The 60,948-nt window shown below is 59.1% G+C and overlaps 2 protein-coding genes across 4 annotated transcripts in view; both read right to left on the reverse strand.

Annotated features, from left to right (window-relative positions):
• Positions 1-2,572, reverse strand: part of ACR (acrosin) — a 6,294-nt gene extending 3,722 nt beyond the window's left edge. Inside the window, exons 1-4 of one of the 2 annotated variants that reach the window (XM_004775340.3) lie at positions 1,766-1,857; positions 1,412-1,455; positions 633-839; positions 132-415 (exon numbers count right to left, since the gene is read on the reverse strand). In XM_004775340.3, coding sequence (XP_004775397.1) covers positions 132-415; positions 633-748 — 400 coding nt within the window. In that variant the 5' untranslated portion in view covers positions 749-839; positions 1,412-1,455; positions 1,766-1,857. Of the gene's footprint in view, positions 1-131; positions 416-632; positions 840-1,411; positions 1,456-1,765 lie in introns of both variants that reach the window. The other variant, XM_004775339.3, reaches the window with a different exon arrangement.
• Positions 2,573-6,652: 4,080 nt separating this feature from the next.
• On the reverse strand, positions 6,653-58,083 carry SHANK3 (SH3 and multiple ankyrin repeat domains 3). Of its 2 annotated transcripts, XM_045087535.1 has the most exons (23): positions 57,892-58,083; positions 55,927-56,593; positions 55,334-55,537; positions 54,398-54,469; positions 52,054-52,162; positions 51,827-51,978; positions 51,566-51,733; positions 51,280-51,396; positions 50,810-50,887; positions 49,766-49,832; positions 43,828-44,101; positions 40,600-40,802; positions 39,381-39,494; positions 34,198-34,273; positions 33,825-33,907; positions 33,146-33,270; positions 32,915-33,047; positions 31,910-31,990; positions 27,952-27,975; positions 24,077-24,207; positions 23,436-23,520; positions 17,458-19,711; positions 6,653-9,138 (listed from the first exon to the last, which is right to left on the reverse strand). In XM_045087535.1, the coding sequence occupies exons 2-23, from the start codon at positions 56,227-56,229 to the stop codon at positions 8,541-8,543; spliced, it is 5,451 nt and encodes a 1,816-aa protein (XP_044943470.1). In that variant the 5' UTR covers positions 56,230-56,593; positions 57,892-58,083; the 3' UTR covers positions 6,653-8,540. The 2 variants fall into 2 exon arrangements, with proteins under 2 accessions (XP_044943470.1, XP_044943471.1); XM_045087536.1 differs by lacking the exon at positions 27,952-27,975 and having other exon boundaries at positions 57,892-58,082.
• Between the last annotated feature and the right edge of the window lie 2,865 nt (positions 58,084-60,948).

A 60,948-nucleotide genomic window follows, 5' to 3' on the forward strand; every position in this document is an offset into this window, starting at 1 on the left:
ATAAAAGGGGACAGTGCCCTGCACTCTGGCGGCCATCCCCACAGGGCCCATATTCGGCCCTGCACCTCAGAGACCACTGAGGAAAGGACTAGCCCTGCCCCCACCCCTGTGCGAGCCCCTCCGGTACTCACCTTTCTCTTTCAAGAACCCCCAGCCAGCCACCCAGCAGACCTGGGGAATTCTAGGTGGGCCCGCCCTAAACTGGGGCAGGCAGCCCGTTCCGATGAACTGCCCGCAGGGGACCGGCGGGGTGATCTTCATGAGGGCGATGTCGTTGTGCTCCAAACTGGGGACGTATTTCTCATGAATGACGATTTTCTCAACGTATCTCTCCTGCTGAGGCGGCTTCGCCGGCTTGTCGTTCCCGTACACAATTTCGCTCGCTCCAAAGATCAGCCTCCAGTCATACACCTTCCTGTGGGCACAGAGGCAGGCCTGGTCACCTCCGAAAGGACGGGCTCGACGGAACCCTCCTGTGGCCGTGACCCTCAGAGCCCTCCCCCAGCAAGTGTCTGGGCCCACCCACACATTGTCCGCTCGCCCCAAGGCCCAGGGCCCCAGGACAAAGTGTGCAGAGGGCCCTGGGGAAGGTCCCTTTCTGAAGACCTCCCTCCGGGCACTCCCACACCTACTTTTTGGAGACAAAGCAGTGGGCGGCAGTAAGCAGCCAGTGGGAGTTCAGCAAGGTGCCTCCGCACGCGTGGTACCTCCGGTGGTTGTGGGACGTGAAGACCTGCAGGCTGACCATCCAGGGCCAGGCCCCGATGGTCGTATCCTGCCCTCCGACGACACGGCCACTCCCCTGTGAGCTCTGCCTGAAGCGCAACCCACAGGGGCCACTGAGGAGAGACCGGGAGCACAGTTCAAACCAGGGAGGGGCGCAGCCCGTTCTCACACCTGCGCAACGGTGGGGGGGGAGCGGCTGGGCCAAGTGGGGCAGCCCGGAGAGGGGAGGGCAGGAGGGGCTGCTGAGGGGACACGCTGGGGGCAGCCAGGCTGGCTGGAAGCTACAGGCTCCAGGAAATGGCTCTGAGGAGTGTGATTTCTGGGGTCTCGTGGGTGGAGCCACAGGCGAGGCAAGAGGGGCCGGAGGAAGCAGAACCGATGACAGGGCCCTAGAAGCACCCGAGATCCCCAGGCAGGGCGGAGGCCAGATGGGGAGGCGAGAGGTACTGGCTTGGGGCCTTTAGGGCCAGTTGTGGGTGGGAGACTCAGGGAAGGGCCGCAGGCACCCTGGGGCCTCAGGGTGGGGCCGGAGGGTGGCGGGAGGAGGCCGGCCCTGGGGGCGACCAGCAGGGGTCCGGGGATGGGAGTTCTGGGAGCCAGGGGGCGGCCACAATAGTTCGGAGGGTACCTCAGGGGCTGTCGGAGTCTAAGGGGGAGGGGGCCCTAGAAGACGCCACGACAGTACCCTGGGGTCTTTGGGGTCAGCCACAGGTGGGGGCACCGCAGTATCTGTGGGAAGAAAGGGGCTTCTAAAAATTAGGACTTGATGGTCTGAGGCAGTGAGGTCAGGGTAAGGACAGGGCCCCCCGTCTGCGCTGTGAGAGGCAGAGGAGCCCAGGGTCAGCCCTGGGGCCTCCGGGCGGAAGCAGCTGGGAGCAGGGATGGTCTGAGTTGGGGATGTGGGTTACACCTGTGAGACCCAGGGCACCACCCAGGCCCAAGCTTGGCCTCCTCCCCGGCCCTGGACAGAGGGAGTCCAGGTGGGGCCTGCTCTTCAGAAGACACTGTCTCTGCCCCCCGAGGGGTCGCTGGCACTTACTCACACGTGGCGTTCTCTTTGGCAACCGCGGACACTGCCAAGAGCAGCAGAGCGGCAGTTGGCAGCATCCTAACCACGCTCCTGCCCCAGCCTGGCCCGGAAGCCTAGTGACCTCACAGAGCTCTGAGGCCTGCGGGCCAATCAGCCGGGCTGCTCCCCTCCCCCCAGGAGTCAGGACGGGCAGGAGCCCTTGAGCTTAACTGGTCCAGGCTGAAACAAGATCCCAGCTTTCGGGAAAGACCCCTTCCCACCCCAAGGGGCATGGGGCTCCTTCCAGCCCCACCCTCTGTCCCAAGGCCAAGACCGTCGTCACTCCTAGTCACCCTTCGAAGGTCCCCGAGGATCTGAGGTTCCAATTTCGTGCAAGGTCTGCCCCGCTTGGGCAAGCTGTGACCACAGTTCCTGTTCCAGATCGTGGGCTGGGGGGCGGCTCTGTTCCCCTGTGTCGAGATGGCAGAGCCTGTCAGGGGTCACGGGTGTCAGGCTCACCAGATTAATCGATCCTTCACACTGCGTGGGGCAGGTTGTCTTTCCCTACGTTCCAAGTACGTGGTATCAGCACAATTTTCCAGGAGCCACTTTGAATTTCTCTCATTCAGGACTACAAAGCTCACCCTTCTCTTCATGGCTGAGTGTCGCAGGATCTGGTGTTTCCTGCCTGAGTGTCTCCAAGTCTCCTCTCCGGGACCTCCATGCAGCACGCTGCGTCCCTACACTTCAGGGTCAGGAATTCTCATCACCGTCACATGAGTACCCTGAGGTTTCACTTCCTCTGATCCTCAGAGGCAGCATCTCCCCCACGGGGGAAGACAAACGCTCGCCTCACACACCCGCAGCTCACGAGGATCCCCCCTCCTTCAAGACTGGGAGGAAGTCCCCTCCCCCACCCGAGTGTAGGTTCTCCACTAGACCATCTGAGCAGTGAAAGGTGGTCCCTCGCCTACCGGCGTGTCAGGACACCTCGCAGCTTCTTCCTGAGTGTTCAGAGTTTTCCGGTTGTCAGATGCCTTCATTCCTCTGCTACCTTCTCGCACCAAATGTCATACCGCCTCATCTCCCATAGCATTCAGGAGGTCACGTCCTCCTCAACTGAACATTCATGGGGTCTTGTGTGTCTTTACCTGGGCACCAGGAACTACCACCTCCTTTTCCTGAATCTGAGGGTGTCTCTTTTCTCCCATCTCAAGGCCAAAGGCCTCATCTCTACCACCTCAGTGTCACTCTGTGGCCTCTTCTCTACCAGAGAACGCGGAGATTGTCTGTCCCCTACCTGAAGGCCAGGAGCTGCATCTCTCCTGTGGGAGGGCACGGAGGCTTCCTCAGCCACACTGACGTGCCAGGAATTCTCATGCCCCCACCTGGCTGCTGGAAGTCGTCTGCCCCTTACGTGAGTACAGTCTCCCTCCCTGCCTAAGAGTCATGAGCTTTTATCTTCTCTACCTGAACATCACAAGGTCTCCTTTACTCGGGAAATGTCTGACAATCTCATCCCAGCTCCCTGATTGTCTGAAGGTTTCTATCTCCTTCCTGGGGATCTTGAGGTCTTATCTCCCCTACTTGAGGACTGCGAAATCTTCCCTCTCCCATCTGAGTGTAAGGAGGTCTCCGTGCCCTCCCTGAGTGTTCCTGCTTTGTCTCCTCCCCCTGAGTGTCGGGAGATGCTCTCACCTCTTCTGCTAGATCTGGAGTTTCCATCTCTGGTCTCTTAGGGACAAGGGGTCTTCTCTTCCCGCCCTGCAGGCCAGGTGTTTGCAGTTCTTCAACTCCATTGTCAGGCCTTTTATTTCCTCTCCATGATACTCCATGAGTGCCCCCATGTCTCCTCTAGGCCAGAAGATCTTGCCTCGCCTGTTATGGGGTGCCGGGTGCCGGGTGCCGACAGTGCTGATGCCACTCAGTCCATGTTTGCTCAGTGACCTCTCTCGGGGCTGTGTGTTCCAGGCCCTGTGGAGACTGACATAACCCTTAGAAATGCCTGCAGAGGCCAGGATGAGGGGAGGCTTGTTTGGGCCTTCCAGGAATCTCTCAGACATGGCCTCGTCTTTCCCACTGAGGCTGGGTGGCGGCACGAGATCTAATTACAGTAGCTGTCACTTAGGGGCATGCATGTCCTCTGGGCTGCATGTGAGCCCTTGGCTCTCACTGCAGTGTCCTTCTACGAGTCCTGTTGCTCTGTGAAATCTGTGGGCTAAGGTCTGGAGAGTAACCCTGCGGCCGCTGCAGACCTTCCTCCATCGGGACACCTGCCAGGGAGTCACCTGAACAAAATTGTTCCGATGGCATGGAGTGGCCTGCTGGGACTTCCCGTCTCCAAGTGCCTTCTCTGTTTGGGGAACCCCTTCCTGTCCCTCCTCTGCCTTCTAACACAGGGCCAGGACATCTTCTCTTTGCTTGGTAGGGAGAGGCAAGGCCGGGGGGTTACGAGTTTTGGTATGTTGTTCCCATTCCTGCCAAGCAGCAAGCTGGGTTGCACCTACATGAACGTAACTGGGCCTCAGTAACCTCCCCTTGGGGGGGTCTCACGGCTTTTACCACTTCTTCCTGCTCAGCGGGGAGCCTGCTTCTCCCTCTGCCTCTGCTGCTCCCCTGCTTGTGTTTGCTCTCTCTCTCTCAAATAAACAAAATCGTCAAAAAAATTTTAAAAAGAAAGAAAATATTTTAAGTTTCAAGATGAAAACAGCACCTAGTTTTTTCAAAACACTTGGGGTCACGCGATGACGCAGTGGAAGACCCAATGCCTGGCTTCTAAAAGGCAAGTACTGTCTGACCCCACAGAGTAACACTCACTTCTGGTTCTAGAAAGGGCTGCTGGTCACAGTACCTGTCCCTGTGGCCACAGGATAGGCACACGGTCCCCCAGGTTTAATTTTGTCCTTGACCCTAATGGAAGAAGCAAATGTCTCAAATACGAGTGTTCCAAAGCCCAAGCGAGAAAGGTAGGAAATTGCCAGACAAGTAAGACTATAGGGACAGAGGGTACGGTCCCAGGGGCTACTAGGGGCTTGACTCAGGCCCAGGCAAAGCTCCCATCACAGGGAGCAGGATGAGGGGTTCCCCACCCCATGCCCCTCCCCCCACCTCCCTCCCTGCCCTCTGCCATTCCCACCCCATATGCCCTCCTGCTTACCCCAGCCTACTTCCTGCTCTTCACTTCCAAACCCTACCCCCGCCCACCGGACTAGTCCAACTCCCACCGCATCTTTCCTCACACTAATCCCTCACCCCTCTCCAGAGAGGTCCTCTGCAGAGCAGACACCGTGTCCAGCCAGCCAGCCCAAGTTGTCCACAGGACCTCGGACAGGGGTGGCTGGGGTGAGGGAGGGTTAGGGCTACAGCCTCTGCTCCAGGCCTGAGGAAGAGCGTTGGTGAGTTTCTTGGGGGCCCCAAAAGGACATCCCGAGGCCAAGAGGAGACCTTTGCCCTGAGTGAGAATGTCTTTGCCCCAAAGTGTTTGGGGCTGCAACTCCCCAGCCCTGAACCTACACTTTCCTCTGCCACATCTTCTCTCAAGGGGTGTGTGCATGTGTGTGCACGCACGAAGGGTCTGACTCCCCTTCTGAGGGGAGGGGCATATTCATCTTCTCCCCCAAATCTCTTGGGAGTCAGAGTGGGTGTTGCCGTGTCCCCGGAAGGCTGCCTCTGCCCTTGCTCTTACTTTCTTCTGTCGGAAGCTGTGCTTACCCCAAGCTCGGACCCAGCCCCAGAGCGACTTAGGGCTCCGCGTGCAGCTCTGAGGATAACAGCCCCCACCCCCAGCAGAGGCTTAGGTCCAGAGCAAGTCGGGGTCCTGCCTCCACCCCTACACTGAGAGCCCCTTGCCCAGATCCCAGATTTCTGACTTCCTTCATGGCCTCTTGTTAGATGACCACAGTTTCTAACTTGAAAGTGAAACTTAAAAATTTGAAAAAATTGGAAATTTGAAGTTGTGGGGCTTTCTAGACAAATGGCAAATCTCTCAGGGTCCAAGCCTCACAGGCCCTTCCCCACTCCCTCCCAGGCCGTCTGGACCTGGCTCACACCCTCAAAGCCCCTCTGCTGCCCCCACGTCTTCTCAGTGAAGACACGGGAGTTCATGCCTCTTCTACCCACTTTGCTCCCTCTGGGATCTTCACACTTTCCCGTGGTGTCTCCCACTGGCCCCACGCCTGACCCAGCAATAGCCCCAGTCAAGGTCCACATTTATCACCGTGTCCTATCCGCACCCCCCCCCCGCCTTCTGACCAGTGCCTGATGTGTCTTCTGTGGGGGGGGGGGAAGGGGCAGCCGCGCCCGCCCTCCCTCAGCTCCCATGGGGCCTCCTGAGCCCACTCTGCAGGAGAACACCCACCACTGGCCACACTGTGACTCCTCCTCCCACCCGCTGAGATGCCTCTGCCCTTCCTGTGGGCGGAGCACTCCCCACCATGTGCCACAGCAGACTTGCCACAGGGCTGGGGGGGGGTGGCAGGTGGAGGCTCCTGAGACGGTCAGCTCGGAGGGGAGAAGGAAAGCCTGAACAACAGCAGGAGCCATGGGGGCAGGACAGCTGGGACAGACAAGAGAGGGTTCAAAGACAGGAGCCACAGGATTCAGAAACAAAGGGACATGGCGGGGGAGGGGTTGCAGCAGGGGTCACAGAGGACAGACAACCGGACTTCTAGCCCAGGCCAGCTCCTCGGTGAGCTGGTAAACAGACGGAGAAACCTCCCAGGACCAAGCCCAGGCTGGGGTCCTGCAACAGTGCCAGATGAGACGAGAAGCGGAGCGTGTGGCCATGGAGACCGGCAAGGACACCGGGTCGGAGGTCTGAGAGTTACCAGCGCCCAGGCGTGGATACTTGTGACAAGATTCGTCAAAGGAACAGCAGTTTGTGCTCCTAAGAATTCCTCAAACAGGCAACTGAAAAAGTTTCATTTCTTATAAATTTATTACATAATAATATTATAATAATTATTAATAATAATAATATAAGAAACATAGATCTCTGTGGGGTGTATCACAACATCAGGGTCAGGAGGCCTCAGGACTGGAGTAGGGGTGAAATCCCCTGGATGGAACTCCATACAAAAGGAGGGTGAAGCGGAACTGACCCTGTAAAGTTAAAAACCCAAATTGAACGGAACCAAAAACCCACAGGTGAGTGTGAGACCGAGTGTGTATGTGGCAGTCTGTTACAGTGACTGCTGCCGTGTGTGTGACCTGGTCTGTTGGTGAAGGGGTTACTGGGTGTGACTCTGCCCAGGGAATGGGGCCGGTGGGCCAGGGCGGGGCGGGCGGGCACAGACCGGCGTGCCAGGCCCCTAGGCTGTGAAAACTTCAGTTTTCTGTGTTTTTTTTTTTTTTTATTAAAAAAAGCTAGAAATATAAACAGAAACTTGTGAGTGACGTGGATGGAGCTTAATCCAGACTCCAAACCCTAGGTTTAAAAACGTCCCAGGGCCCCCCCACCCCACAGATCATTGCTGAGTGTGAGGAGTCACAGTAAGGGGGGCTGGGGTGTCCTCTGGGGTCTTTGCCTCTCCCCAGGGCCTGCAGTGGCCTGACTCTAGGGGTCCTCTATGATCCCCCCAGAAGCCCAAGGTTAGGGGGGGCATTGCCTCCAAGGGCCCCTGGGAGCCTGTCGCAGCAGCAGAGCTTCACCAGGGAGGCGGCTCTGGAAGGACAGGCTGGGCAAACAGCAGGTCCTAGGGTGCCTCTGACTTTCTTTGGAAGTGGGGATGTGCTTCCATGGCGCACACCCATACGCGCACCCCGCCCACACTGCTGGAGACCCCCCCAGGTCCGGAGTAGCCCCGGGACCGTGCTCCAATCAGGCACACACAGGGCTCCCATGCACTCAGCCGCACCCAGAGCTTCACACGCTCGCTCATGTGCGCACACACACAGGGCAGGAACAGGAGACTTTGGGGTCTGAGGCAGGGAGTCTTCTCTGCTGTGGTTGCCCAACAGCGTGGGGAGGAGGCTAGACCCCTCCTGGGAAGGGGCCACGTGAGGGACTTGGCTGGGGGGCGGATGCCAGGGCTCTGCCCCTCCCCAGGGCAATGGTCACCCAGGTCACCTGACCTTGCTAGTGCCCAGCAGGACTCTGCTGCCTGCCGCCCCTCCTCGCAGCACCTGAAGGGTCGGTGGGGCACACTATAGCTCAGCGATGGGAGAGGGCCAAGCCATGGGCCCCAGGGTGGGCTACTAGGACCCTGGCCAACCCCAGACCAGCTGGAGCGTCCCCCGCCCCACGTGGGGTGGCAGTGGCAGTGAGGGGCCAGAGATGGAAGACTGGGCAGCAGCAGCGGAACCAGCGGGGGGCTGTGGGGGGGGAAGGGAAGCTATTAAGGACAGAGATATTTGTTCCTTTTCTCGTTCCAAATATAGGGTGGATTAAAATATGCAAAACAGGGGGGCTCCTAGGCCCCCAACCGAGAACCCCAAGTCTCCCCCCTCCCCCCGAGTCACCAAGGTGTGTCCTGACCTCGCATGCTGGACTAGGTCCCCCCCTCTGGGAAAGTAGCCACCAGAAGCTGTGCGGGAGATGGTCAGGCCGGAGCACCCCACCCCCAACCCTCTCCCGCTCCAGCCCCCCTGGCCCTCGCCCTTCCTGACCGTGTGCTGGGTGGGACTCGCCGGCCGGGGAGGGCACTAAGCAATGTACAGGGCAAGTCTCCGAGCAACAGCAAACAGGACGATTCATGCAACATTCCTGGCCCGGGCGCCGTTGTGGGGGGCGGGCCGAGCCCGCGGCCCGGGGGTCGGGGTGGGGGGCCCTGCCGGCAGGGCGCGGCTGGGGCGTGGGGAGGGGGCGTCAGCTGCCGTCCAGCTGCCTGAGCGCGCGCTCGATGTTCATGCGGTGGCCCACGCGCGTGACGCCCAGCTCCACGAAGTCGTCCTTGGTGAGCGCCGGCAGGTGCGCGCCCTCGATTTCGTGGTCCTCGAAGCGGTCGCGGTGCTCGCCCAGGTGGATGCTCTCCAGCCAGTCGCCCACGTCGAACTTGCTCCAGAGCTGCAGCGGCTTTTGTTGGAAGGGCCGGCGCGGGCCGGGGGCCCCGGGGCCGGGGCCGGGGCCGGGCGCTGGCGAGGGCAGCGGCGACGGCGAGGGCGAGCGGCTGCGTGCGCTCACGCTGCGCACCACAAAACGCACCTCCTTCGGCTCGTGCGGGATGGAGAGGCTGGACGACTTGAGGATGGTGGGAGGTGTGAGGCCGAAGGGCCGCCCCGCGCCCCCCGCGCCCGCCCCCAGCCCCTCCACCCGCTCCAGCGACGCGGGCTTCACTGGGCTCGGGGCGCGGCGCGCCACGGGGTAGCGGCCGCCGGGCCGCACCGGGTAGGAGGCCCCGCCGCCCGGGCCCCCGGGGCTGCGCTGCGCTGAGATGGTGCTCAGCTCACCGAGGCTGCTGAAGAGCCTGCGGAGGGAGAGGGGGTCAAGGCCAGGTGAAGGGCGCCAGGAGACGCGGGGGCAGGCGGAGGGGGCGCGGCTCGCGGTCCGGAGGACGCTGGGGGCGGAGCTTGGGGCTGGGGGCTGGGTGGGCACCAGGAGACGCGAGGGCAGGCGGAGGGGAGCGCGGGAGGCCGCTCGGGTGGGGGTGGGGGGGGCCTAGGGGCGGGGCTCGGGGTGGGCGCCAGGTGACGCGGGGGGCAGACGGAGCGGGGCGCGGCCCGCGGCCAGGAGGACGCTGGGGGCGGAGCTTGGGGCTCGGTAGCCTTAGGGCCACCGGAAAAGAGGTGGGATCCGAGGATTACGGCGGCCATTCTGTCTGGCCCCCAGGGTCAGAGCCAGGGCCCTGCTGGGGGAGAAGGGGACTAGATTGAATGGGATATAGAGTAAAACCAATCCCCCTTCGCAGCCCAGCGGAGGAAAGGCAGCCTTTCGCGGCAAAGGGAAGACCGCCCCAACCCTGACAGCCTCCCACACTGGCCCTGGGCACTGCCCCATCCACCCGTGCCCTGGAGGGGACGACTGTGGCACTACCCCTCACCACTCCCACACACAGCTCTGTGCCCCTGAGGAAACCCAGAGGAACCTGGGCGGGCTTCAGGGATGGCTGAGTCGTGATGACGACTGCTGGTGGCACAGACTGACCGAGCCCATGAGTCAGAAACAGACACCAGGCAGCGTTCATGCCCACGCAGAGCAGCCGCGTGTGCAGGACAGGTGTGAGGCAGCGACACACCCATGACACGCGGCCTCCCTGCACAGGACAGCACACTGCAGCCGCAGGAACACCCACACGTGTCACAGACATGCAGCAGTGTGGCAGGAATGGCAGTGGACTGCTTGTGAGAGACGCACGTATGTGCAGACACACACACACACACACACACACACACAGCGCTTCCCTACCCAACATCAGCTGACGGGACCCCATACCTGCAGCCCCTCCCCAGCATGGCCGCTCCCCAGTGGGAGGCCGACCTGGGAGGACCTCCGGAGAGTCCCGCTCCCTCGTCCCTCCCCCTTCCTTTCGGTTCTCCGCCCCAGTTGCGCCCGGGGAAGTCCGGGGAGGGGGCTGTCCCTGGGACAGAAGCCCCACGAAGCGGAGCAAAGCGGAGAGCAGGGCGCCCGGGACAGCGCACGGACAGTGAGAGGCATGGGATGGGCATGCTCACTTACACAGCCGGCGCTCGGGACCACCGCGCAGCTAGACAGAGCAGCCACATGCAGATGGGCAGGAGAGAGCAATGAGAGAGAGTGTTAGCAGCCAGGGCCGCAAGGCAGGCACATGGCCCCCAGTCACAGCTACAGTGTGCCAGCCAGGTGCAGGGCTCCCTGGCCAGACACCCACGGGAGGAGGGACTCAGGTGTGGTGGGAGGAAGGCACCCTGGAGCCACTCCGGAAAGGGAACTGCAGGCCAGACCTGGGCGGGTCTGGATGGATCCCTGGTCTACCTGTGGGACCTATTTTGGAGTTTATGATCAGAGCGGTGCCCATCCACTGGCTTTACTTGGACCACTGTGAGGCGATGCTTCCTGTTCCCGTCCACTGTCTGCGGTCTGACCGGCCTCTCGCCGGCTGCCGTCCCACCTCCCTCTCCCTGCCCCTGCCTAAGCCAGCCGCAGGACCCTCCTCTGGGCTCTCCCACCTTTGTGCAATCCTGACTGGTGCCAGTCCCATAGGGCTCAGGGCACCCTCAGCACCCTTCCTCCCCTTCATGTGGGCTTTGTCTTTTCCTCTCACACCTGCGCAAGGTCAGCCTCTCCCTGGAGATCCAGCTCCATCTCCCACTCATCCTCGATTCCAATTTCCAACTCCCTCACCTCCCACTGGCTTCTCTCCCCAGCCTCCGTCCCCTGCCTCCTCCCATCACTCAGACCCACAGCAGAGCCTCTAGACCAGGCCTCCCACACACACGACCCCCAGTGGAGAGGGGCTCCTAAGGACACCTGGAGTGCTCTCAGGGGACAGACACCAACCAGAAGAAACCCTCCCTACTCCCACCACACCTGTCCTCCCTGGTACCACCTAGGCTTTGGGGCAAAGTAGGGGAAGGGGAGGATTGCCAGGGAGATGTTGCAGCAGGTGGTGGGTGCCCAGGTGGTGGTGATTGCTGGAGGTGCGGGTGGAGGGCAGTGCTGGGTAAGATGCTGAGGGAATGGTGCCCAGGATAGCCCCACTAGAGCCCTCACAGTGACCCCAGCCCAAAGCCCTGCATCTCAGGAGGGAACCCTGCCTAGCCCTGTCCCAAGGGCTGGGTTTCAGTGGAACCATGTGGGTGTGCCTGGAGCCAAGGGTCGACAGAAGCATACTGACAAGTTGGCAGGACCACAGCCTAGCTGGGAAGGCAGAGAACAGGGTGGGTGCTGGGTAGTGCAACGGAGAGACTTGGCCTGAGCCCAGAGCAGAGTCTGGGTTCCAGGAGGCCTTTCTGGCCAGTGCTGGAGCCTTCCTGCCTGGCGGAGGGGGCAGCTGGCTCTAGTAGCACCCACGAAGACCTCCTGAGGAGAGGTGCTGGGGGCAAGAAGATGAGCCCTTGCCAGGAGGTGCCCTGGTCCACCAGGCTGGGAGTGGAGAGAGACGGCCAGTCCCAAAGGTACCCTGGCACGCTGGACGTGGGAGGACACCTAGAAGAAGAGCCTAAGGAAGTCTGGGCGCTCCCAAGGCCCCCGGACACAGCAGGGCGTGGCCGAGGGGTCCCCATGGCCCCAGTGCCTGCTCCTCCTCCCCTTCCTTTTGGGGAACAGGGAACAGCCCACATCATCCCCTGGACAGGAATTCCAGCAGTGTCCATAGCCAAGTTTCCATGCCCTTCTGCACACCCATCACTGTCCATCACTGCTCTCAGCTGTCTGATCACACCACACACACACCCCCAGCCAGGCCCAACCATGGCATGGTCACATCACAGCACCCACCAGCCTCCCAGAGGGCTTCTGGGCTGCCCACCCTTTAACAACCGGTACCTCACCAGGCACCCCTGAATGCTGCCAGCAGCCTCCTCCAGACGGCTCAGCAAGGCTCCATGCCCCGGGCACCTCTTCCACCAACATCTGAATGTGGTACTGTCTCACTGCCTCATGACTCTTCAGCCACTGAGGTCTGGCCTTGCCCCCCCCACACACACACCCCTGTAGTTACCAAAGGAGCACCAGGACCCCCTGCTGACCTTTCTTCCACCCCTTCTTTCCTAGACAGGTTTTGCGGATTCTCCTTTTGTTCCCCACTTTCCTCTGGGCGGGGTGGTGCATTCCCCTGTTAGCTGTGGCTCCATGAGAGGCCCAGCTAACCTCTGAGCGCCACTTCTCCACGGGGACCAAACACGCTCTCCCTTCACCCAGTCCTCCCCACATCAGGGACCCGGGAGCCACCATCAGCTCCTCCTTCTTTTCACCTGGAAGGCTCCTAGCTTTGCCCCAGGTCCTCATCCCCACTCCCACCCCTCAGCCACCGAAGGGTCCACTCATCTGAGGGTCTCGCTCAGGACTGCTCAGCTCATTTCCTAACAGTTCTCCTTGACTCCTAGTCCTTAGCACAAAACCAGGAACACAACTTATACTGAAAAAAACGCCATCCAACAAAAATCATTTGACATATCTCTCCCAGGCTTGACTACCTGTTGGCCCACGGGTACCAACAGACGAGAAAAAGCCAAGCTCTGGTCCTGGCATCTGGCTCCGGCCTTCTGCTGCTGCACTCAACGCAGGGCAGGTCTGGGTCTGGGGACTTCTGTGGTCTGGGAGCCCTGCCCGGGGAGAGGGTGCTCAACAGCAGCACAACTAGACACAGACTTGCAGGCTCCGAGGCGCCCCCTCTCCAGCCTGGCGCCTTCTCACCGCCCACATCCACTCACAGCTGCGACCTCAGCACACTCCCGGTGTCTCTGCGTCCCCTCATCCGAGAGCCCTTCCTGCCCTCCCAGCAGGGTTCAGGGCTCTTGAAGGAAGGGACCCGCGTGCGTGGGAGCCATGAGGACAAAGCCGATCCTGGCCCCAGTGCCCCGCCTGTCATGCAACAGTGTCCACCAGGTCCCGGGAGAAGCCCAGCAGGCCTTTACCACCGGCCGTCACACCGGGTTGGATCCAGATCCCTGCCAATTGTGGCAGAAAAACGGGGCCCACAGAAGGTCACCAGAGCGAGGTTCCTACCCCGTGATGGGAGAGTGTGACCCTTATTAGTGACTGTCTGAGACCTGACAGCTGAGAGGCCACAGCACAGAGCACATCAAAGGGCAAAGATGTGTGCAGGACATACACCCTCTGACTTCATATTTGCAAAGCTATGTCTCCAGGAATGTCTTCCAGTAAAACTCGACGTGGGGGCAGACGGATGTAAAACTGAGACCGCAGAACTTGGTGTCCCTGTGGAGCTCGGAGCCACCAGGGACTTCAGACCACATGCGGGATTCCAATCCACCCGTGCAGTGTGGAAGACAAACGGAGTTGGGTGCACGTGTGGGCCTCAAAGACCATGGTGGGGCTCTGAGAAGATGGAGGTTCTGTTTATAACCAGAGCTAGACGTGAAGCTGGAAGCATCAAGCCGGTGGATAGTCTGGGATTGATGTTCCAGAAAGCCAGAGGTCCTGGACCTTCTACCTGGAAAGATGGCCCCAGTACAGAAGAGCCAATCATTTCAAGTTCCTGAGCTTCCAGTCTGTGGCACACAGGGCAGCTTGAGCTGCCAAGAAGATCCAGGGCTGCAGAAATGTCTTGGGACTAAACTGCATCGGGGCTGTCAGTGGGGAAGTGAGCGGAAGGGGTGTTTACTGTCCTGGGATGCCCACTGGGTGAAGAGAGGGACAGGCCTGGAGCTGAAATCAGGGAAACCCGGGGACCAAGGCTCAGAGGTGTGACCCCCCAGGTGGCCAAGGATATTACTCTGGGGCCTCTGCCAGGAATGGTCCTGGGAAGAAGGATGTCAGGACCAGATGTCAGGATTTCCACACTTTGAACACCCCTCTAAGAGACAGTGTCACTAGCAGTTCAGCATGAAACGAGAGGTGAGTGCTAGATTCTGGCCATAGCCGACTGCAGAGCAAGAGCAGCGAGAGGAAGACGCCAGGGCCCCCACCAGCCACACAGACTCCACGTGGCCACAGCATCCCCTGCTCGGCCCCCAGCCGGGAGCCAGAAGCGAAGGGTGGGCAGTGGGGCCCGCTCCCCAGGGCTGTGGTTTCACCCAGGTCTGAGGGCAGGAGGGGGCACCGAGGGAGAAAAGAAGTGTGAGCGGGAGCAGAAAGGAGTGCAGGGGGGCGTGGAAAGGGGAAGGCAGGGCAGAAGGGTGGCCCAGGAGGCGGGACTGATCCAGTGGCACTGTGGGGACTCGGGCATCAGTGATTTCAGAGAACGCATGCTGTCCAGGATACACGTGACCCGTTAAGGTGTCAGTCTAACAAATGAACACGTGTGCAAAGGGACTACCGCTGTCACCAGAAGGGCTTTCACAACAGAGGCTCCAGACTACGGTGAACAGAGACTCAGGCTTAGGGCCAGGTACACACCACCACCTCCTGGCTGCAGCAGACTTGCTCACATGCTTCGTTCTCACGCCTGGAAGATGGAGAGTTTACTGCTGTCCCTCCAGCAGAGCTGCTGTAGAGGTGAAACATGGGCCCTGTCGTCTTCTAGGGCAGCAGCTGGCACTCTTTTCTTGAAGTTTATTTATTGAGAGAGAGAGAGGGGGCAGGGAAAGGGGCCCTGGGAGAACCTCCGGCAGACCCCCCACCGAATGCGGCGTCTGACACAGGGCCCAATCCCACAGCCCTGAGATCATGCCCTGAGCTGAAGTCAAGAGTCGGACGCCCAAACGACCACACCCCTGGGGTGCCCCTAGCACCTGGCACTCTTATTTCCCACAAAGGGCCTGGCTGAGCACACACAGTGAGAGCCTGCTATGCTGCAGGCCTGAGCTCTGTGCTTCAAGGTGACGCCGTGTGTCACCCCCGTCATGTCACAGGAAAGGGCTGATGTTCACAGAAGGGAAGGGGCTGGTTGCAGACTACCAAGCTCAGATGCAGCCAGCTGAGAGGTGGGGTCCAGGGTCCTCTGGCCCCAAGCTGATGCCAGGGAATGAAGCCAGCTGCTGAAGTTGGGAAGGGCCCTGTCACAGGGACCTCTGTTGTTCTAGGTCATCTGGCATCTGGAACCCAAGAACCTCCCTCCCTCACTCTCAGCACCTGTCTGCTAGGGGAGGCAAGCCCAAGCCTCGGCTCCCAGGACAGAGATGACTCGGGCCTGGCCAATGGCAGCCTCACTTCTCCCTGACCACAGTGACTCATTCAGAGGAAAGCAGGGGACCCATGTGAAGCCAGTCAGAGGCTGGAGCTTTGTAAAAAGTACTGAGCAAAAGAGGCTTACTTTCCTGCGGACCCGTGGAGAAGGGATGTGAAATCTGCAGCGGCGGGCCTTGCCCTTCCCCAGCCCGCGTCCAGAAGAGAAAACAAACCAGCTGGTTTGTTCCATTCCAGAACCATGGAACTCGAGATCCTTCCCCAGACGCCTACGGGAGCCGGCAGAGCAGATGACAAGCCCCAGCCTCACCTGAGCCTGACCATGGGGTTCAAGAACCAGTAACCCTGAACCGACCGTGCACCGTCCCTCAGTGGTCTTGGTCTTAAGCCGCCTCCCTAGATCTCACATCACAAAAGACAGTGCTTAATTCAGCTCAGTTCTTTCATCTGTTCAGCAAATGTTTATTGAGGGCCTGCATGGTACCAGGCATGGTGCTGCCCACTTTAAATGGCTTTAATTTGCATTGGAGCCAAGGGACACAGAGGAATGGAGGGCCTGTCGAGGGAGGAGAAGCAGAAATGAAGACGGGCTGGTCGGGGTGGGGGTTGTCAGGGAACCACCGCCCTTAGGGGCCAGGTCCTGCAGAGGCCCAGGACCTGGACTGTTCATCCCAAATGGACACCCCTGGCCATGCCTCCTCTCGGGGCATTTTCAACAGTGCCCTGCTGGAAAGAGGGCTTTCACATTCAGCTGGAAGCTGGAAGAGGCCTTGCGGGGAGAGAGCCCCCGAGCAAGCACCCGAGATGACAGGGGCTGAGGGACAACATTCCTGGACTACTCAGGAGAGGCGCCGCGAGCTCCCCAAGCCCCAGTTCATCTTTTGAAGAAGGTAAATCAGACAAGCCTCTGAGTAAGACCCAAACCCCTCACTGCTTTGGGAAGTCTGCCTTCCGAGGCCAACAGGAAAGGGCCTGCTAAGCTAGTCTTCAGGGAACAAGGAGGAGGAGCCAGGCGGTGGCACCCCACACACTCCCCACAGAGCCCGAAGAGGGAGGAGGGCCTACGGGGCACAGAAGGCAAAGGCAGCTTGACGAGGGCCGACAAAGGCCCGCCAGGGGATGAGCAGCTCTGCCTCAGACCGGCACCAGTGGGCAGGAACCAGCTCTCCCACATAGTTATGGAGCCCACAGGCCCAAGAGGCCCTTTCAGGAGCAGAGCCCTGGGAATGGGGTCCTCAAGGAAATGTCCAAGGGATCAGCCCAGGGGCGTTGGCGGCTCTCTCTACCAGAGCAGCACCCCAGCCCCTTGCTCAGCCCCTCCCGTCTTGGGTCCCCACCCTGGCTGGGAGGTAGGAAGAGAGGACAGACAGACAGACAGACAGACAGTGGAAGTATGGAGAAAGCGAGAGGGCAGATGGAGGGTGCAGAGGCAGTGCGACTTCCACCAAAGAACGGCTTCTAAATGCATCTGAAAACCATGCACTGGGCTCTGTTTAAGGGACACGGAGGCAGAGTGAGAGACAGCAAACAGGAAGCTGGTGGTGTGTCGTAAAAGGAAAAGGAATCCGTGTTCCCTAAGCCTCCAAAGGAAGCAAGGCCAGAGGCAGCTCCAGGAGTGCTGGTAGCAGCCATGTGGCCATGGGGGGCGGGGGGCAACTCCAGAATGGACCAGAGAACAACCCTTGACAGCCCAGGCAGCTTTAGTCAGGAGCAAGAGAGTGACAGCCCACGGGAACCCGCGGCAGGGCGTCTCCAGAAGGGCTGTGGAGGTGTTCACGCCCCACTGGGGCCCCTCCTCGGCGGCCAGCTCCCACTCCCAGCACCACAGGGATGGAGAGAACAGCAGCCCTGACACTTCAGACCCCCGAAAGAGACTTCTGTCTCAGACAGACGGCAAGGGCGAACAGAGGACAGAGTGGACAGGTAAGGGATGCCACGGACAGGTAAGGGACAGGATGGACTGTGGAGGGGGAACAGAGGATACCGTGGACGCACGAGAGGAAGACCACAGAGGGGCTGTGGACCCGGGACAGGACCCTCCCCACATCGCCCTGCTCACCGAGCTGCCGCGATGGGCGACTTCTTGGCAGGGTCCAGCAGGCCGCCCAGGCCACCAGCCGGCTCTTCCCCCAGGGAGCGTGTGTCTTTGTTCAGCTGCTGCAGGCGGGAGCTGAGCTCACTGATCACAGCTGGTTTGTCATCTTCGGGCCCAGGGAGCCCCCGGCTCTCCACGGGGTCCCCCCACAGCTTGGACCTTCTCTGGAAGAGGTAGCGAGGGCGAGCAGGCCCGGCAGCGGAGGCCAGCCCAGCGGAGGCGGCATGGTGCTGCTGGGCCATGAGCTCGCTGTCCGAGGACTGCTTCAGCAGCGGGTCCCTGAAGGTCACCGGCCCCTTCCCCAGCGGGGACTTGAGCTTGGGCTTGGGAGGCACTGGTGGCTTCTCGAGTAGAAAAGTGTGTCCGTCGGCGAAGGAGGTGTGGGTGTCGGTGAGCTCCCCGCTCTCCGAGCTCAGAGTGGACATGCTGGACACCGTGGAGATAGTGCTCGTGGTCTCCAGGTGGGGGTCGCTGGAGCTGCGCGTGTCGGCCTCCTCCACCCCTGAGTCAGCCGCAGACTCGGGGGCGGGGGGTGGCTCGCTGCTCGGCTTCCCTGAGGCCGGGCCTGGCACCGTGGTGGGCGAGGGACCTGGGCCAGGAAGTGGGGTGGCCAGCAGGACCCCGTTGGCAAACTCTTCGGGAGGCGGCACCAGCCCAATGCGGGCCAGCTCCTCCCTGGTCTCCTCGTCACTGGAGGACAGCTGGGCAGGCGGCAGGTTCACAGCAAATACCAGCTCCGGCTCCTCCTCGGAGCTGCCCTGGCCTGGCCCGGGTTCGCTGGGCGGGGCGCTGCCAGGGGGCTGAGCCCGGGGACTAGCCAGGGGCTCCGCCACCACTGCTGACTGCGTGGGGGTGGGGGCCAGCTCTGGGGTGCCCGGACGCTCCTCTTCAGCCGCCAGCCCACTGGGCTCCTGCCCATTGCTGGTGGCGTGCACGACGATGAGGCCGGCTGGCCGCTGCAGGGACGTGTCCAGGACACTGAGGATCATGGACTTCTTGTCCTCCGGCGACTTACGCTCCTCCCGGGGTGCTTTCTCTGGCTCCCTGCGAGCAGGCACAGGAACCCAGGCCGGGCTCCTTGGGGAGAAGGCTGGGGAGGCCAGGGCCCCTCGCTCAGAGTCTCGGGCCTGGACATCCACAAACAGGGGCCCAGGGCGGTCAGCGTCAGGGCTGTGCACCGGCGTGGGAGACCGGGAGGGCGCCTGGGAGGCCAGAGCCCGTTCCCGGGCAGCCAGGGCAAGGGCCAGGGGGGAGCTGGGGTCCAGGGGCTTGCCGGTGAGTGGGTGAATGAAGGTGGAGCCTGAAGGCCCAAGGCTTGGGCCGCTGACCAATGGCTTCAGAGCAGAGACGGGGGAGGGCAGGAGCAGGTCACGGCCGGCGGTGGGGCCGGTCCCCAGAAGGCGCTCATCGATGGAGCGGGAGGGCTGCAGGGAGGGCAGGTCTGCGCTGGGCGGGCTGCCCTCGATGGCTCCCACCGACAGGAACACGGTGGAGCGGCGCCGCTCCTCCAGCCGCCGGTCCTTGCTGGGCCCCGGGCCCCCAAAGGCGAGGCCGGGGCTGTCCGCAAGGCCGTAGTCGAGACCACTTGGCCGAGGCCCCCGGTGCGTTGGGGAGGGCTCGCGGGCGAAGCTGCCACCGGTGGGGCCTGGGCTGCCCACGGCCAGGGCCGCTCGCTCCTGGGCGTCTTCTACCTGGAGCTGCTTCACCAATGGGCTCTTGCGGCGCTGAGGCTTGGAGGGCGCGAAGATGCTGGCGCTAAAGGCGCCCAGGTTGGCGTAGGGGCTGTCGGGCCCTGGCGGCCGCGGCCGACGCTTGGGACGCTCTGGCGGGGTGGCCGCAGGTGGCGGCCGGGGCACGTCGCCCATCTCCGGCGCGGAATCCTGCAGGATGATCATGGAACGCGCGCGCTTCTGCCGCTCGGGGTAGGGCAGCGGCCCCAGCGGCGCGCCGGGATCGTACAGGCCTGCGGCTCCAGCGCCCAGGCGCGCTTCCAAGCCGGGCTTGAAGCTGGAGCGCACTGTGTCGTAGGCGCGGCCCGGGGGAGGCGGCGGCGAGAAGGCGGGGGGCGGCCCGGAGTCGAAGTAGTAGGGAGCTGGTGGGGGTGGCGGCGCGGTCTGCGGCGGGGGCGGGATGCCGCGGCCCTCCCGCACAGGGTCTTGCATCGAAGTGCTCCTCGGGAAGCGTCCCTCCAGCAGGGACGCCAGCTTCTCGTCCTCCCCTGCGGACAGAGTAGGTCCAGTGAGACGAGGCCCTCGCGGACTCCAGCGCCCACCCTCTGCAGAGGGCAGCCGTGGTCCCAGACACAAAGGTTGCAAAGACACCCCCTTAGAAATTGGCGGGAAGCGCTAACTGGACTGGAAGAACGGAGTCACGGAGGGCTTGGAGGCTGGGGTTGGAGACCAAAGGGGAGGCGGAGAGCCCAGAGCATGGAATCCGAGGAAGGCCCCCAGTCTGGGCTCCTCTCCCAACACCCAGGCTCTGCACCCCAAGCCCCCAGCTGGGTTGGGAGGCTCTGGGGAAGACTTGGGGAAGGTATTCGTTCTGACACAAGGCCGAGGAGGCCTCCGCCGATGGACTGAGAAAAGACTCAGGTATACGGGGTTGGGGCCAAGACCCGCCCAAGCCCCACCACACTGAGAGGGCCTGAACAGCATCCCAGTCGTGAAGACAGAGCTGCAGAGAAGAGGCAGGCGGCTGGCTTCCACCCCAGACTGAGCAAGGCCACACCACAACAGTGGAACAAGCAGGGGTTGCTGGGAGTTCCCTGGTGGCAACCAGAGACGGGAGGAAGGGAGAAGTTAGGGGATGCGCTCCCAGAGCAGGAGCGGTGCGACTGTGGTCACAGGGGAAGCCAACTGTGGCCACCTGTGCCATGCATCTGGCAGAAAGACAGCTGGTGCCCAGGTGAGAAGGTGCTCTGGGAAGAGATAAGCCCAGAGACCCTCCATCCCAGAGACCCAGATGGACTGACTGAGAGACACTGCCCGGTCACTGTGATAACCTTAGTGGTTAAATCTCAGTAACGTTGAGTGAAAAGGAAGGAGGAAGAATTAAAATGGCAGTTTAGACTACGCACCTGATACACGTTTGAGTTTTACTCCCTACTGCCTGTGTGACCCCAGGCCAGGCCCTGAGCCTCTCTGAAACTTAATTTTATCTCATGAGCAACAGAGTCTTAAAATGACACCCACTCTGTCTGCCTCGATGTGCACGAGTAAGGCTCTGCGCGAGACTTGAGCTGGAATGCTCAGAGCCCTCACTGGCCTCTGCCGGGCCAGAACCTGGCAAGACCTCCCAGGTGTACTAATGGACACGGTGTGGACCCCTGTGCTACAGGCATGTTCCGTTAGGCTGCAAGTGCTCTGAGGAGAGTGGATGAATGGCCCGTCCGTGCGGACACACACAGTGTCTGGCAGAGTGCCTTGGGGATCTACACCCGGCTTCACTCTGTGCTTGGTCACATTTTTATGAACTCGCTACCATGCAGCTTGCCTGTTCCCAGCCACCCCCTCCTTTAGCCACTGGTTTGGTTGGCTCAGGCCTCCAACACCAAGCTACTGCCATCTTGTCCTGTACTACAGCTCTTGGACCCTGGGCACAGCAGAGATGGGCCTTCCTGGAAAGACTGAGGCTTGAACTCCAGCATTAGGGTTACCGGCTGGTGTTCCTTAACCTCCTCACATGCCAGTTCCCTAACCTCGGGAGGAGTGCTGGCCCCTGTGCTGGGGTGCCAGTGCGGGGGGCATTTAAAGCATGCAGCACAGGACTGAGCACCTAGAAGTGTCCGGTGAGGAGCCTGAGTTCCCCATTCATTGTTACCACTTTTAATCTGCCGCCCCCTCCACTGGACACAGACGTTGGGGCCGGGTTCGCTGCAGGTCCCCTCCCCACTGCACTTACTGCACAGCACGTCAGCCCCCGCTGAGCTCCCCTAAGCAGATTTGCCATGCCGAATTCTAACTTAGGGTGCAGACAAGTCACTTGGCTGGGATGAAACGGGAAATCGGTTCTGTCACCAGCCCAGGTAATCTGGTAACACCTGCCCAACAAACACAGCAAGCATTTCTCCAACATTTACTGTGTGCCAGCTTCAGGGTGCAGAGCCTGTGTCTACCAATTCCAGCAGCTGTTGCCTGTCCTGTGCCCGTAGGACAGCCCACTGGGTCAGCCTCGGAGCAGCCTTGAAGGCAGGCACGAGACAGTCCTCAAGTTACTGATCAGGGCCCTGAAGTTTCAAGGACCAAATCGTGTGCCCATGGCCACAAGGGGGGAAAACCTTGGGAATCTGACACCTCGGCCAACATGTTGGTGACAAGCAGCAGGCCAGGGCCAGGAGACTGAAGATGAACCCCTCTCAGTCACTCATGGAGTCTGCACAGGAGGGTCCAGGAGAAAACCCACCAAGAGGCTCACATCCTACAGGGCAGACACTGAGATCTGCACCCGTGGCGGTCAGTTCCAGCATTGGGCTAGGTTGAGGGACAGGCCATCTGGGCAGAGTGAGGGCAGGTGCAAAACAGCAAATTCTGGTACACCTGGTAAGAGGGAAATGGAGACAGATGCCTCCCAGATGAAGCAGGAGAGACCTGGGGCCGGTCCACAGGGTCCCAAGGCAATGAAGAGCCCTGTGGGTCAACCAGAGGGACGGAGGGTGATGTCTACTCTGCAGAAAGCCCCCATTGGCCAGACCTGAGCAGTGGGCTGGCCTGATATCTTACCAGAAGACGGGTAAGGCAGCTGTGTGACCTTGGGCAAGTCATTTTACCTCTTTACCTGTTTCCTCATCTGTAATACAGAGGTATTAATAATATGACCTCAACAGGGTTACTGAAGTCTTAAATGAGCCAGTGTGCAGGAAACAGTGGTGTAGTAAGTGCTAAGTAAGCATTACTTGGGTGGTGAACAGATCATGGGTGTGGTGGGGCACACATAGGCAGACGGACGGACAAGTGGACGGGTCTGTAGGCGAACGGATGCACAGGTGGGCAGGGGAGGGTGCCTAGATGCGGAGAGCAGTGGGTGAGGCTTGAGATGACCCGGTCTAGAGAGACGGCTAAGTGGGGATGTGACAGCAGCGCGGGGCATGATGAGGTCCCAAGGAGACAGGTGCAGAAGGCAAAGAAACTAAGGACACAGCTCTTCGAAGGACCCATGCTTAGTGGGGTGTGTTTTGGGGCAGGGGGGCATGAAAGACTGAACAGCCTGAAAACGGAGGGAAGAACCGAGAAACGTCCTAAAGCCCTGGGAAGGTGAGTGTCATGGAGGGAACAGAAAGACCAAATGCCGCTGAGGTTGGAGGGACTGGCCATGTGTTCACTGGAAGAATACCCTGGAAACCACTGGTGCCCGCTAGTGGGAGCGATTTCAGTTTTAGGTAGGGACAGAGCTAATCTGCGCCAGGCTGAGAAGCAGGTTGGGGACAGGGGACAGCACGCATAGGTGGCTTCTGGAGAAAACTGGCTGTGAAGGAGAAAAGAGATACAAGGCAATACCTAGGGCGAGGGGCAGGCAGGTTCAAAGGCAAGTCTAGGGTTAGAAACCTGACATATGTTCACGCTACAGAGGAAGCAACCAGGGTAGAAGACCCAGGGACAGGGATGCTGCTGTCAACGGAAGGCACAGGAAGGTGCCGCCACAGGACAAGAGGAGCAGAAGGGGTGTGCACACAGGACGGGGACGGTGGGTGGGGGCACACAGCGTGGGGAGAGGTGGATGGAGTAAGGAAGCCTCAAGGGTCTCTTTTGGCACAGTACATCTGAACACACCCCACGTGTGCCCACAAACAAGGAGATTCCTAGGCTGTGACTTGGGAGAGGCAGTTCTCAGAGGGAAACTGGAAACCCCAGTAGAAGGATTAGGGGAGACAGTGTCCTCCAGCCCCACATCCACCCCAGCCCCAGCCCCTTCCTTCCAGCCCCGTGCAGCCCCCAGCCCAGCCGTACCTACAGACTTGGTCCGTGGAATCCCCTTCCGCAGGGAGCCGGGCAGCTTTTCTGGGCCTGGGAGGCCCTGGCGCTCAAACAAAGACTGTGGGAGTTGGGGGGTTACACGGAGGCACGGGGGCTCCCAGTTATCCAGCCCCAGCCATCCTCCTCAGCCTGAGGTCAAACATCCCATGCACTAATTCCAGTGGGGCCAGCGCGGACGGGGCTTGACCTAAGACTCGGACCCAGGTCCTAAGGTCTCCAGGGAGCAGGGCACAGCCAGTGGGGCCCTGGGCATAGAGTATGGATAAGGTTGATGTGGATGAGGCTGGAGGAGTCGCCCAGAAGATGCCAAGTGAGAGCAGTGGCGGGGGGCACACTGCGTTGTACCCTTCACAAGGCCGGGGTGCTCTAGGTGGTCCTGGGTGTGACTATGCAGGGGATGCTGACCCACAGCCAGGGCAGTGAGCACCCAGCCTTGTGTTAACCTGTGGCCGTTCTAGGGGCTCAGATTTCCCCACGTGTGGGCAGAGAACCCTTCACCCCCACCCCGGAGAGGAGGGTTCAAATGATGGGCTTCCACCCCAGAAGCACACACACACCAGCTGGGGGACAGGGAGCTCTGACCCCCATGCCCCCCAGTTGCTGGGGTGACTTACACTGATCTCGGCGGGGGTGATCCTCCGACTTGTGGGCCGCTGTTTGACGGTGGCGGCTCTGGAGTCGGCATCTGCGATGTCTGGCCTCAGCGCAGGCTCCGCGGCGGCTGCCAGGATCTCATCCAGTTTCTCTGCACAGCCAAGGGAGGCACTGTCTCAGCAACCCGGACCCTAACTGGCTCCTTCCCTGTGCAGCCCCACTGCTGAGTCCTCCCCAAAAGACTGGTCCACGCGGGGCCACTCAGGGAGCCCCTGGACCCCGCCCACCCCATGTCCCTTCCTCTAGACCTGAGACCGGGGAGACCGGGAGCCAAGCAACATGCATCCCATCTGAGTCCCGTGACGGCTCTGTCCTCAGCAGCTGGGCCGGGTCACCCCTCCAGTCCCCCTCCAGGAGAAGCCTGACTGACTACTGGGGAGAGGACCCGGGGGGGGACCGCACTCTTCAGAGCCTGGGGGTGTCCTGAATTCGTTTCTCTTCGCCCTCTCCCTTTTCTCCTCAGCACCTGGCGGTCCTCGTCTGTCGGGGCCACTGCACCAAGAAACAAGCTGTTCATGGGCTGCAGACCCAGGACAAACCCTGGTCTACACCCGGCGCCCACAGAAGATACAAGTAAGTCAAGAACAACTGAACAGGGGAGCCTTCTGAAAACAGAGCTGTCGGCCCCAGACTAGGGACCTAAAGTAAAATGGCCCTAATGCAGATGAGGGGACCGGAGACCCTTGCCCCCCGCCGCCCCGTCTCCCCCCAAGAGCAGCCCCGCCCTGGGGGAGAGACAGGAGGAAGGCGCTGGGAGGGACAGTGCTGAAGGGGCTCCCAGCAGCCGCGGAGGAAGATGAGGAGGCTGACAGAGAACAAGGCCCAGGAAGAGAGAGAGGCACCAGGAGGCCTCAGGCCGCGTTCAAACCCATCCCAAAGAAAGGCTGTGTTTGCTTATTTTTATTAAAGCTATTTCATGTTTTTACAAATGGTGTTTTTCCTTATCACCATGACTTGGAAACTGTGTTAGATACGTGTGTCTGAGAACGAGCAACCTGGATGCCTGGGGCGGGCACTCAGGCCAGCATGTGGGGTGCAGGAGGGGTAGGGGCCGGCTCCTGCCCACAGCAGCCCCACCACACCCCCATCATCACTCAAGCTCTGAATCCCCAAGGCCTTAGAGGTTCTGGCATGGCTAGAGGACTGCGCGTCTGGTCACACTCAGCCTCGCACAGAATGCCCCCATCAGAGGACACAGTCAGCCCCAACACCTCCTACTCAGCGGTCACCATGGGGAAAGAAGTCAGCTCCTCCCAGCTGGCTGGCCCCCAACCCAGACCAGACCCACACAGCGTACCCACTCTGTCCTGACTTAACCTCTCTGTGCCTCAGTTTCCTTATCTGATAAAGCAAGCGTGAAAATGGCCGCTGCTTCAGTGTCTGCTCTAAGAACTGGCATGGACGTGAGAAGTGTTACACCTCCACCTGGCTCGGGGTGAGCCCTGAAGACATGCTGCCCGCATCTCCCCAGAGAGCCTGTGGGCTCCCAGAATGTGCTGCGTGTCCAGCCTGGGCCCTGAGTAAATACAGGAGCTCAACAAAGGGGACAGCTCACCAGCAGAACCCTAACCCACCTACAGATCTAGCTCACAGGTCCTGTGCATGCCTCCCATCACCACCGAGAGGGCTCGAAAGAGGTCATCTTCTTTGTTTTCATAAGGAAGCAAGGAATTTCCCTTTGGAAGCTGAACCCACCATCACCACCCTTGGTTCAGTCCTCGGTGACTTCCGGTTAGGAGAGCTTCCCATGCCCCTTCTCTCATTCCTCCAAAACATACAGAGAAGATGCTGGTGCAGTCCTCATTCATTCTACCCAAGAAGAAACGGAAGCTCTGAGAGAGAACGTGCTCCAGGTCACAGATCAAGTGAGAGATCAGACTTCACCGTGGTATCCAGAAACCGCAGACATAAAGACACAAACGGAGAAGAAACATTTCCACAGGGCATGAGTTCACCTGAGCCGTGCTTTCTAGAGGCTGCATCTCTAGGTCCGGAAGGACGCAATCCCAGAAACCAAAGCAATGCGTACATGACGTTGGCAAAGCAAATGTTGTTGGAAAAGGTCGGGGGGCGGGGCGAGCGGGTGCTGAGGCCAGTCAAGAATTATTTCCAAAAGAGAAAAGAAGCAAGAATTCTGCAAACTACAAACTGGTGAGGTTGACAACAACATCCACCATTATTAGAAAATACAGTCTTCAATAAAGTATTTTAGATACTTAAAATGAAGGGGCGCCGGGGTGGCTCAGTGGTTAATCGTCTGCCTTCAGCTCAGGTCATGATCCCAGGATTCTGGGATCGAGCCCCACATCAGGTTCCCTGCTCAGAGGGAAGCCTGCTTCTCCCTCTCCTGCTCCCCTAGCTTGCATTCCCTCTCTCGCTGTGTGTGTGTCTCTCTCTCTGTCAAATAAATAAATAAAATTTTAAAATCTTTAAAAAAAAAAAAAAAAGAAAGAAAGAAAGAAAATGAAGCCCATGAAGAACCAGGTCTGAGGGAAATGCACCCTCCCCTTGGCCGCACATACACTGGCTCTCAAGATTCCATCCACAGTGGGGACACAGCTCAGAACCCAAGCAGGAAGGAGGGCCCCAGGGGCGATGACCTGCCCGTCACTTCCCCTCCAACTGGAAGAAGTATGCAGCCCACAGCCCAGCACCCTGAGAGCCCTGCTATTGAGCTAAGGGACAGAGCCAAAATATTCCAGAAATAGCTTGTATGTCTGCCTCATAGGGTGAAAAAAAGCGTTCCTCAAGGATACGTAGTTTCAACACCTGGAAAGACACTGGGGAAAGCACCCAACCTGGGACTGGGGCAAGGAGCAATGGGAGAGCCCCAAGGGCAAGACTGTAGGCCATGGTGGAGAGTCGGGGCCCAGACAGACGGGGCCAGCATGGCCCCGGCACAGGGAAGGCCCTGTGGATCCCAGAGTGAGGGGAGGGTGGGCCCCAGGCACACAGACCAAAGTGTGGGTACACCTGCCTGGGGCCACAAAGCCACCACAGGTGTCCATCTGGCGCTGACTCCTGTTTAGCCAAAAATGAGTCCCCTGTCCACTTAAGAGACTGAGGAGGCTTGCAGAGGCCAGGCCCTGAGATCTCGCCAGAGGCTGGACCTCAGGCTCTGACCGCACAGGGAGGCTGCATTCCTCACAGCAAGGCTGGACACACAGAACATACCGGAAGGAGCCTCAAAGGGTACAGGTGAGGCCTGAAGGGAGCAGCAGGGGGACATAGGGGCCAGAGGAGCTCCGATCTCTCTCCCCAGTGCTGCTCCGAAGGGCGATCATCAGCACTGGGCTTGACCCCACAACAGTTCAGCACAGAAAAGGGAACCACACACCAGGCGCAAGAAGCCCCCAGAAAACGGGCAGAAAGGAGCACCGTGGGCCAGAGCTGAGCACCTAGTCAGTGCTGCTGACCCCACTGGCCCACTCCTCACGCTCCCTAGGGAGACCCACCGCTGAGCACTCAGAACCCTTCTCCCAGCTAGCTCCGGGACACCGCACTATGGCCTCCCCTGGGAGGCCCTCCCAGCCCCGCCTCACCAGGCTGCCTCAGTGGCCTTCACACCCTACCCTGCCCCAACTCACCTGAGACCCCAAAGCCCACGGCTCTGCCTGCCAGGACACCCCCACACAGCCACACCCCTGGGAACTCCCCATCCATCCTTCCCCAGCTCCCTCTTCCAGGGAGAAGGCTCCAGGAAGAAGGCCAACAGGAAGGTACAGCCCAGGTTTCTAGACCACACTGACTTGAAATGGAACCTCCTCACACATCAGCACCTCCCTAGACAGGGATCAGGTAAAGCTGGGGCCTGGGGACGGAGCAGAAGACTCACCCCCTTTCCTTCTCCGAATGGAGGCTTGCAATCAGAAACAGAGCAAAGGGGGTAAGAGGCAGGCTTCATCCCTCAGCATCCGGGCCCCCTTCCCACTCCCATGTCCCCGTCTTCCCCACTTCCCACCCTCCCCCAACAACCAGGACCCCCCAGACCTTCTACAACCCCTGGCCTACACCTCCCTATCAGCCCCAGAGTGGCGGATGTGCCCAAATGCCAAGGCGGTACATGGCCTGAAACTCACGGTGGAAACCATCCAAGCTGGCATGTGTACTTGCGCGCATGCGAACCCAGGCACATGCACACACACACACACACAACACACACACACACACACACACATGCATAAAGGTGCTCATGCACACATAAACATGCTCACGGATCTGGACATGTCCACACAATCAACTGTTTGTTCAGAAAAAAGACACAACCGCCCCACCACCACCAAAAACAAGCTCAGAGGCTGCTAAGAGCTGCAGTGCTCAGTCTTGAGTGCCCCATGCATGGTGTTTCCACCAGACCATGGCCCATCAGGGCCACACACGGGCATGTCACCTGCCCTGATGTTCTCATCACAAAAGAAAAAGGGACCCAAAAGTTCCAGACTTCTCATGGGAAAGCGGATCAACGGGAGGGACTCAGACCCTCCCAGGCCCTCCCCAGCCTGCATCTCCACTGATCTCTGCAGCCCCAGCACATTTCTGGCTCAAGCAGACGAACACGTGGTCGCAAGGAACCCCCATGCTGGAGGGCACTGGGTGTGTCCCACGCTTCCCCCTCTTCCCACCACCTGCCTCAGGAGGAGGGCTCCTCTCCCAACCTATTCCTCTCAGCCCTTCCGCCAGCCACCTCAGGGCCTCATCACCTCTGCTCACAGGATCCCCCACCAGGGCGCTCCTCACTGCCTCTCCCTCCTGCAGGACCTGGCTTCTCCCCAACACCCACGAGCAGCGAGCAACTGTCTGGGCGTGAGTCCCCACCCGTGCCACCTGCCTTTTCTGCGGCCTCACACTTGCCTTTCTTCCCACGTGTTCAGGTCATCTTCTCAAGAGACCACAGCACCCTAACGGGCTCTACCACTTCTCAGCACCACGGCCAAGATCCAGCGCATTCATGCTGTCGATAAACCCACAGGTCCAGTTTCTATCTGAGGAAAGTGCAACACCAGACCTGGGACGACCCTCAGATACCTGAGGAAACCCTGATGCCGGCCTGGCCCCCTCAACCCTAGAGAAGGTCAGCCACAGTCTGAATTCCCGGGACAGCTCCTCTGGAGGCAGCAGGGCTTCTCCTTCTCCGAATGGAGCTACACGGAGAGTCTGGGTCCAGCTTCAACAAGAGCAATGACCCCTCCTCACCCAGCGGTGTGGATGGAGCCTCTGTGCGAAGCTGTCCCTTTGTCCTCCCTCACACTCCGCCGTTCAGGTACGAACTGCTGGAAACCACGCTGCGCTGAGGCAGCAGCAGTGAGCCCCTCGAGAAGATGAGAGTGTACAGCACAGCCCTGCCGCCCAGCAGCAGGACAAGGCAGACCAGTGCACAGAGACCAGAGGCTCTCCTGCCACTGCTTTCTTCAGACAGAAGCATCCCAGGAAGCAGAAGGCAATTTGCTTCCACAGGGCTCAGTCCCCTGGCCCCTGGATGCCCACACCCCTCTTCATGCAGAACTAAGAGGATCCCTTCTGAACGTGTAGCTGAACATGGCTATGTGCCAGCCTCTGGAAGAAATGCCTTCCTGGGACCCACCCACCAGAGCCTTGGTCTGGTGTCTAGCCAGACCCAGCTGCCTACTGGTACTGGTTTATCCATCAGTCTGGGCCCTCAACCAGTGAGACTGGTCAGCTCCCCGTGATAAGTTTTGGACACTTGTGACCCTGGGGCCAGAAGTTTCCTGGTTTCTCTGCCTCAGTCTTCAATAAGCAGATTTAGCTGAGTACAGAATTCTAGGGGGAAAAGCATTTTGGTTCAAGACTTTTAAGTTATTTTTCCATTGTCTTCTGGCATCTACTGCTGCTGCTGACGACAACTCTGGTGTTGTTCCTTTCTAAGTCATCCGGCTGCTTTGGTAGTTAAGATCTGTCTCTGTCTATGATGTCGTGGAGCTTTAGTGTGACAGGTCTAGACGCGGACTCGTCTTTATTTCCTCGTTTGGAACTTGCGCTTCTTCAAAATGGAACTGCATGTCCTTGTTCCATTTCAGAAAATTCTCAGCCTTTACTCTTCAAATATTGCCTCTTTCCAATCAGTTCGTTCTTTTCCTCTGGAACCCTCATCATACCAGATTTTCTCACTTGTCCTCCATCATCTCTCATATTCTCTTTGATAGTTCACCTCTCCCTGTCTTTCTGTGTGCATTTGGGGTAATTTCCTCAGAATTATCTTCTAATTCGCTGTTTCTCTCTTCAGCTAAATCTAGTGTACTGCTTATCCCACTCATGGATTTTTTTAATCTCAGTGACTATACATTTTCTTTCAGTAACAGCTCTTTAGGGATCCTTTTAAAACCTGCTTATTCCTTTTTTTTTTTTTTTTTTTTTTTTGGAGGAGTAGGGAATACGGTCCTTTATGGGCTGTCACAAAGAGCTACCCTTTATGAATTCTGTTACTTCTTTAAACTTCATATTTAAACACTTCATTTTGTGTCTTACTTATTATTCTTCTGTAATATCCAGTTCTTTTGATGCTAATGCCAGCCCCTGGACTTGGTTCTAATTTTCCCACTTCTCATGGGTCCACAGCCCCATCTCTCAGCTTTGTGGAAGCACAAGAGCCCCAAGCTCTGCCCTTGGGGTCTACATACTGTCCCCAGCCCTCTTGGACTATGGAAGTATGAGCGGCTTCCTCTCACTTTCTTCACGGATTCCTCTATTTCTTGAGACCCGGGAAATTCCTCCTCCTTTGTTTTGAGTTGGCTATCTATTTTTGACTTTTACTTTATTCAAAGTATTTATGGGGAAGCAAAGTATGACCACATCAGCCTGGTCTATCTTGGTGACTGTCCTCCTCCTACAATGCAGACAAGAGTACCTGCGTGGAAGGAGGGTGGCTCAACGTGTGGCCAGGACGAGGTCAAGGATCACTCTATTAGTAAGGTCAGCAATAATGTGGGGGGGCAGGTAAGTGTTCTTTCTATGGCTGGGGAAGAACAAAGCCTGAAGCCAGGGTTGAGGGTCAGTCTAGAACCAGGACCAGGGCCTTTCCTGCGGCCAGGATGAGGTCAGAAGCCAGCCTAGGACCAGAGTTGGCATTCTTTCCACAGCTAGAGTCCTAGTCAAGTCTGGGACTAGAACTGGGTTCAAATTACAGGAAGACAGAGCAATCCTGCATATCAGGACATGCCTACGATGGGGCTATTAAGGGTCACATGGAATGAGACAGGCCCACAATGAGGCTATTGGGGGTCATTCTGGGATCATGCTCGATCAAAGCCCTGACACACTCTTCTTCGCCTCCTGTAGCTCACGAGGGCCTACCCCACCCTCACACTGGTGATGTTCGCATGGCCCTGTCAGGTCAGCGGTTCACTGTAACCCCTGCTTAACTCACAAGTGAACAGGGACTAAGCAGGCAGCAAGAAGCAAAAGGCCACACAGCCGGTGCCAGCAGAGCCCAGAGGGAGCCCAGGTCCCCTCACTCCTGCTCTTCCCACCCCTAGAGGAAGTGAAGCGGTCGAGCCCGGCCGGAGGCAGCAGGAGTACATGCACACAGACCCACTGGAAGGCCAGGTCCTGCTCCCTGACCATCTGTCCCAGTCAGCTCCCCGTCAGCCTCCAGCCCTCGTGCCAGCCACGTGGCATCCCCCTGCCCAGCGCTTCAGCACCCACCCCCTTCCCTCTGACCGTCCCAAGTGTGTCGGTCTGTCCTTCCTCCCCTCTGTCCCTGCCCAGCTCTGGCCCCAGCTCACACTGTCTGGCTTCCCACTGGGGCTGTCTGCCCGCTGTCCTCCCCCGCTGCTCACCCAGTTCCTCGAGCTCGGCCGTCATGGACTTGGAGCGCAGGGTCAGCGTGGTGCTGGGGGCCCTCTTGGGGGGCGGTGGGGCTGCAAAGAAGAGGGAGGCCTTGGCCCTCCTGTCCAGCGGCAGGCAGCGCGGGGTGGCCAGGTGCAGGTGCCACTTGCGCTCCACCGCCTGGATCTCCTCGTACTCCCGGGACGACGAGTCGCACTGTGCCAGGATCTTGTTCAGGCTGCGGCTGGATGCAAACTTCTTCATGGCGCTGGGAGCTTAGGGGGTGCTGAGGGCCCGGCGGGGGCCAGGGGAGCTGGGGCCTCGGGAGCCAGGTGGTCAAGCGCCCCAGCAGGGGTCACGGCGCCGGCCAGCTCCTGCCTGGATGCCCACCCTGGAGGCTCCGAGGGCCAAGCCAGGGGGCACGGGAGCCATGAGGTGGGGGCTGGGAGGGGTCTCCCGGCAGGCTGGGCTCCTGCAGCTCCAGGGCTCCCCCCAGGCCCTGGAGGCCACTGCCCCTCGGGGGACCAGGCTGTGGTCAGCCGAACCGGGACCTGGGCTGGGCTCGCCCAAGCTGGCAAAGCCTCCTGGGCCCAGGCTGTGCCGCGACGTCGCGGGGAGAAGACGCTTTTCCTCTTCCCGCAGGTGCCGCCTCCCCCTTCCCTCCGACAATAAGCGGCAGCAGCGTCAACCTCACAGTTGCTATGGCAACCCCAGCCTCCAGGCAGCTGCTGGCAGAGTCGGGAAGGAGGGTTCTTCCACGCCAGGGGCTGGGGGGACGCCGGGAAGGAGGGGGTGGGGATCTGAGGGGGGGCGACCTGGGGTCAGGGGTCAGAGGCTGGGGGGCCAGGGTTGGCAGTCTGACATCGGGGGCTGGGAAGGCACCCCGGGCCCTGAACTGAACGTTGGACACTTCACCTACGTTTAGGCATCTGACGTCAACAGTCTGGGGTCAGGGGGTGGAGAGAGGAACCGGGGCCTGGGGTCAAAGGTCTCAGGTCTGAAGCCCGGCCCCTCACCTCTGCGCCGAGCCCCGTCTTCTTCCGGCTTCCTCGTCACAGACACAACCTTCATGACGAGGCGGTTCCCGCCCTGGCGGATCAGGGCCACCACCTGCTTGTGCCCGACCTTCACCACGTTCACCCCGTTCACCTGGGACAGACAGGCGGGTGGGGGGCGTTCCCCGTGGGTCCTCCCGGGGACTCGAGGTCAGCGCCCCGCCTGGCCCCACAGGTAAGGCCCAGCCTCACCTCGATGAGGAAGTCTCCAGTGCGCAGCCCGGCCCTCCAGGCCACACCCTCCACATCCACCGACTCGAGGTACTGGAGCGCAGGGAAGGCCGGCGTGGGCGTGAACTCCTCGATGGGGGTCTCCGCTGCGGGGGGAGGCAGTTAGGAAGGTGCCTCACCGGCATGGTCCCGGCAGAAGCAGCTGGCACGTGGCAGCCTCCCACAAGGGGTCCAACACGCTGAGCCAAAGACGACTGAGGCAGGGTGCCCAGGGGCTGCCCAGGGTGGAGACCCGCCCTCCGCCCCACCAGAGAGGACTCCGGGTCCAACAGACACGCTCCAGCAGAGATCTCGGAAATCAACAGGGCGAAGAGGAGAGGCTACTGCCTCGGACTGGGACGTTCCAAACCAAGGACAGTCAGAGCAGGGGAGCAAGACAGGGTGGGGCCAGAAGGAGAGAGGGTCAGGGGCAAGACAGGGGCATAGGGGCCAAAGGAGCAGGGAGAGAGAAAGTGGGGGAGGCAGGGGCAAAGGATGGGGCAGGGGTGAGGGAGAGCAGCGAAGCTGTGGGGCAGGGGGGAGGCAGGAAGAGCAGCGAGGAGGAACAGAGATAAGAAACACCTCGAGCAGGGTGCCACCCCTGCCGGCCTGACACCCCGGCCCCACACGCTGGCTCGCAGAGCCGCCCACCCCCCATTACCTTTCGCTCCCCGGAGCACAAAACCAAAGCCCTCGTGGTCCCGTTTCTGAAGGACGGCCACCTTGTCGTCAATGACATAGTCACTGGAGGAGGAAAGGGTGGCGGTGAGGAGAGCCCCGCCGGAGAGCACAGCCAGCGAGCGGACCCCAGATGTGCCCCAGACAGGACCCGACAGGCACAGCCCACCCTGGGAAGGTGTCCCCGCACAGACGCAGGGAGGCAGAAGGCAGAGGTGGGCTGGGGATCACCTCCCCTCCTCTGCCCTCTTCGCCCCCAGGCCTCCGCGACCAGCTTTCGTCCTCCCTCGGTGTTGGACGTCCTACCCGCATGCAGGCCTGCCCCTGCCCACCCGCCCCGCCCCCTCCGCCTGTACCTGTGCGAAGTGAGACTGTCATAGGAGCCCACTGTGTAGTGACGGAAAAGGCGCTTGGTCCGGTCCTCCCGGGTTTCTGAGGGAAGTGTCAGCAGATGGAGAGCCACGTCCTCCAGCTGACCTGTACTGCCCCTCAGCCGTGTGGGTCACCAGCCTCTGCCCGCACACACACCTCCCCCGTGGAAGTGGGGGGCCCCAGGGCCCTAAGGTGAGAAGGCTGAGGGGACCATGTTGGAAACCCTGGCCTTGGGGGGTCAGGGTCCATAAAGGGGAGAAGCTTCAGCTCATCTCTCTCCTGAGGGGTTGCACACAGCAAACAGGGCAAGGCCAGGGCCACCTTCAGAAAAAGCTGGGGAGCCCCAAGGCTGAGAGCAAAGAAGGCGTGTCCCTGTGTAGGCATATGTGTGTGACCTGGAGTCACATGTAAGTGCTGTGTTCCTACAGGCGTGTTGCGCTGTAGGCGATCCACACTGGCAGGAGGGGTCACCAGGTCCTCACTGAAAGCCTCACAAGAGCCCCCAGACGCTCAGCTTCCCAGGGTCCCTTCCTCCAGAGCCTACCTCTGAGTGGGCAGGAGGTCCCTGGGGGACTGGGGCCCTTTCCTGATGTCACTGCACCCCACAGAGTCTTGTCGCCACCTGTACTGTCGACCCCAAAGTCCATCACAGCCGTCACAGGGCTGGCCAGCTGTCCCCCTGCTGCCCCACCATGGCCTTACCGATCTCCTGCATGCCGGCAGGTTCCAGCCCACACCTGCAGCCACTCCGCTGCTCCGGGCTTTCTTGTCCAGCTTCCTGGAAGTAAGACCCTCCTGCACCTCACCCCCACTCCTGCCCCCACAGCTTCCAGCTCTCCAGGACCCCCAAGGACCCCAAGACAGCTCTGCTACACCTCACATCTCAGCCACAGCTCCTCTGTCATGCCCTATCGTCCAGCATTTCTCAAGATTCATTCATTCATTCAACAAGTATTTAGGGAGCACCTACTGTATACCAAGCACTATTCGTCTTGGACTCTGAGGAAATAGCACAGAGCAGGACAAAGGCCCCACGCCCCGGAGTTTACCATCTACTTGAAGAAAGAGAACAGAAAGGCGGGAAACGGTATGTGTGTGACAGGTCAGATGATGGCCAATGTTAGGAGAGAAGCAAGCAGGACAGGGCACAGAGAAAGTTCGCGGTCCCAGGGTGGTCACATGAAGGCTCATCAGGAAGGGACAGTTGAGGAGAGGCCCAGAACATCAGGGAGCAGTCCGAGGGCTCTGGGTGAAGGGCTTCCTGGCAACAGGGGCCCACAGGGCAAAGCCCACATGGCAGGACTGGCTTGGGACCCTCAAGGGACAGCAAGCAGCTTGTACAGCTGGGCAGGGGGAGGAAGGGCGAGGAAATTAGATCAGAGACAGAAGCCACGGCTGACTGGGAGCTCCTCCTGGGTAAGGACCACATCTCGTGCATTTCTACGATCCCAGCATCTCGTACAGTGCCTGACACATAACAGACCCTCTAAATGCCGACTGGAAGGATAGACGGGTGGAGGACAGATGGACAGACAGAACAAGATACAGACAGAAAAACAGATCTGATCAAAGGTAAATGGATGTAGACGTGGCTGGAGGGAAAGAGAACAGGCTGGAAGGGCGGGCATGGATCGAAGGGCAGCAGATGGGTAAACGGGGTGGGGGGGGGGGGACAGCCGGACCGGGAGACGGAGGGACGCACTGATCCGTCCAGGGATAAATGGGTGGGCAGACGGACACACGGAGAGAAGGGTGGGCTGGCTGGGTCGGCAGGACGGCGGAGGAATGGCAGTGAGTCAAGGGACAGACGGACACAAGAGTAGATGGAGCGGCGGCCGGACGGAAGAAGGAAAGGACCCCTGTGAGCACCAGAAGACACCGCTGTCGGCAGAAGTGCTGGTCTCACGTTCAGGGTCCTGCCACTAACACGATTCTCGGTAAGTCGACAGACCCCTTCGAGCCTCTCCTTGGCGGCAAATGCTACCTGGAGGGTCGTCTAGGTTCCGACGGCCTCTATCACCCGAAGCCTCCCTGCACGCCCTGCTCCCGTCCCTCCTCTTCCCACACAGCGCCTGTCACGCACCTGCACCCACCATCCTGCCGCTCCCAAGGCCAGAGCAGGCCAGGCCTCGTCATCGCTGGGGGGTGGGGGGAACACACCCGACCCCTTGTTGCCTCTGCCACGCCCTTCTCCAAACTAACCCCACCTCTAAATGTTCACAGCGCCTGCCTGCAGAAGGACCCCTCAAACCACAGTTCATTAGCCTCCAGGTTTTAGATTTTGTCAAATTATATTTATTACATAACACAAATTCATTTTCCAGTTTTATTAATCAGACACACAGAAGCCAGCTGAAGTGAAAACACACAGCATGACCCCCCAAGAACAGCACAGAGAGGGAGCGAGGACAGGAGGGGAGGAGGGGAGGAGGAAGGGGCGAGGGGAGGGGGGACCTGGCCAGAGCCTTCCGGGTGCCCTACATACCCCTCCGCGCACACAGGACTTCCCTCACTTCTCGGCGTTCTGCCTGCAGCTGCTCCTTTACCCGTCCTGCTCCAGCCAGCGCCCTGGGAGGGGCACTGTCTCGTGACCCTGGGCATCAGCCGGGCCCGTGCATGCTGGCACAGTGTCCCCTTTTTGGCCTCTAAGTCCCTCTCTGTCCCCACTCCAGTCTCAGAGGCAGATCTTTCTCTGGATCTGGGCCTGTTGGAAGCGGGCTCCCATTCCTGGGCTGCCCTCTGGCCTCTGGCAGAACTCAGCCCCTGGGTCCCAGACTAGACACGACACGCCCAGAGCGGCTGGTGGCTAGGACTCGGGCTGAGGACAGCGATCACTCCTACCCCTTGCAGCAGGCAGGCCCCTCAGGCCGCGTGCCCTCTCCCCACCCAGGAAAGGGCTCCATGGGCCAGGTACCATCTGACACTCTTTCAGCAGACACACAGCAGAGCCACCCTGGTCTAGCAGCCCTGCCCTCGCCCCGAGGCCTGCAGCTCCCTCTTCAGGTGACCCCTCGCAGTCTCCCATGCCCAGAGCCCCAGCCCCGCCATGCCAGCCTCACTCTGCCTGGCCTGAGCTCTGGGGGGGTGGGGGTGGACAGCCGGACCGGGTCCACCTCCTCACTCTGTCTGGCCTGGGCCTTGGCCCCAAACCTAAATGGCCTGCACCATCAAGAATGCACCCCAGTCTCCTGCAGCCCTGCCATAAACTCTTCCACCTGGGCCCACGGCCCCCTGACCAGCCTCACGCCCCCCACCCCCCACCCCGCCACTGCTCCATGCACACCCGAGCTCCACCCACCCAGAGCCCCTGTGGCACAGCAGCTCCAGCACAGACCCTACGGGCCCTGCCCACAGCACACACCAGACTCTGCCTTCCTAGAAAGGAACTAGGAACCACACACCTCCCAGACCTGTGCGACAAGTCGGAGAATTCTCTTATGTAAAAGTGCTAAACATACACCGGACATCCTGACACGGCTAGGAGTATGCCAGATCCCAGCTAGATCCCAGCATGCCAGATCCCAGCACATGCAGATCTGGAACACCAGGCTGTGCCCCAGCGGACAGGCTCTGCCCCTGGCCCCAGCAGCTGACCACCTAGCGGCCTTCCAGCGGTCCTGCAAGGCTGCTCTCTGATTCCTCCTGGCCAACCCCAGGGGGCTTCTGTGTGCTCCCCCCACCCCGAGGGTACAGGAACACTCCAACATACCAGCTGTCACTGCTGTGCACACCTGCCCCTCTCTAAGCAGACAGCTGGCCTCCGTGACCCCGCTCCTAACACAAGGCCCAGTGTACATCGAACACATTATCGAGATTTGCTGCTCTCAAATCCCAGCTTCAAACTTAGCTTCTGGAGCCACACAGTTCTCACACCAGAGACCTTACTGCCCTCCCACGGGGCAGCACAGGGCCCAGTCCCGATTCAACGAATTCAGAGGCCCCTTCTTCCCCACCTCCATGAAGTTGGTACCAGGACCCAGACCTATTAAATCATTCCGCACCTGGACACACTGCCTACCTACCCTCCAGAGGCAGAAAACAGGGGGTGGGTGTCCCTTCCGTGCTCCCCGCCACCAGGAGAGCCGTCGGGGCAAGACAGAGAAAGGTCAAGTAAGGAGGAGGGGCACCTGCTCGGGAGGTCAGCAGCCACTCCTGCTTCGCCAGGCCATGGCCACATTCCACATAGAGCAGAGGTCCAGGATACACAGGGCTTGGCTCCTCTTGGGAAACCCTCAACCAACAGCCCTGGGCCTAAGCCCTCCATGTGCAGAGGGAGGGATGTGAGCACCCTCGGTCTAGACACGCCACAGCTAACTACCACCGGTCACCACTCAGGCGGGGGCTCCCTGTGTGACACCAGACCTCCAAGGCAGACAGAACACTCATGGGTCTGGGGCCCTCCTAGGAGCCCTGAGTACTCACTGCAGACACACAGCCAGACCTGGCCTGGGAGCTCTGAAAAGGGCAGCCACTACTCACTACTGGCAGGACCATCTCGGATCCCAGCACGCAGAAGGCTCCTTTCTGGAGGTCCAGGCAGTCGGCAAGGTCTGACTACAGTTGCTCCCCAGCCTTAGAGCAACTTCGCCCTTACATCCTCCCTCCAGAAGGCTGCAGCCGTGCCCCACCTGCTGCCCTCAAACCATCCCGGCCCCAAGGCACCCACCGCAGCCCCTCCGGGCCCCGCTGGCCTCACTTCCTCTTGGTTGGCCCAGGCCTCTCTGCACTGCCCACTTGGACAATCTGTCCACTTTGGAATGATGCCTCTTTTCTCATCCTGACCTCTTTACTCGTCTGCCAGCCACAAAGGCCTCTCGCACTCCAAACACCCAGGATTTCTGTGAGGACTATGCTGGGGGGAGGGGTGGATTATGGTCACAGGGAGTCACGTGTGGGGTCACAGAGAGAGGCACCTTGATACCGTGTGTCCCGTGAGCGGGTCCCATGTGTCTCTATGGCTGTGAAACACCCACGTGCACCCACAAGTACGCACGCGGTGTGCACGCTGTGTCTGTCGTGTACATGAGTTTGTGTCCACTTTGAACGTGTCTTTGAGTTTACTCTAGGCTTTCCTCTGTGAATATCCATGTATTTAGCTCTGAGCAAGACCAAAGGGGAGCAGAGGGCAGTGCCCCTCGGAGCTGCTCAGGGGCGTGGGGTCACTCACCGTGCCGCGTGTCATATTGTCTCATCTGGACCTCCTCCACGCAGTCGGCCGGGAACCAGCCCGTGCGGCCTTTCACGGTCCCCTCCCAGAAACCGCCCTCCCCAATGCTGAGCACTGGAGGGACAGAAGCCAGACAGCTGTCAGGGCACTGCAGGACACCCAGGGATCACCCCACCCACCACCGCAGGCTCGGGGTCTGCCCACCGCCCCCCTCCCAACTCCTTCTCGTCCCTTCTCTTCCTTCATTCTCCTGGCTTTTCCCTGGGAAGATTCTGGGATCCACACAGCAGACAGAAACGAACAGATGGACACAGCACCGGAGAGGCATGTGGAGGACAGAGACACACACAGACGAACACACTCGAGGGGGACATCAGGCAGGGGCAGGGCCACAAGCTCCTCGCAGTTGGCTCCTCTCTTCCCACCTCTTGAAGCAACCCCATCCTTGCTCTGTCGCCCACCCCAGGGGTCACTGCCAAAAGCTCAGGGTCATTGTGCGGTGGCCAAGAGGTTAGGCCACACGACAGCCCAAAGGAGGGTTGACCTCACAGCTGTCTCCTTCTCAGGATCCCATGGACGTAGGGCACCCATGAGGATAGGACCCCCAAAATGACAGAGGCCCCATCATGAGAGGAGCTTGTCACGGCACAGGAACTGCCCAGAACACAGAAAGCGTCAGTGACAGAAACCTTCATAATACACAGGCACTCACATAATTGTCACAGATATCCCCCACATTGGGACAGGGTCCCCACATATCACAAGGATTTCCAATGAATAAGTCCCAGAAGTGACACGGGAATCCCATAATTGGAGGAAGGTCCCCGATGGGATAGGGTCCTTCAAATCCACAGAACCCCAATGACACCAACCTCCATCGTGACACAAAAACACCCCCATGATGAGAAGCACCTCTGTGGTGACAACAGGGAACCCACAGTGGCAGAGGACCGAGAGGGACCCACATGACAGGACCCCCGTAAAGAAAGATACCCCTCCCTGACACAGAGCCCTTCACGGTGACACAAGGAATCCCCCAGTGGCAGATGCATCCCATAATGACCACAGCGGCTCAGAGTTCCAGAGATGCCCCCAACGACAGAGACCCCGAAAATGGCATCGGCCCTTCCACGATCGCGGAGGACCCCCATCGTGTTCCCGGGAGGGGTGCCCCCCCCCGCCGCGCGCCCCGCGACCCCGCCCCCCGCGCCCCCCTCACCCTTCACGGCCTCGCCGCGGTGCAGCGGGATCTCGCCCTCGCCCTGCGGGCTGTGCGCCTTCACGGCGATGAACTTGCGGCCGGGGACGGCGCTGTAAAGTTTCCGCTTCGGGCCCCGGGGCGGCGGCGCGGGGGGCGCGGGGGGCGCCGGGCCGGGGCCGGGCGCGGGGCCGGGGCCGCCGGGGCCGCCGGGCCCGCTCGGGCTGTAGACGAACACGTAGGTGACGGACGCGATGCCGGGGGGCAGCGGGCACGCGAAGCCGGCGCCCGGGGCCTCCATGGCGCGCGGCCCGGCCCCGCCGCCGGCCTCACCGCAGCCGCCGCCGCAGCGCCCGCCGCCCGCCGCCCGCCGCCGCCGCCGCCCGCCCGCCCGCCGGGGGCCCGGCCCGGGGCCGCTCCATGGGCCGCGCCGCCGCGCCCGGCCCGCTCCCGCCAGCGCACAAGCCGCGCCCGCTCAGGGCTCCGGGGCCGCGGGGCTGCGCTCCCGGGCGCGCCGGGCTCGCTCCATGCCGCGGCCGCTCCGCGCGCCCCGCCTCCTCGGCGGCCGGGCTCCTCCCTCTGCGGGCGGCGGCGGCGGCCGGCCCCCCTCCCTCTCCGCCAGCGGCCACCTCACCGCGGCCCCACGGCGGGAGAGGCCACGGGCGAGGGGCGCCGCAGCGCACGGAGGGCGGAGGAGAGGTCGGACTGCGGCGCGCGCGGAACGCGGTCGGCAGAGCCCGGCGGCGGCGGCGGCGGCGGCGGGGGAGGGGTGTGGGGGGGGCGGCTCCGCGGCCGGGAGGGGCTCCCCCAGCGGTCCGCCCCCACGTCCCCGCTCAGGCCTCGGCCTTCTCGCCACCTGGCCGCTGCCACGGGCTGGGCGCCCAAATCCTCCTCCAGACCTGGGTCTTCTCCTCGACACCTGTCCCTGATGCCCCTGCTGACCACTCCGTGCTGACCACCTTCCCTGGCCGGCTCCGCGGACCTGGGCACCGAGGCTGAGGCGCGAAGTCCTCCACCTTCGCGCTGCTCGGAAGCCTGCACTGGCTCCCCAGTACCTGGGCAGTCCAGGTCCACATCCTCGGGCAACAGCCGGGCTCTCTGGGAGGTGAGAACTAGCTACTCTCCAGGCACAAGGTCGGGCATCTTCCTTCTGCTCCTCCGGGCTATTCGTGACGCCGTCCCGGACACTCCCACTACCCTAACCCTACTCATCCGTCCAGTTCAGTTATTCCTCTAAGCTACAACCCCATTTTTCTCTGCCCTGCTCTGTGATGCTGGGGGCACCCCCCCCCCACCGGCCACACTCTGCGGGGCGCTGGGGGCTCCTGCTCTGCCGACAGGGGGCGCTGGGTGGGGGGGGTGGGGAGACTGCCTCCCTCCAACATTGCCCAACCCCCACCGCCACCCCCCCAGCTCAAATGCCACCCTCTCTCCTTTAACCAAAGGGGATCTCCTTCCCTGAGGTCTTCTCCCTCCACGGTGCACCAAACTTCCTCAGTCCCCTCCTGGCCACTCACCAGGAGCTCCCCTTACCTGAATCACTGCCCATCTAACTGCTTCTTAGTCCTGGGCCCCAGCTGTCAGTGTCCTTTTGAGAACTTTAGGACCCCCTGCTATTAGCTCCCCCCACATCTGGCACTTTAGGCACCCACTAAATGTTTGTAGAAAAACAGTAATAACCCTGCCGTCCCACACAGAGCAGGTCTTGGCTCTACGTTTGCCGAGAGGATGAATGAACATACAACAAATACATGAAGGGCATCTACAGGTTTCTGTTTCTGCAAAACTGAAACATCCCAAAGTTTGTTCTTTTAGTCACTGGGCTGTCCTACCCTTAAGAAATCCATGGGACATGCAAAAGCTTCAAGGGAGAACTGAGGTGATTTGGAGCAGGACAGACAGCGTTGGAGTCTGGGCAGAGACACGAAGAGAGAGGAGACATCACAGATTACAGCTGCACAAGCAGGGACAAAGGCAAAGGGAGAAATTGCTTTCATAAGTTCCTGCTGCACCCAAGCCCTCTGCTGAACACTCAGGCTTAGAAAATTGGGGAACGAGGTCTGCCTGGGGCCCATTTATGCCGCTTCCTAGCTCTGTGACTTCAGACACGTCACTGCCCCCATCAGAACATCAGGACCCTCACCCGCAGAACAGTGCTAAGAAAGCACAGCCTCACGCATGGCCAAAGTGAAGGGAACCGACCCACGGGTGCTGCTCGCCCAGCTGTCGTTGTGAAAACAAAATGCTGTTTGTGTAACTCATCCAACAATGTCTCCTGAGCACCTCTGTGTGACTGGCTTTGGGAAAGCGGCAGGAAGACAGCTCCTGCCCTCCAAGTGCCAGGAGGAAAGATGCCTCAACCAGCAGCAGCTGGACTGTGCGGTGGGCCAGGGGATCCCCATAGGAACCCCTCACCTTCCCAGGTTCTGGAAGGTTTCCCGAAGGAAACAGCTCTGTGGAATTACTCCTCCCTTGCTGATGAGACCCAGGCACAGAGTGGTTAGCCCACTCATTCAAGGCCACGGTCAGCAGACACCAGGTCTGTCTGCACTGGACCCCGACCATCTGCCTGCAGAGCCAGTGCCCACCCGCCTACTCCCCACTGTCCAGCCCACCGAGGCCAGTGGGGCCTCAGCCCAGGCTTCTTCCTCTAAGTTCTGGGGATGGCAAGTCCCTCCTGTGTCCCTGGTTCTCAGGGTCCTAGCACTAACAGTAAGGGGTAAAAAGTAGAAGCAGAGAGTCTTGGGGTTCTACAGGGCTGGAGAAGGCGGGAGGGGGGGGAAGACGAAGACTCCCTCCTGGAGACAGGGCTAGGGGTCACCTATAGGTTTCAAGCCCTTATAGAGATGAAGCTGCAGTCCCTAACCCCTTACCACACACCACCCAGCCCTGCCTATCTCAGCCTTTATCCTCCTCCTAGCACTGCAGGAACCTCTGGGAAGCACAGAGTTGGCCAAGCCCTCTCCTTTCACATCTTCCCTGAGTTCCCCCCAGGACAAACCCAGCTCCAGCCAGATTAGCATAGGGGAGCCTGCTCTAGCCCACAGGGCCTCACTCTCTTCCCTCTCCTATCCAGGGAGGCCTGTTTGGGGGACCTGGGAGTCGTCCACCCCAAGCCTCAGCCCATCACTGCAGGCATGCCAGGCACCACTAGGTCTCTCTCCCTGCCTCTCCATGCTGGCTCCTCCTGCTTGGGTCCAAACACCCCGTCCACCCAGACCCTGCCAGGGCCTCCCAGACCCCTCCTACCTGATCTTTCTCTGGCTGCCCCTGCCTGCTGTGGGGCCACCGATGTCATTCTCTTGGTCACCATCCCGATCTCGGTCTTTCTCCTCTTGCAGCCGCTGGAGCAGCAGCTGGTGGGGGAGGCTGCGCAGCGAGGGTCCTGGCGAAGCTGCTGGTTGCACCTCACCCTTCAGGTTGATGTCACTGGCTGAGCGCTGCAGGGGCCGAGGGGAGGCCAGGCCACTGGGGCCAGCCAGCCGCCGTCGCTTTGCATAACTGGGGGTTTCCCTGAATGGTACTGGGATGGGAGTGGGGAGTACAGATGAGACTCTGGGCAGCTGGATAGGGTGACCAACTTACCCTGGTTTGCTTTCCAGATTTGAAAACTAAAATCCTACATCCCAGGAACTGTCTCAGTCCTGGGCAACCAGGACAGTTGGCCAGCCTATGACTGAAGCTCCCATGGAGGGGGTCACATCCCAAACTGCCTCTAACTCTAGTTTCAGGGGTAGAAGCCCGCTCCTCCGGTCAGCCAAGTAAGGTCTTGGGCATGCTCAGATCTGCTCTTGGAACTGCCCATGTCATAGGCTTTAGCAGAGGCAGAACAGGCAACACATGACGAATCTAACCAGGCTACTGCCGCACTGGACCATCGAGAGCTAATGATAATGAGGGATAATGAGGGAAACCATAAAAGTTTGCCAGGGCTTGGCAAACTTCTGTAAAGGATCAGATAGCAACTATTTCAGACTTTGCAAGCCATATAGCCTCTGTCCTAAGGACTCAACACTGCCACTACAGCACGAAAGCAGCCACAGGCAATGTGCAAGCAAATGGGTGTGGCTGAGTGCCAGTAAAACTTTATTTAAAAAGCAGATGGTGATTTAAAAAACATGACCCAACTATACGCTATTTACAAAAGAATCACTTTGGATCCAAAGACACAAGTAGGTTTGAAATAAAAGAATAAAGGAAGATATTTCATGTCAATAGTAACCAGGAGAGCTAAGTAGCTATATTTATATCAGACAAAACAGACTTAAAGATTAAAAGTGTTACAAGAGACAGAGAACATTGTATATTGATAAAGGTGTCAATTCATCAAATACATTAATAATTATTAACATATATGCACCAAACAACAGAGCATCAAAATATATGAAATAGACATTAACACATTCGGAGAAATAGACAGTTCCATAGTAATATTTAAGACTTCAACACCCCATTTCCAATAATGGATAGACCATCTAGAGGAACAATCAATGAGGGCATAGGAGAATTGAACAAATTAGACCTAACAGATATACATATAGAACACTACAGAAAACAAGAGAAGAATATCTATTATCCTCAAGTGCACACACAACATTTTCCAGGACAGACTACATGTTAGGCCACAAAACAAGACTCAATAAATTTTAAATGACTGAAATCACATAAAATATCTTCTCCTATTACAAAGGGAAGAAGCTAGAATTCAACAACAACAACAACAACAAAAACCTAAAAAAAAAACCACAAATACATGACAATTAAACAACACACTCTTAAACAACCAGTGTGTCAAAACACATCACAGAGAAGTTAGGAAACACTGAGAAAATAAAAACAAAAATACTCCAAAACTTATGGGATGAAGCAAAAGCATTGCCAAATGGGAGATCCATAGCTGTAAACATGTATATCAAAAAAGGATAAGTCTCAAATCAATAAGCTAAATGCACCTCTTAAGGAACTAGAAAAAGAGAAGCAAACCAAACCCAAAGCTAGCAGAAGGAAGGAAATAAGGATAGACAGAGATAAATAAAATAGAGAAGAGAATATAGAGAGAATCAATGAAAACAGTTGTTTGTTTGAAAATATTCACCGAACTGACAAACCTGTAGCTAGACTGACTCAGAGAAAAAAGAGAAAAGGGACACAAACAACTAAAAGCAGAAGTGAAATTATGGCATTGCTGCCAATCTTACAGAATTAAAAAGGATTAAGAGAGAATACTACAAACAACTGTGTGCCAACAAATTAGGTAAGTTAGAGGAGATGAACAAATTTCTAGAAAAATATAGACTACCAAAACTGACTAAAGAAGAAATAGAAATTCTAAGCAGTCTGCAATAAGAGAAGACATGGCTCAGTGATCGCAAATCTCCCAACAACGGCAAGTGTGGCGCCGGACAGCCTCCCTGGTGAGTTCCACCAAACACTTAAAGAAGAACTAGCACCCATCCTTCTCAAACTCTTCCAAAAACTAGAAGAGGAAAGAACACCTCCTAACTCACTCCAGGAGCAATTAAAAAATAAGCAAAGGACTTGACATTTCTCCAAAGAAAATCTACAAATGGCCAAGAAACACATGAAAAGATGCTTAATATCATTCACCAGTAGGGAGATGAAAATCAAAACCACAATGAGGTACTACATCACACTGACTAGAATGGCCGTAATAAAATAATAATAGTAACAATAATACCGATGATTACAAGTGTTTGCAAAGATTTGAAGACTTTGAAATTCTCATACGTTGCTGGTAGGAATTTAACTGGTGAAAAACAATTTGTCAGGGTGCCTGGGTGGCTCAGAGGGTTAAAGCCTCTGCCTTTGGCTCGGGTCATGATCTCAGGGTCATGGGATCGAGCCCCGCATCGGGCTCTCTGCTTCCCCCTCTCTCTTTGCTGCCTCTCTGCCTGCTTGTGATCTCTGTCCGTCAAATAAATAAATAAAATCTTAAAAAAAATTTGGCAGTTTCTCAAAAAGTTACCTATAGAATTATCCTATGACCCAGCAATTCCCCTCCTAAGTTTATACCCAAAACAACTGAAAACAGTTACCCAAACAAATACATTTCACACATGTTCATAGCAGTAATATTCATAAGAGCCAAAAGGTAGAAACAACCCAACTGTTGAAGAACGTGTGGATAAACAAAATGTTACATGTGCAAACAAAGGACTATTACTCAGCCATAAAGAATGAAGCAGCGATAAACCCTCCAATATGGAGAATTCAATTCAAGCTGAGTGAAAGGAGCCAAACCCCAGGAGTCCCGTCTTATAGGGCTCTACTCCTGTGTGTCTAGAGGAGGTAAATCTATAGAGACAGAAAGTACGTTAAGAGGTAAGGGGAGCTAAGGGGGAGGGGAATGTGGAATAATCACTTCACATATGCAGGGTTTCCTTTTACCAGGTGATGAAAATTTTTGAAATTCAATAAATGTGGTTGTATGACACTGTGAATGTATTAAATAGCACTGAATTATTCAACTTAAACTAATTAATTTTATGTTATATGGATTTGATTCTATATGAAAAATAAAGCCTCAATTTTAAAGCCTCAATTTAAAAAAAAAAAAGCAGACTGTGGGCTGAATTTGGCCTGTGAGGCCTCATCTGCCTGTTCTAGACTCCTGTTAGCAAAGCGTGGCCCACGGAACATCAGCCTCACCTCAGAGCTGAAACTCTTTGGAAACGCAGACTCTCCGGCCCCACCCACAGCCACTGAGTCGGAACTTACACTGAGCAAGATCCCTAGGTCCAGCATGAGGAAAACATCCCTCCGGCACAATGGGACAGCAAGTTGGTGAGAACATGGAAGCGTGTGTGGGAGACGGCAGCAGAATGTGGGCCCTGATTTGGCCCAAGGCAACAGAGCTGAAGAGCACAGGTAGCAGCCTCCAGACCAGGTCTCTGCTTCGGGCCCATCAATCTAGAGAGGACTGCCAGTAGGTTTCATGGTGTCCTGTCCCTTGAAGAGTAACCCCAGCCTATCAGAGCCTTCACCAGGGCTTCCCTTCCTGAGGAAGATGGTAGATGGGCAGAGCCTCCCTCCAGCTCTTCTGTGTGCCAGCCCATCCCGGGTCCCCAAGCTAGGGCGAGACAGAGCAACTTGTGACTATCACTGAGGGAGTATCCCTAGAGAGTGGAGGTGTGCAGAGGCAGTAGGGGTGACAAGGACAGGTCCAAAGACAGCCTCTGCCCCAAACCCCCTTTATAAAAATGGACAAATAATCATCACTCCTTGCAGGGTTGTTGAGAGAATAAACTAAAATAACAAGGCTCCTAGTAAACACTCAGGGACACCTGGCTAAGTCAACATCTGGCTACTTCATCTGAGTGTATGCATGACCCCTGAGCAGGCTGGGGTACACAGGTGGCAAAGCCAATGCCACACAGGGGCTACCTGCTCTGTACGCCTGCTCAGCAGCGACATGCCAACTCTAGCCTGGCGAGCACACGCCAGGCCAGCCAGCCAGTGAGTCATAATAATGGGGACCCTAGAAGCTCTAGTATCTCTGCCCATGGTCAGGAAAAGGGGGGTAGCTAGAGCCTTTGTCTCTCTGGGCCAGAACCAGATACCCTCCTCCCTCTAATCAGTTGGACCAAGGAGTCCAGATGCATAGACTCAAATCCCACATGAGGTCAAGGGATGGAATGGCATACAAATAACCATAAAAAAACATATTTTACTTAAGAGAAACTGAGGCAAAGAAGTCCTAAGCAGCTTTCCCATGGTCAAACAACCATAAGACAAGAGGATCCTACATGTGTACAAACCAGGGTTCTCCCAGGCTGACAACCAGACCCTAACTGAGCCCTCACTCTGTCTCTTGTCCCCAACTCAAGCCTCCAACCTCATCCTCATTCTCTCCCAACCAGAACCTGGGCCCAAATTCTGTGCCATGTCATTAGTTCAGTCGTTTCCTCAACATGGACCTGCAGATACTCGCAGAACTGCCACAGCCATGGAGGGACTGCCCCACCCCAACTGTAGAGACTCGACCCATGATCGTGTCCCCTGGCCATCTTGGGACATGAGAGATGCAGAACCAAGCCTCACTGGAGGAGGTCTGTTCAGGGGAGACACTACAGCAGAAGAGTTCTTAAGCAGGAACTTGACCTTAACCTTAACCCCACTTCAAAATTCAACCTAGCCCTGCCATAACCTCACAGAAGAACCAAGACCAGCCCTAGCGCTTTGCTGTCTACTGTCATTTGTTTGTTTTGCTTTGTTCTGTTTTTTTAATGGGGACACTGCAACCATGGCAGAAAGGGAAGCCTGGGAGTCTGTGTTCCAGAGAGAACCATGGGCAGAACAACGTGGTCCACACAGGACAGAGGGAGCTAAGAAGGGAGCCCCTCTGTGGCAGTCAGAGGCAGGGGTCACCTTTCCAAGAGGAGAGACCTACCCTCTCCCACAGCCCGACCCACTGCACATGGGAGACAGACGGAGGATTCCAAGAACAGGTCCCAGAGCAGCCCGGCACCCAACACTGACATGGGGGGGGGGCACCTCCTTGAGGCTCCCGTATGATGGCCGTGCCCGTCCTCCTGCCCTGCCCTAGAGTCAAGACCGAGTGGCATCTCCTGGCTTTCCTTCTGGGACTATGAGTCAGACATATCCTGGGCTCCCCCAGGGTACTCATTCAGAGCTCAGGACCCTGAAGATAGCTCTTCCCTTTTCCTTTTCCATTGGCATCCCGACCACTGTGCTTTGCTTTCTTACGTGATCCTGTCCTACGAAAGCATGCTCTGGGCCACCTAAACTGGCTCTTGCCCCAAGCAAGAGTGACCCACTGAGGGTCAATGTCTGAGATCTACGCCCCAGGTTCCCTGCTGACCCTTCATATGACCTAACAGGAAATGAACCTAGACCCTAACTTCAACCCTGCTCTCAATCTAAGTTGATCCCTAAACTCAACAATGGCCCCAACCCAGAGCCCTAACCCAACGATGCTCTTAACCCTTTCTCACACCCTTCGTCCGCTCACACCAGCCCTGCTCTCGGCAGATCCCCCAGACCTTCAGGGGCTATTAATGGACCTTTGACCAAAGCACAGCTGCAAGGAAGAGCCTCAGGGATGGGAGCTCCCTTCCACCATCCCCACTGACCCCTGTACCTGTTGGGGCCCTGACAACTCCCACAAATCCACATCAAACAGGGACCTGGGTTGGGCAGCACTCACCAACATCCGAGTCTTTATGGGTCTTGATGACCTCTGCGAGCTCAAAGTTCCCTGCGATGATGGCCACCTGAGAAGGGAGGGAGAGAGAGAGGACTCAGGGGCGCCAAACCTGCCCCCCCAACCCCTGTGCATCGCCCTGGGCTCCTGTGTGGGAGTCTCCCTTGGTTGGGGGCCCCAGGCTTGGACCCTGGCCCCCGTCTAACCTTCCACCCCATTCTGCCCAGGACCAAGAGAATTCTCAAGACATGAGACTTTCAGAGCCAAAGCCAAGACAGTTCAGGCCTATGGGTCACCCTACTGATTCTCTTAACAGCGCGCCATACGCACCATCGCTCCCGCCTCTGCCGTGGCCCACCGCTGCCTCGCACCTGTCCCCCACCTTCTTCCCTTCCCTTGTCTCTGCGTCTGGTCATCCAACAGGCCCTTCCAGACTCGCCCAAACCCACTGGGCTCTTCCACTGCCACGTCTGTCCCCTGGCTGGACTGCCAGAGGGGACCTACCTATTTCCCTCACGCCTCTGAGGAAACCCCTGAAGGCCCTCACTCCCACTGAAAATAGAATCCCAGCTCCTCTGTGGTCGAAAAATTCCCATAATGCGGTCTTCATTCCCTCACCCACAAACTCCAGGGCACACAGAGACTCGCGTGCCTGGTCATCCCAGGGCCGAGAACAAAACCCAGCTGGACAAGGGGCTCAAAAATATCACCTGAATTGAGTCAGGGACTGTAACGAATCCTCCCCACCCTGGTTTGGCAGCTCCACCCCCACCTGTGTCTGGCAGGTCAAGCCCACACTGGTTCTCCCCTGACCCCAGAGCCCTATGACCCTCCTCTCTCCCTGGAAGACAAGGGAACCATGCACAGTGAAGGCCCCCCCGAGTGGGCCCCGCACTGGCCCACCCCTTCTTCTCTCACCCCGGCCAGTCCTTCAGTGAGAGCTCCCTTACTGCCTTCCAGGGAAAGAACCAAGGTCCCGAGAGAGCAAGTCACACAGAGACAGACACCCAGGGCTCTGCCTCACCCTCCTGTAACCCACTCCTGTACCTGGAAGGCGGTCTGGCTATTATAATTGCGGACATCCTTGTTAGCTCCACGAAAAAGCAGGACTCGAGCACAGCTCTCCTGTTGGGGGAGTTGGAATGGGGGTCACAGTTGGACAGCCAGAGGGGCGTGGCCAGGATGGGGCACAGATGGGGGCCCGGGGCGCACACCCGTGTGTCCGTGTGTCCAGTGCCTATATGCACAGCAGGGGGATGAGCAGACGAGGTATACACGACACACAAGTGTCCCACTGGCCCAGAAAGCCTAGATGTGCACAATTCACTCCCAGCTGTTCGGAGCGCACACGTGCATGTGTGCCCCGGGAACGGATGTGTGCACACCGGCCCGGAAGGCTACAGTTCACAGCAGGACACAGAACACGCACCCACGAAGGAACAGCAGGACTAGACAGGCAAGCAAGCACTGCACAGGGGCAGCTGCGCGCACACACGCACGTGCACACAGAGTCACACCTGGTTATAAAGGGCACAGATGTGGAGGGCTGTGTTCCCTGAGGCGTTCTGAGCCCCCATGTCAGCTCCGTAGAACAGCAGGTGTTCCAGGTGCTGCACGTGCCCAAAGCGGCAGGCCTGGAGGTAAGGGAGATGAAGTTGGGTCCCTGAACACAGTCCAGGACCCCCAGTCCCGCCGACGGGGCCGGGCAAGCCCCCACTGCCTGACAGAACCGGGAGCCTCCCCCGACCCCTAGACAGAGGCCAAGACCGCCCCCCAAACCGTGCCCTCCCACTCCCTGCCCACCTGATGGATCTCCTGCCAGCCATTCTCATCTGTGGTCCCCAGCTGAGCGTGGTCGTGAAGGAGGAGCTCACAGCAGAGGGCGTCCCCGCCCCCCAGGGCACTGTGATACAAGGGCGTCAGGCCGCGGCTGTCCTTGTAGTCGGGTGAAGCGCCCAGGTCCAGCAGGGTCTGAGGGCAAGGAGCCTCAGCATCCAGGCGGGCCCGCTTCCTCCCCCAGCTGGGCCCTGTGCCCCTCCAGGCCAGGGACCCGCCCACACTGACCGTCAAGGCTGCGGCATTCCGCTGGCGCGTGGCACAGTGCACGGCGGTGAGGCCGTCTCGAGTGCGGAAGTCCAGGTGGGCGCCGCCATTCCTCAACACCTTCAGCAGGTCCGTGGCGTTGTCCAGCTGGGCCGCGAGGCTCAGAGGACACTCTGGGTTCAAAAGACAGAGGAAGGTTAAGGTCCCAACCACTCCAAGGCCATGCCCCTTCTTGCTCTGCTTCTCACCTCCTGAGTCAGGATCGTGGAAATTGGGGTCCAGCCCCTTGTCCAGTAGGCGGGCCACCCTGTCCGTGCTGTGCAGCTGGACGTAATCCATGAACTTCTTCAGGTTTGCCTGGAATGCCCAGCCATCCTGGTCAGCCCAGCAGCACAGTTACCCACTTCCACCAGCAAGCCTCAGGCACGGGTCACCCTACAGGAGCTGCTGCCTGCTCACACGTGTCACCCTGCAGCATGACCTTGTCACCCCCTCCCATCACCTTAAGCCTTGTACTCCCACGTGGCCCACCTCAGCTCACTGGGCCAATGGGCTGCCTGAAGCCCTTCCTTGCACCTTAGGCCCACGGCAGCGGCCGGTCTCAGCCAGGCTGGCCCCTCACCAAGGCCAGGTTGCCCTGGTCATGCCCCCAGGCAAACTCCCGCCCCCAGCCTCAGCCTCGTGGGCACCCCCCTGCCCAGCCTGCAGGAGCCCAGGGTGCCCACGCAGAAGCGCCCCCCTCACAGCCCACAGCCCGTCACTCCGAGGTGGTCCTGTTCCTTCTTCTCCATGCGTCCACCCCAAGGCAGACCCTTATCCCCAAGGCCTTTCCTCACCTGCAGGCCGCCCCTCCTGTGACCTGACTTGGCCTGCCTTGCACTCGCTGACCTAGTCGTGCATTAGTTCACTCTGCAGAGACTCAGTGAGGCTGGTGCTGCAGATGCCACATGGCAAGGCACCTTGGCCGAGGCCCCAGGTCTTCTCCAAACACTCAGATTGCATCACAGACGGGAGAGGACACCCATGGGAGGTGGCCCCCTAAGGTGGGTCTGGACCATCAAGCAGGAAGAAGGGTGCTCACGATGGGGAGAGAATTCAGCCAGACCCAGAGGCGAGGGTGTGATATGAGCGCTGGCCAGAGTAGGGGCAGGCAGACACATGCGGGGCTGGAGGAGGATTGAATCTCAATCTGGGGCACCTGGGGGGCTCAAACAGTTACGCATCTGCCTTTGGCTCAGGTCATGATTCCAGGGTCCTGGGATGGAGCCCCTCATCGGGCTCTCTGCTCAGTGGAAACCCTGCTTCTCCCTCTCCCTCTCCCACTCCCCCCACTTGTGTTCCCTTTCTCTTGGTGTCTCTCTCTGTCAAATAAATAAATAAAATCTTAAAAAAAAAAAAAGAAAGAAAGAAAACTCAATCTAAAAACAACTGGGACTCACTGGGAGTCAACAGTCACCAGTGTCACCAGTGTTCTGTGAGCTGCTCATGACAGTTTTAAGAGATAACCATGGGCGGGGGGGGGGGGACCCCAGAGTGACAGGATCACACTGGGGCAAATGGAGAGTGAAGCCACAGTCTCCGCCCAGCCAAAATCATGGCCTCTGACCCCCATGTACCCTGAGAGCAGCAGAAGAGCCTGGCATGGAGGCTCCATGGTCACAGAAGGGTCACTGTGGCCCAATGCTCTGATCCTTCTCCTAGACAGAGACAAGTTCCAAAGATTGTCAATGAAGTATCCAGTAAGCAAAGGCCCACCAGTCACTGGAACCTGAGGTGGCAGCTAAGGGAGGCTGCCTGTGGGTAGGGGCCGTGGCACCCACATTGCCTCTCCTGCATTCAGAGAAGGTAGTGAGGTGGCCCCCAAAGAACAGCAGCCCTGGCACTCAGTAGGTACGCCCAAGCACAGGCCCCCAGCGTCAGACAGATCTGGATTCAGCCCCAGTTTCACTGGCTGCACACCCACAAGCATGTCACATAACTTCCCTGGGACTCAGTATCTTCGTCTGGAAAATGGGATAACAATAGCCCCTCCCTCTTTTCTCCTTTCTTCCCAGGAGAAAATTAGTGACTGCCTTAATTATTGGTGCCCAGCACTGTGTAACCACTAAGTGCTAGGCTCCTAGTCCTCCCCCCACCCCCAGGTCCCCTACACAGAACATCAGGTGCTTCTTCACTCCCAGTCCACCCAGGCTCTCACCAAGACACCACGTGCTATCATAGCCCACCACCACGCCCAGCCAGGGGCCCCCCAGAGGGGTGAGCAAGAGTCTGATCTCACTGAAACCCGGCAGTAGAGCACCCACACAACAGTCAACAGTCATGGTGCTGGAGTCCGCACCTAGCCCCCCAGCTGCCCCAGCACCTGCTCTGGGCCCCCGATGCAAGAGAAAACAGACTGAGCCAAGCTGGAGGGACAGCGGTCAGCCCCAAGCCAGGGTGGAGGGTGCTGGGGGCAGAGGAAGAGCTCTTGGGAATTTTTTAATGGCATTTTTGATATCACAAAATCCCGTGAAGCCTGGGGTGAGGGGAGCACTGCTCATGGGGGCCAGGGGGGTCACCTCTGGAGTCCCTCCTCTGTGGCTTCCTCCTTACCTTTGTGTGAAGCTTTGCAAACTGCTTATCATCAATGAGGTTCTGGGCATAAACTCGCCTCTTGTATCGAAACTGCTCAGGTAAAGAAAAGGCAGAGAAAAGGCACCCACCTGGGCTGAGTGAGCAAATGCACACACAAAACCAAGTCCTGTTTCCTCAGCCTGCCGGCCACACCAACCTCACGCGCAGGACCACGGACACAGCACCAACACCGAGTTCCGATGGCACGCGTGCCCGCTGTCCCCTAACCTGCAACACCCTTTCTTTCACTCCCACTCCTTTTCTAAGACCTGATTCCAGGCTTACCCTCCTAGACATGCCCTGAGTGGGACTGACCCCATTTCCCTCTGCCACCCCAGCGGCCAAGCCGACTTTGAGCTCAGCCACCGTAATGCTCACTGCCCTTGCCACCACCACCCCAAACTGTAAGTCAGTCTGTGTCCCCACTCCTGACAGCGCACTCAACACCCTTTCCATCGTGAATGGGGGTGAGCGAACGAGAGAGACTGAGGTGTGCCCTCAGAGACTCCGGGGCGGGGGAGGGGCACAGATGTGCAGACCCAGGTGAGGCGCGGCTTCCTCCACACCCGGCTCTGCGCACGGACACCGCGCTCCGCAGAAGCCCCCCGCGTTCCCAGCACACGAGACGCGGACTGCAAACCCGCTCGCGGCACGTACTGCTCTACACCTCACACGCTCCACACACGGCACCCCGCGCCTCGCACGCACACCGTATGCACCGTTCGCTGAGCGGGGCTCCCGCAGACCCCCTCCCGCACCGCACACACACACGCGCGCGCGCGCGCCCGGCCGACTCCTCCGGTCCGCGCCCCTCACGGCCGTGCCCTTCACGGCTCTCGTTACGGAACTCCAGGGTCGTGCCCCGCGCGCTCCCCCACCCCCGCCCCCGGCCGCGCGCCCCCGCCCGCCGCTCACCTCCAGGTAGGGCAGGGGCGTGTCCAGGTTGGGCGGGTACTCCTGCAAGAGCCGCTCCTCGTCCAGGAACTTGCCGGCACGGCCCCGGGAGGGCGGCTGGAAGAGCCCGTAGTTGAGCGCGTCCTGGAGGCTGTGGTTGAGGGCGCAGAGCACGCGCTGCTTGGCGGCCCACACGGGCGCGGCCGGGTCCAGGCGCAGACACTTCTGCGGCGGAGCGGGATCATGAGTGCGGACCGCATGAGCGCCGCCCGGCCCCGCCCGGCCCGGCGCAGGGGACCAAGTCCCGGGAGCCCCGGCAGGACTCCGGGGCTCCCGAGCCCAAGCCGGGGACCCGGCGCCTCCGCGTCCAGCGGGCGAGAACCCGCCCCGAGGGCGGTGCTTCCCCGGGCCCCGCCCCCGCCCGAGTGGTGGGGAGGGTCTCCGCGGAGGCGGCGGGGGAGGGGTGAGTAGTCGCGGGCCTGGGGTCCCCGGCACCCGCCTCCGAGCGCGCGGGGGGTGGGGAGGATGGGGGGGAGCTGGTGGACGGTGTTGGGGGGGGGGGGCGCTGGGCGAGGAGGGCGGGGGCGCTGCCGGGACGGGGCGGTGGGGCTTACCGTCTGCTGCAGGTCCGGGATGCCGACGCGCACGACCACGGCGCTGGCCCCGGGGCCGTCCATCCCAGCGCCGGCGCCCGGGCCGGAGCCCGGGCGGCTCGCGGCCGAGAGCGGAGCGCGCTGAGGCTCCGCGCGGCGCCCCGGCCCCCCCTTCCCCCCCGCCGGAGCCCCGTCGGCCGCGCTGCGCGGGAGGGGGCCGGGGGGGGCCGGGGCCGGGGCCGGCGCGGGGGACAGCTGCGCCGAGGGCTCCGCAGGGGCGGCGGCGGCGGCGGCGGCAGCGGCGGCGGCGCGGCTCAGCTGCATCGGCCCCGGCTCAGCTCGGCGCCTGCCTTCCCCGGGGGCGGGGGCGGCGGGGGGAGGGGGCCTGAGCCGAGAGGGAAGCGGGGGTGGCAAGGGGGCCGCGCCGGAGGCGGGGGCCGGGAGGGCTCAGGGCCAGCCGGGGACCGGGGGCGAGGGGGACTGTTCGGGTCCCCCGGGTGAGGTGGGAGGGTTCGTGCGGAGGGCCTGGGCCGCCCCACAGGGCGGGGGCCCTGGGGGCTGCGCGGGGGGTGTGGGGAGTCCTAGGCCTTGGCGTGGGGGGAGTGGCTGAGCCGCGAGGGCCGCGCCGCCCTTCGGCTGCCTGCGAGCATCCGCGGACCACCGGGGAAGAGTCCGCGAGACGGGGGTCCTGAGGCGGGGGTGGGGTCCGCGTTGGGCACAGGGACCAGAGAGGGCGGGAAGGGGAGAGAAAAACGGGAGAATTAATTTCCGGGGGTGGCAGCTTCTCCCCCATTCTACCGACCTCCCTACCCCACTCAAGGCCCGAGGGAGATGACGGGGACCAGCCCTGCCCCAGTCCTGGGTGTGAGACGGAGGAGACGTCGGGGCCAGGGAAGGGCTAGGGGCTCTCCCACCTCGAGAGCCAGTTAACCCTCCGACTTAACCCTTACGACCACCCTAAATAGCGTTCAGCGCGGCTGCCGGCATCCCCAGCCGAGTTTGGGGAGTTCGCTCTGGACTCCACGGCCGCCTCGTCCTCCCCACTCTCCAGGCCCCGTGGTCTGCCTAGACCAACGCCTGTCTCCCCTTTTCCGTCACCTTAGCGACGACAGGATGGGGGCGCGACCTATGAGGACTGGCTTAGGGGAGGGGGCGCTACTAGTCTCCACCTGCACGGGGAAGTGAATTTTAGTTTTCTACGTTGTCGTGGCAACGCGGGAGGGGGTGATGAGTGGGCGGAGAGGAGGGGAGCGCAGTAAAGAAACTAGCTCAGGCACCACCGCCCCATTGGAGCATTTCAACCCCCCCCCAACCCTGATAAACCGCACAGAACTACCCCAGTGCTGTGAAACCTGGGCCCTCAAGACCCCTGAGAGCAAAGAGCAGCCCCTAACTGTCGGAATATCCCCGAGCTCCCGAGAAACAGCTCCTGACTTCCCCAGAACTCCCCAACATGCCTTGACTGTGCCCCCAAAGAAAGGCCCTGAACCCCATAGCGGAGCTGCTCGCCCTTTCACTGGACGTGCTTGATAATGGTCACAGAACAACCAAGCATGACCCAGCCTGGTCTCCATTAGAAAAGAGCCCCTGGGAGCCCCCCACCCCCAACCTTCCCAGCCTTCTCCTAGAACAGCCCTGAATCCCCCGAGGCTCCCAGGAATAAACTTGAATGAACCCCCTACACAGAGAAAAACCTCCCTACCCCTCCCCCATGACAACCTGGAAACACCCCAACCCCTCAAGAACAGCACTTGGCACTCCCTCCAAGAACAGACCACTCCCCACAGAGCCACCTTGACAACTACCTGCCCACCACAAAGCCCCCCCCATACCGACCCCTATGCCAACAGAGCGATCTCCTATCACCCCAGAGCAAGGCCCTCTTCCCAAGGACCACCCCTAACCCCTGAGGGAGCCCTGGCTCCCCCCTCTTCCATCCACTACCGCTTTAGGAAAAAAATCTCTGCCTCCCAGGACTCCACTGACCCCACAGAGCCGAATCTCCAGCGCTGTCTGTGGGTCTGGTCCTGCTTTCTCCTCAAGCCCGGTTGGACCCTCCCTGCCGGGAAGTGTGGCCCCAGGATGCCCAGACCTCCCACCCCCTTGTCCAGACTCTTCCCAAGGCCACTGGCCTGGCCAGAGTGGGGGAGCTGCGGGTCCCCTGGGGACTGAGGCAGGATGGGAGGGCTGGGGAAAGGGGGAGCAGGAAGGGGCCTGTCAGAAGGCCACTTTATCTGCAGGAAGCACCTTGGGAAGTGTGAGGGTTGGATTTCCTGCGGCCCAGCCCTAGAGAGAGGAAACTGCTGCTTCCCAGCCCCTCTCCTGTCTCCACTACCTTCCTGCCCCCATCCCCCAGCAAGTCACCAGACCCACAATTCCTGCCTACCCTGCCTTCCCCAACCCTCCCACCACAAACCCCAGCTGCCTTTGCTCCCAGCTCCCAGCCTTTCGTCCCTCTGTGGCTGGCTGCTAGGCCAGGAACCTGCTTGCTCGAGTGCTTGGTTTCGGGGGGGTGAAGGCGGGAGGCCAAGAGGAGGCTGCCCCTTCCCTCACCTCCAGTCCCAGCAGCCCAGACCTCTGCACTCACCCTGCCAAGCTGCCCACCCAGCTTGGACTTCAAGGGAGCCCCTGCAACCTCCCAGCGCCTCCCTGCCCCCTTCTACTGCCCCCCCCCGCAGTGCAGCCACAAAATCTTTTAGGGGAAAATCTCCTTTTTTGCTGATCGCAACCAACAGATCTTTGGTCTCCAGGCCTAGGTGGGCCCAGCACTGCCCCAGGAGATACCAGAGCCCTTGCTTGGTTTTGTCCTGGTTCCACAAGGTGCCTGGCACATAGGATGGGCACATAATGAATGAATTCCAAGCCTGCACATTCCCCCGGCTCTTCCCACCACCCCAGCAAACAGCAAAAATAACAGAACCCAGAAGCACCTAACCCACATTACGTCCTTCCGTCCCCGCAGCATGGTGGGTTTACAGAGGATGAAGCCAAAGCATGGTGGGTGTCTTTGCCCTTTATTTTGTTGGGAACAAAACAACCAGGCCCCTGGCCAGCCCCCATAACTCCTGAGCAGCCCCTCACTCCCGGGCAGAGCCACCGTTTGCCTCCCGCTGCCCAGCCTCCGCACCGTGTCTCTGTCCAGCCACCAGACCCACGGCCCTCTGCTTCCCACTCCTTCCATCCAGGCCAAGATTCCAGAAGAATGTTTCTCCCTGCTGCTTTCCCACATTCTCTCGCCACACATATTCAGAGGCAAACAGGCCCCACAGGGCCTTGGGGAATTCATGTGGGCAAAGCACCTAGAACAGTGCCTGGCACATCCCAGAATGGGCCCCTAACCCACAACCACGCAGCTGGCCCAGGCCCACAGGCCACACAAAGGCCCTTGCCTCACCACAGCCTGCCCCACCCCGCCACACGGTGCCCTCTTCCTCCTTGACCTCCCGAACCTCAGTTGTCTGGTGGCCTTGATTGACTTCCCGGCACCTTCACATTCTTAAGCCCCCTTCCAGCGTCTGTGGTCCATGCCCTCCTGGCCTCTGGGGAGGCTCCTCTCCGGGCAGTTGATGGCCTCCATTCACTTCCTCGTATTGCCCTCCCTCCTTCCCCACTCCTGGGGCCGCTTCCTCCCCCAAATCCCAACCCTGCCTCCCGCAGCAGCTTCTCCCAGCTCCCCCACGCCCCCTCGGTTTCCATGACAACTTGGTGGGGCATTCGGTTCTCAGCCCCCCACTGACTGCCCTTCTTCTCTCCTGTCCGCAGTTTTCTCCCCATGCTCCTCCGCCTGCCTCCCTCTGATCTAGTTCTCTTCCTGCCACGGCACCTGTCCTAACACACTCGCATTCACTTACTTACCGTTTACTGTGTCTGTGGCCCAGGAGGAGTGCCCGGGACACAGTGGGGGCTCCAAAGCTCCCACAACTTTCTCTGCAGCTCAGACCCTCTCCCAAAGTCTGGAGCCCTTCGTGCGAGACAGGAACCCTGGGATGTCGAGCTCACTGTCAAACCCTCTGGGGCCGGTGTCATTGGGGCAAAGTTTGATTCCCTCGACTTATTTAATGTCCGTCAATATATTTAGGTCCAGTTTCATCCTGAGTCTGATACACTAAGTTTTACTCTTCTGGGAATACAAATTATTTCTAAAGAATCAGCTTTTTAGGGCGCCTGGGTGGCTCAGTGGGTTGAGCCTCTGCCTTCGGCTCAGGTCATGATCTCAGGGTCCTCTGCTCAGTGGGGAGACTGCTTCCCCCTCTCTCTCCCTGCCTGCCTCTTTGCCTCCTTGTGATCTCTGTCTGTCAAATAAATAAATAAAATCTTTTAAAAATTAAAAAAGAATCAACTTTTTAGGGACACCTGGTTGGCTCAGTAGGTTAAATGTCTGCCTTTGGCTCGGATCAAAACCCCAGGGGCCTGGGATCAAACCCCACAACAGGCTTCCTGCTCATAAGAGAGCCTACTTCTCCCTCTGCCCCTGCCTGCCACTCCCCCTGCTTATGCTCCTGCACCTTCTCTCTCTCTCTCTCTGCCAAATAAATAAATAAATATTTTTTTAAAAGAATCAGCTTTTCATTTTGCTAATCATCTGTATTTTCTATTTGGTTTTATTCTGTTCTATTATCTCTATTTTTTTATTGTGTTATGATTCTTTTTCTAATCTCTCGAGTTGGATATTTAATTCAATTTTTAGTCTTTCCCTTTTCTGATTGTAAGCTTTTAAGTTTATATATTTCCAAGTGGCACTTCAGTTAATGTCCCTTAAGAATTGATAAGTAGTATTTTTAATTTCACGTTCTTCTGATTTTCTAGTATCAATTTTTTTGGCTTGGGAATTGCTGAAAGTATGCTTCTTTACATTTTCAAATGCATAATAGGTTTTTTTGGAGGGAGGACTAACCTTTAGTGGCTGATTTCTTACTTTATTGTATATGGTCCAAGGAGGGGGTCTGCATAGCCCTGATCTTTTGGGATTGTGTGAAGACTTCCCGTGTAGCGTGGCTGCACTGGCTCTTTCTATAAAGGTTTCCTGTCTGTTCCATAGGAATG

Source organism: Mustela putorius, unplaced genomic scaffold (genome assembly GCF_011764305.1).
Source record: "Mustela putorius furo isolate JIRA1106 unplaced genomic scaffold, ASM1176430v1.1 tig00001419_pilon_pilon_pilon, whole genome shotgun sequence".
NCBI classification, from domain to species: Eukaryota; Metazoa; Chordata; class Mammalia; order Carnivora; family Mustelidae; genus Mustela; species Mustela putorius.

Bases quoted from the DNA above. Each gene is read 5' to 3' on its own strand.
- SHANK3 (XM_045087535.1), bottom strand. From the start codon at position 56,229: ATGCAGCTGAGCCGCGCCGCCGCCGCTGCCGCCGCCGCCGCCGCCGCC. The intron at 54,470-55,333 runs GTGAGCGGCGGG...TTACCTGAGCAG, and splicing joins CGCCCCTGCCCTACCTGGAG to TTTCGATACAAGAGGCGAGT. The intron at 39,495-40,599 runs GTGAGGGGGGCG...CTGTCCCTCCAG, and splicing joins CCGCGGCGAGGCCGTGAAGG to TGCTCAGCATTGGGGAGGGC.